This window comes from Tamandua tetradactyla, chromosome 1, assembly GCF_023851605.1.
Source record: "Tamandua tetradactyla isolate mTamTet1 chromosome 1, mTamTet1.pri, whole genome shotgun sequence".
In the NCBI taxonomy this organism is placed as follows: domain Eukaryota; kingdom Metazoa; phylum Chordata; class Mammalia; order Pilosa; family Myrmecophagidae; genus Tamandua; species Tamandua tetradactyla.
This window is the reverse complement of record NC_135327.1, coordinates 188,196,184-188,268,100: the sequence shown is the minus strand read 5'-3', so window position 1 is coordinate 188,268,100 and position 71,917 is coordinate 188,196,184. Positions and strand designations below refer to the sequence as shown.

At 40.8% G+C, this 71,917-nt stretch overlaps 2 protein-coding genes across 3 annotated transcripts; one reads left to right on the top strand and one right to left on the bottom strand.

Moving 5' to 3' along the window:
• Nucleotides 1–21,115: 21,115 nt before the first annotated feature.
• On the top strand, nt 21,116–27,140 carry NOBOX (NOBOX oogenesis homeobox). Its single transcript, XM_077159094.1, has 9 exons — nt 21,116–21,200; nt 22,962–23,216; nt 23,253–23,546; nt 23,969–24,075; nt 24,561–24,667; nt 24,909–24,994; nt 25,196–25,427; nt 25,770–26,074; nt 26,839–27,140. Exons 1-9 carry the CDS (start codon nt 21,116–21,118, stop codon nt 27,138–27,140), a joined length of 1,773 nt encoding a protein of 590 aa, XP_077015209.1.
• A 15,536-nt stretch (nt 27,141–42,676) lies between these two features.
• Nucleotides 42,677–68,893, bottom strand: ARHGEF5 (Rho guanine nucleotide exchange factor 5). Of its 2 annotated transcripts, XM_077148587.1 has the most exons (15): nt 68,788–68,893; nt 59,021–62,213; nt 58,343–58,400; nt 57,828–57,892; nt 57,365–57,618; nt 52,022–52,182; nt 51,312–51,464; nt 50,882–51,011; nt 50,565–50,639; nt 49,990–50,079; nt 48,649–48,806; nt 47,861–48,022; nt 46,305–46,375; nt 44,634–44,738; nt 42,677–44,365 (listed from the first exon to the last, which is right to left on the bottom strand). In XM_077148587.1, exons 2-15 carry the CDS (start codon nt 62,199–62,201, stop codon nt 44,208–44,210), a joined length of 4,821 nt encoding a protein of 1,606 aa, XP_077004702.1. In that variant the 5' UTR covers nt 62,202–62,213; nt 68,788–68,893; the 3' UTR covers nt 42,677–44,207. The 2 variants fall into 2 exon arrangements, with proteins under 2 accessions (XP_077004702.1, XP_077004712.1); XM_077148597.1 differs by lacking the exons at nt 42,677–44,365; nt 44,634–44,738; nt 46,305–46,375; ... (3 more) ...; nt 50,565–50,639; nt 50,882–51,011 and having other exon boundaries at nt 51,330–51,464; nt 52,033–52,182.
• Nucleotides 68,894–71,917: the final 3,024 nt, after the last annotated feature.

The following is a 71,917-nucleotide window of genomic DNA, read 5'->3' as shown; positions in this document are numbered from 1 at the left end:
TGGCATTTTAAGTATTAAGGAAAGATGAGCGAAATACAAAGGATAAATACGTAAAAGGGGTGAAGCATGGGAAAGCCATGCTCAAAAGGAGGCTGGCAGTTAAGGAGGTATGGAAGGACAGATGAGGGGTTCGCATAGATGGGGGTGCATGTGGGTGGGGGCTTGCAGGGGAAGGAAGCTTTCAGTTATTCACTGCTCACTGCAGAAGGAGCAGGCAGGCCACTGTAGGAGATGGTTTACATATATCACCCAGCTTCACCTTCCTACTGATGTGAACCAGCTATTATTCCTGTTCAAATGAAAACAACAACAACAAAAAATAAACAGAGGAGTTTGTTCAGCTAACAAGTGGCTAAATTACAATGCAAACCCAAGTCTTTCCTATCCTAAGGACTTGGTTCTTTTTTCCCTTCATTAGATAAGTTTTAAATGTTGACAGTCCTAGATTTGTAGCATCATTTTTCTCATCTATTTATATATCCCATATTGTACCCTTCTCCAAATGAAATCATGTAAAGCTCCTTAAAAATTGGCATGGGACAGATGACATTATCACACCTCTAACAGGAAAATTTTCCATGCATGCCTTAAGAGAAATCAAAGTTGAATGTTATGTTTCATCAAAACTGCATCCAACCAGGTAAAATCATTAAACAACCTCAAACTCTGAGCAACCCACCATCCCTAGCCAATAAAGGACTTTTATAATAAAGGAATTTTAAGTAATCTCATATATCAGACTTTTACTGGACAAAACTAAAGACTCTTTTCTGACTAATGAAATATTCTTGAGCCAAACATTCATAGATTTATTAACTCATTCTATTCTATTCAGAGAGCAAGTTTTCAAACATTACTTTCCATAACCAGCTTGAAGTCTCTGTTTAATGGATAAAGTTCCTTCATCCCTATCCTTACCCCCAGTACATTTTTTAGTGAATTTCTTCAGTGGTGAGCTTTCCCGTTTGACAAGCAAGTTAATTACACTCTGGGCTTTATTTTTTGTTTAAGTTCTGGTGGACTTTGTTTTATTCTGGGACCACCTGAGTCCTCCTCCCCATTTTGAATAAAAGAGGTGGGCTTCCAAAATGTTTGCTGTTCCTAAAATGCAAGCTTTGAAGAACAGTTAAGAATCTGGAATCTATATATTTATATATTTATAATTCTGATTACATATGCCCCGGGCAATTCAGGGGAGATCTGTGACATAAGCCTCAAAGAAACGGCCTTCACTCGGGACAAAACTATTCTGAATTCAACTATCACTAAGAGTTGAAGATGATGCTTTGATGGTGATTATATCACCAGGGAACTTCCAACTAATAAGTTTTACTACACTTACCTGTCACAGACATCTGTCCCAGAACTCTACCATCTGTAAGAGGTAAAAAATAAAACTGTTGGCTAAGAATTCTTTTAATGCTAGGGTAATTTCCTAGAAGGAAGCCATCACCTGCTCAGCAGCCTCACTTATTAACAGAATGTGGAACACTTGCTAGACAATGGCAGCTATTATAGTCTAAGTTTCATTTAATTTTTTTTATCATTCTCAAGTTCCTCATATACTATCAGAAAGTAAGATTATGCACTGTAACAGAATAATTGTTATTTAAGTAAACATTTGCTAAGGACCTACTATAAATCAGACACTTGGCTAGGCTGAGAAATAAAATCGTCAATGAGACATAGAGGTTCTTATCCTCATGGATATGAGGAGATCTCAGTCAGGTGTAGAAATTAAATGAAGACTCTCAATATGTGTTTTAAGTGCAGAATAAAGGCATATCCTGAGTACTGTGGGTACTCAGAATCGCAACTACCTTCCAAGTCTGGAAACTTCAATAGAAGAATTTATAACGGAGTTTGGTCTTAAAGGAAAAATGAAATTTTCTCAGAAAGGGATAAATATGGAGAAGTTCATCCTAGGCAGAGAAAAAGAAAATGTGCAATGTACCAAGTTATGAAAAAGTATGGATGTGGTTAAGATTTGACAAACTGTTCTGACAGAAAGTGGATGGGGAGTTATCAGGTTGCCAGATTATAAAGGATTGAGTATGCTAAAGTATGGACTTTGAACTTTATCCTGTTGACAGTGGAGAGCTAACTGAAGTTTATGAAGTTTTTTGTGGAGGCTTCCATTTTACAGCCAAGATGGAGTAACAGACCAGAGGTACTATCCTATTTAAACAACTAAAAGGCTGTACAAAATAAATGAAACAATGATTTTCAGACATTGGGCAATAGCCAATGCAGGACTGTCTTTCCTGAGTAAAGGGAATTTGTTAAATAAGGTGAGCCCTCCAACTGTCCAAGCTTATTGTCTGGAGGAAATTTCCAGATCACAGGGCAGGGATTAGGTTGAGTGGAGAATACAGAATTGAGAATTCAGTGAGACTAAGGTGGCTAGAATTCATACAACAAGAGTATTGGAGAGGAGAGTCCTACCTGGAGAGGAGAGAGCTGCATGGAGAGGAAAATACTACAGAAGAGACACAGAGAGCACTTAAGAGATATCCATTTAATTATATAACTGTGTGTGTAATATTACTGTATTCTAGAAGGTAGAGGAAAGCATGAGCACGTTAAATAGAGAAAAGGAAGATATAAAGGACACCCAAATTGAATTTCTGGAGATGGAAAAAATCTGATATGAAAAAAAACTGGATGGAATTAGTCACAGACATTGAAGAAGAAACAATTAGAGAACTAGAAGACATAGCAATAAACTCTTTTACATGAAACACAGAGGAAAAAATGCCTGCAAATAAAAACTTATTTGATTCTAAGATGGAAGCTTAGTGAGGTGTGGAATTTAATTTGTCCTTCAGAGCAGCTAGGCAATAGCCAGGAACAGTACAGAACAACTGCTGGGGCCACACCTTTGACTGGACACACAGCGTACACCAGTCTGGACCAGCTGGACCAGCTATGAGCTCACCCAGAACTGTGAGTCCCCCAAGATGAGGAGGCTGGTGCCCCTCCCCCACAGGCTGGTTCCCAGAGGGGAACCAAGCTCCAACCCGTGGAATTAATTAACAAATTCTGACTGCTAAAAATAGGCCCCCAGCTCAGATAAACATCCAATAAAAGCTAAAGTTACTAGTTTTTGCCCCAGCAGCACTGGGGGCAGACTGATGGAAAAAAAAAGAAGAAAACAGAGGTTTTTTGGATTGGACCACACAAAATACTTGAAAAGGTCTGGACCCTAAAAAAAAAAAAAAAGAGGGGGCACATAGGACCTGGAGATACATAGAGCAACATACCACCTTAAGTTCTTGATTAACAAACCTGAGAAACAGGGGTCCTTCTCTGAAAAAGATTTTTTTTTTTGCTTTGTTTCTACTGTTTAAATGCTCAATAAATACAACTGCAAGGCTTCTCAGGCTTGAACTGCCCCAAGCAATGCAGAATTAAGCTTGTCTGAGAGGCAAAAATGTTGGTCAGGTGAAAGGAGTTAATTTCCTGGAGGCTGTGCCTTCCCCAGGAGAGGGGTGGGGCCCAGCTCAGGTGGAATCCCTCCCTCAAGGAATTAAGACCCCAGGGACTGGAAAACTGGAGGAATTAAAACCAGTTTAGAACTCCTCCTCTGTCTCAGCTATGCCCCCAGCAGGGAGAGTCTGCTGAAGTTAAAGGTTCCACATCATTTCATGATGGTGGAATCTGCAGGCAGACAAATGCCATATACTGGGAAGGATAGGAAAAACACAGAGTCTAGAGGGCTTCATAGGAAAGTTTGTCAACCTGCTGGGTCTCACCCTCAAGGAAAATGGATGCAGGTGACTCTTTCCTCTAAGAAAAAAAAAAAAGGCTCTATGCAGGCAGGGCAAGAAACAAAGAAATAAGAACTGAAAAATTCTGGTCCATTAAGCAAAACCTGTACTAGAAGTCTAAAATAAGCTGAACTGAACGTCAAAGAACAAATAGAGAACAAAATCATCCAGCAAGAAAATCCTAGGTAAAAGAGTTTAAACAATCTCTAGAATAAACTAATTAAGGAAATTAAATGCCTAGATACCAGCAAAAAATAACAAGTCATACTAGGAAAATTGAAGATATGGTCTAGTCAAAGGAACAAAGCAACAATTCAAATGAGATACAGGAGTTGAAACAATTAATTCAGAATGTTTGAATAGATATGAAAAATTTCATCATAAATCAAATCAATGAATTGAGAGAGGGTATAAAGAAGGCAATGGGTGAACAAAAAGAAGAAATGAAAAAGTCTGAAAACAAATCACAGAATAAATAGGAATGAAAGGTACAGCTGAAGAGATGAAAAAAATGGAACCCTACAATGTTAGATTTCAAGAGGCAGAAGAAAGGATTAGTGAACTGGAGGACAGGACATCTGAAATCTGACAAGCAAAAGAAAATATAGGGAAAAGAATGGAAAAATATGATCAGGGATTCAGAGAACTGAAAGACAACATGAAGTGCATGAATATAGACATTGTGGGTATCTGTTATAGTTTGCTAGCTGCTGGAATGCAATATACCAGAAACAGAATGGCTTTTAAAAGGGGAAATTCAACAAGTTGCTACTTTACAGTTCTAAGGCCGAGAAAATGTCCCAATGAAAACAAGTCTATAGAAATACCCAATCAAAGGCATCTAGGGAAAGATATCTTGGTTCAAGTAGGCCAATGAAGTTCAGGATTTCTGTCTTAAGTGAGAGGGCACATAGTGAACACAGTCAGGGTTTCTCTCTTGGCTGGAAGGGCACATGGCAAACAGCATTATCTGCTAGCTTTCTCTCCTGGCTTCCTGTTTCAGGAAGCTCCTTGGGAAGTGCTTTCCTTCTTTATCTCCAAAGGTCTCTGGCTGGTGGAATCTCTGCTTCTCGTAGCTATGCCATTTTTTCTCTGCTCTCTCTGAATCTCCCACTTTCTCCAAAGTGTTTCCTCTTTTATAGGATTCCAGTAAACTAATCAAGAAGCACCTAGAATGGGTGGAGACATCTCCACCCAATCCAGTTCAACAACCATTCTTGATTGAGTCACATCTCCAGGGAGATAATCTAATTAAAGTTTCCAATTTAGGATACTGAATAGGGATTAGAACAAATGGCTGCCTTTACAAAATGGGGTTAGAATTAAAACATGGCTTTTCTAGGGTACATACATCCTTTCAAACTGGCACAGTGTCCCAAAAGGAGAAGAGAAGAGAAAAGGAGGAGAAAGACTAATAGAGGAAATTATCACTGAAAATTTCCCAACTCTTATGAAAGACTTAAAATTACAGATCCAAGAAGTGCAGTCCACTCCAATCAGAACAGATCCAAAAAGACATACTCTAAGACATTTACTAATCAGAATGTCAGATGTCAAAGAGAAAGAGAGACTCCTGAAAGCAGCAAGAGAAAAGCAATCCATCATATACAAAGGAAGCCCAAAAACATTATGCATAGGTATCTCAGCAGAAACCATGGAGGCAAGATGACAGTGGTATGATATATTTAAGATACTAAAAGAGAAAAACTGCAACCAAGAATTCTATATCCAGCAAAATTGTCCTTCAAAAATGTGGGGGAAATTAAAACATTTTTAGACAAAAAAATCACTGAGAGAATTTGTGACCAAGAGAATGGCTTTGCAGAAATACTAAAGGGAGCATGAGTGACAAATAGGAAAAGACAAGAGAGAGAGGTGTGGAGAAGAGTGTAGAAATGAAGACTATCAGTAAAGGCAAAAAGAGAAAAAAAATTAGGTATGATGCATAAAATCCAAAAGGCAAAGTGGTAGAAGAAAGTACTGCCCATACAGTAATAACACTAAATGTTAATGGATTAAACTCCCCAATCAAAAGACACAGACTGGCAGAATGGATTAAAAAACAGGACTCGTCTATATGCTATCTACAGGAGATGCATATAGACCAAAGGACAAACATAGGTTGAAAGTGAAAGGTTGGGAAAAGATATTTCATGCAAACAGCAATCAGAAAAGAGCAGTAGTAGCTGAACTAATATCTAACAAATTAGACTTCAAATGTAAAAGAATTGAAAGAGACAAAGAAGGACACTATGTACTAATAAAAGGAATAATTCAACAAGAAGACATAACAATCATAAATATTTATGAACCAAGGCAGAGTGCTCCAAAATACATAAGGCAAAGACTGAAAAGAGAAATAGACACATCTATAACAGTTGGAGACTTCAATTTCCCACTCTCATCAATGGACAGAACATTTAGACAGAGGATCAATAAAGAAACAGAAAATTTGAATAATACAATAAATGAACTAGATTTAACAGACATTTATAGACCATTACACCCCACAACAGCAGGATACCACTTTTTCTCAAGTGCTAATGGATCATTCTCAAGGATAGACCATACGTTGGGTCACAAAGCAAGTCTCAATAAATTTAAAAAGACTGAAATCATGCAAAACACTTGCTTGGATCATTTAAGGAATGAAGTTGGAAATCAATAACAAGCAGAGGGCCAAAAAATTCACAAATATATGGAGGCTCAACAACACACTCTTAAACAACCAGTGGGTTAAGGACAAAATTCCAAAAGAAATCAGTAAATATCTCAAAGCAAATGAAAACACAACATATCAAAATTTATGGGATGCAGCAAAGGCAATGCTAAGAGGGAAATTTATTGCCCTTAATGCCTATATCAAAAAAGAAGAAAGAGGAGAGCGTGACAGTGGCTCTGCAGGCAGAACTCTGGCCTGCCATGCCAGAGACCCGGGTTTGATTCCTGGTGCCTGCCCATGCAAAGAAAAAAAAAAAGAAAAAATTCAACAGCCTTTCTTTTGAAAACATTTCAAAGGATAGAATAGAAGCAAACTTCCTCAACATGATAAAGGGAATATATGAAAAACCCACAGCTAACATCATCCTCAATAGGGAAAGACTGAAAGCTTTTCCCCTAAGATCAGGAATAAGACAGGATGTCCACCATCACCATTGTCATTTAACATTGTGTTGGAAGTTCTAGCCAGAGCAATTAGAAAAGAAAAAGAAATACAAGGCATTAAAATTTGAAAGGAAGAAGTAAAATTCTCAGTTTGCAGATGATATGATACTATACGTCGAAAACCCCCAAAAATCTACAGCAAAACTAGTAGGCTAATAAATGAGTACAGCAAAATGGCAGGTTACAAGACCAACACTCAAAAATCTGTGTAGTGTTTCTATATACTAGTAGTGAGCAATCTGAGGGGGAAAACAAGAAAATAATTCCATTTACAATTGCAACCAAAGGAATAAAATATTTATGAATAAATTTAAGGATACAAAAGCCCTATACTAAGAACACTACAAGAAATTGCTAAAAGAAATCACAGAAGACCTAAATAAATGGAAGTGCATATTGTGTTCATGGACTGGAAGACTAAATATAGTTATTCTACCTAAACTGATATAGATTCAATGCAATACCAATTAAAATCCCCAAAATTTACTTTGTGGAAATAGAAAAACCAATAATCAAATTATCTGGAAGTGCAGGGTGTCCTGAATAGCTAAAAATATCTTGAAGAAGAAAAATGAAGCCAGAGGTCTTGTACTACCCGAATTTAAGGCATATTACAAGCCTACAGTGATCAAAACAGCATGGTACTGGCATAAAGATAGATATACTGATGAATAGAATTCAATAGAATGTTCAGATTCTATGTTTCATCTATGGACAATTGATCTTTCATAAGGCAGTCAAACCAACTCACCCGGGACAGAATAGTCTCTTCAATAAATGGTGCTTGGAGAACTGGATATCTACATGCAAAAGAATGAAAAAAGATCCATATCCCACATGCTATTAAAAAATTAACTCAAAATGGATTAAAGACCTAAACATTAGAGCTAAGACCATAAAACTTGTAGAAGGAAATGTAGGGAAACATCCTACAAAACTTGTAATAGGAGGAGGCTTCCTAGATCTTATACCCAAAACAGGAGCACTGAAGAAAGAAATAGATGAATGGGAACTCCTCAAATTAAACTCTTTCATGCATCAAAGAACTTTGTCCAGAGAGTAAAAAGGCAGCCTATGCAACAGGAGACAATATTTGGAAACTACATTTCAGATAAGGGTATAGTATCTAGGATATATAAAGATGGTCAACTTCGCTGGCTATTAGGGAAATGCAAATCAAAATCACAATGAAATATCATCTCACACCCACCAGAATGGCCATTATCAATAAAACAGAAAATGACAAGTGTTGGAGAGGATGTGGAGAAAGAGGCATACTTATCCACTGTTGGTGGGAATGTCAGATGGTACAACTGCTGTGGAAGACAGTTTGGCAGTTTCTCAGGAAGCTAAGTATAGAACTGCAATATGATCCAGCAATACCATTGCTAGGTATCTATTCAGAAGACATGAGGGCAAGGACACAAATGGACATCTGCTCACCAATGCTTATAGCAGCATTATTTACAATTGCTAAGAGATGGAAACATCCCAAATTTCCATCAACAAATGAGTGATTAAACAAGCTGTGGTAGATACATATGATGGAATATTACACAGCTGAAAGATAGAATAACATCATGAAGCATGAAACAATGTAGATGGACCTTGAGGACATTATGCTGACTGAGATTAGCCAGAAACAAAAGGATAAATACTGTATGGTCTCACTGATATGAACGAACATTAATGAATGAACCTGGAGAATTTCAATTAAGAACAGTGGTTATCAGGAGGTAGAAATAGGGTAGAGATTGCATAATTGGAGCTGAAGGGATACAAATTGTGCAACAGGACTGATTGTAAAATTTCAGAAATGGATAGCACAATACTACCTGACTGTAGGACAATAATATAAGTACACTGAATGAAGCTGAATGTGAGAATGATAGAGAGAGGAGAGCTGTAGGTACATATGAAACCAAAAGGAAAAATAGACAATAAAAACTGAGATGGTATAATCTAGGAATGCCTAGAGTGTGCAATGATAGTGACTAACTGTACAAATTAAAAAATGTTTTTGCAGGCCATGGTGGCTCAGTAGGCAGAGTTCTTGCCTGCCATGATGGAGACCTGGATTCGTTTCCCGGTGCCTGCCCAAGCAAAAAAAAAAGAAATGTTTTTGAATGAGTAAGAACAAAGGAATATCAATATTGCAGGGTGTTATAAATAGATGGTCATTCATATTTTAAAACTTCAACTTCTGTGTGAGACTAAAGCAAGAAATGTTTATTTGGTACAAAATTTATATTTTGACTAGTGTATTTCCTATTTTAACTTTTATGGACATTTAATTGAATACCATAAGTACATGGAACCTTGAATAGGGCATGAGATTTTATAGGTTTGCTCTGGTTAGTGTGATGCCCCAATAAATCCCAGAATGATTTGAACAGTGAATAAAGAAGTATATGCTAAATCCCCTTGGGGAAATGGTGAGAAGGGGGGAAAATTCAACTTCCCCATTTGAAGAACGTCTGATATTCTTGCAAGCAGTGGAGATAACCAAATCAATAGGCAGAGCCCTCAATCTTGGAGTTTTTTCATATGAAACTTATCCCCACAAAGGTTAGGCTAAGCCTACTTAAAATTAAGCCTAAGAGTCACCCCCAGATAACCTCTTTCATTGCTCAGATGTGGCCTCTCTCTCTCTCTCAGCTGACACGTAAACCAACTCACTGCCCTCCCCACCTCTATGTGGTACAGGATTCCTAGGGGTGTAAACCTCCCTGGCAACATGGGACAGGAATCCTAGAATGAGCTGGGACTCAGCATCAAGGTATTAAGAAAACCTTCTCTAAAGAAAGGGGAAAGAGAGAAACAAGACAAAATAGTGTCAGTGGCAGAGAGATTTCAAACAGAGTCAAGAGGTTATCCTGAAGGTTATTCTTTTAGTTTAAGGTGTATTTGAGTGCCTGGAGGGAAGTGCCTGAAACTGCAGAGCTGTATTCTAATAGCCATGTTTCTTGAAGATGATTGTATGATGATACAGCTTTCAGAATGTGACTGTGTGATTGTGAAAACCTTGTGTCTGATGCTCCTGTTATCTATGGTATAGACAGATGAGTAAAAAATATGGATAAATAATAAATAATAGGGGAACAAATGTTAAAATACATTGAGTAGATTGAAATACTAGTGATCAATGAAAGGGAGTGGTAAGGGGTATGGAAAAAAATAGGGGGAACAAAGGTTAAAATATATTGGGTAGATGGAAATTCTAGTGGTCGATGAGAGGGAGGGGTAATGGGTATGGTATGTATGAGTTTTTTTCTTTTTATTTCTTCTCCTGGAGTGATGCAAATGCTCTAAGAAGTGATCATGGTGATGAATATATTACTGTGCGATGATACTGTGAACCATTGAGTGTACACCAAGTATGGAATATTCATATGTTAAGTATGTTTGTGTTTGTATGTTGTTCCGTCATTAAAAATGTTTTTTTTAAATAAAGAAAACCTCATATAAAGCATAAGTGAACTGTGAGCCAACCTATAGAGCTCAGTGTATGTAAAATTTGTGTTTTGAAGGAGAAAAGAGAGAGGAGACAGAAAATATATTTCAAAAATAACGGGTGAAAAATTTTCTAATCTGATGGAAACTAAATTTACACATCTAAGAAGCTAAACGATACCCAAACATAAGAAACAAAGAAAACTACAGAGTGGTCTTGTTGTCTGCCTTTTCCTTTTTATTGTGCTGATGCTGCCTAGTTCTCATCAGCTTCTCCCCACCATCTCTTTGAGACCAAACACCATGACTTCAATTAAGTTGCAGGATACTGATGGAAAGATATAGGAAGCTGATGTGGAAATTGCCAAACAATCTGTGATATAAAGACCATGTTAGAAGATTTGGGAATGGATGACAGAGATGTGGACCCAATACTCTTACCAAATGTCAATGCACCAATATTAAAAATTCAGTGGCACACCCACCACAAAGATGACCCATCTCCTCCTGAGGATGATGAGAACAAAGAAGAGTAAATAGATGATATACCTGTTTGGGACCAAAATTTCTGAAAGTTGACCTGGGAACACTTTTTGAGCTTATTTTGGCTGCAAACTACTTAGACATCAAGGGTTTGCATGACGTTACATGCAAGACAGTTGCCAACACGATCAAGGGGGAAAACTGAGGAGATTCACAAGAACTTCAATATTAAAAATTACTTTACTGAAGAGGAGAAGCCTAGGTACACAAAGAGAACCAGTGGTGTGGAGAGAAGTGAAGTGTCGTGCCAAATATTGTAACAGTGTAAAGATTGTTCCAAATACTAGTTGCACTGTTCCGTTTATAATTGCCAATATTAGACAAACAGTAGTAAAATGTAGCAGTAAATCAATTGTATTAGCAGAATATTCTCCTCATTGTTTGTGTAGTTTGAGTACAGATTCCAAACCTATGGCTGAATTTCTTCTAGTATGATTAAAAGTTTCTTTTTTCTTTGCTTTCGATAAAACTGAGCTGTGGGTTTTCTATATATATAGACAGTGACATTTTGGTCTTTTCCTCTTTATGTACAGCAACTTCTGCCTAGTTTACTTTCAGTTAACTTCAGAGTAGTGTTCTTTTAAAGGTTGGTTTTGTAAATAAAAACAACTTGGAAAAGTTTTCTGAAACAGAATTAGCAAAATATTACCTTTATTCATGAGTTGAAAACTGGAAAAGGCTATTTGAGGTAAATATTCTGAGTGAGGTTATTAGGATGTCTTCCAGCTCCCAAGAGTCAAAGAGTACCACTTGTATTGATTAGTCTTAAAGAAGACTTCCTTTATTGGACCTGAGGACTTGTGTTTGTACTTTTAATCCTTTCAGCTTTGAATATATTGGCTGGAAATTCAGTTACTAACAGTTTATGCATTTTGGGAGAAATGTAATAAGACAGTTTGTAGGTTTTCAATTGAAAAAGATACTTAACTCTCATGGTATGTCATCTTTTTATAATCATTATTCCCACATGGGGAAAACTAATTACACTACATGCATGTAAAAAATAATTTAACCTTTAACATTAAAATGTATAGCAAACCTGGAAAGCATCCATCACAAATGAAAGATACTTTAAATAAAAAGTAAGTTACATAAAAAGAAAATTATACTAAGACACACCATAATCAAATTTCTTATCACCAGTGATAAAGAGAAACCTTAAAATCAGCTAGAGACCAAAAAGACTCACACAGAAGAACAGAAATAATGATAATAGCATGTACATGTGAGGCAGAAGACAGGTGAACAAAGTACCTAAAGTTTTGAAAGGAAAAAAAAAACTGTCAATGTAAAATTTTATAACCTGAGAAAATATATTTCAAAAATGAAGACAAAATAAAGACCTTTCATACATGTGAAAGCTAAAGGAATTAGTCACAATGTTTACTAAGAAATATTAAAGTAATTCTTCAAATGGAAAATATACCAAATGGAAATTTGGATTTATCTATAGGAATGATGAGCACTGGAAATGGTAAATATGTGAGTAAATACAAAACACTATTCTTTTCTTATTTCACAAAATTAGTTTTGAAAGAAAATTGACTGTTCATAGCAAAAATAATAACAAAATATTGTGGGGTTTATAATATATAAGGAAAATGTAGGACAATAGCACAAAAGCCAGGAGGGGAGATGTAGACGTATACTGTTGCAAAATCCTTATACTATAGGGAAGTCATATAATGCCACTTGAATGGAAACTGTATTAAGTTAGACATGTATACCATAATTTCTAAAGCATCCACTAAAAACCAAGGGATAGTTAATAGGCCAAAAGTGAATCAGAAAAAACAAATACTTCTAAAATAGGGGAGAAAGAGAGGAATGGGGGAACAGAAAACTGAGGTGACAAATAGAAAACAAAATTCAAGATGACAGATTTAAGCCCAACCATATTGATAATTACACTAAATCTAAACGGTCTAAACACCTAAATAATCTAATCAAAAGAAAGACATTTTCAGATTGGATAAAAAAGCAAGACCCAACTACATGCTGCCTACAAAAGCCATTTTAAATATAAAGTGGTTTGTGCCCATCTCTGAAGATGGCACCAGCCCAAAACAGCTGTAGTTCTCACTCTTGCTTCTCTTCTAAGCCTCTAAAAAGCCATGTCCATTGTAGACTATGGACTTTACCAAAGACTAATGTCAAGTCCCACCATGTTTTCTACAATAAGACACAAAAATGCCATATTTCCACTTCAGCTCCTGAATTCTTCACTTCTCAAAATGGCCAAGCAACAGCTGCAGGAAGTATTACATTAAGTATTTAATGGCCCTATTCATCATTTACTGAATACCTGCTTGGTATCAGATTATGAATTACGAGGAATTGTGATTCATGTCATGAATCTGACACACCTTTCTTTCTCCCTCAAAAATGAAAATACCATGTTATTAGTTCATTTATTCATCTGACAAACAGTTAAAATTTACATGTCAGCCACTATGCTAGATGGTTGGTGTACATAGGTATATATGGTGAAATAGACATGTACTTTTTGTACCCATGGAAGTTAAAATATAGCAGGGGAGATTAAACAAATAAAAATATAATTTCACATTGTGTTAAGAGTTGTAATGAAAAAAAGAGAAAATATTAGGAGGCAGATATCAAATAATGCAGTCAAAAGAGTCCTCATTGAGGGTTGAGGATCACTGAAGGATAATATTTAAGCTAAGACCTGAATAAGAACAAATTGCAAAAGAACAAACAGAAGAGTTTTCAGGTACAGGGAATAGCATGTGTGAAGACCCCTAGATAGGGAAAACTTGACATCTAAGGTACTTGATGGAATCTGGGACATTGTAGACAAGAAGAGTCACCCTGGAGAGATGAGCTGAGGGCAGAATATGCAGGACCATAGTAAGAAGCTTGAATTTTTCTTTAAGTACAATTGAAAGTCATTAAAGGATATAAACAGATAAGTGAAATAATATTATTTAATTTACATGTTCAAATTATGTCTCTTGCAAGCCTGTGGGAAATGGATTATGCTGGAACAAGAGTTGAGATAGGGAGATGAGCTTAAGAAGCTGTCACTAAAGAATAGGCAGGAGAAAATGGCTTGGATGAGAGTGGTGGTAAAGAGAAGTCAAAGAATTTGAGTTGTTTTTGGAGGCTGAACTGGCAGGAATATGCTGGGTGTTCATATTAAGCTGTGAGGGAGAGAAGAATCAGAGGTAATTCCAACTGAGTGAATGATACAAAGCTAGGGGAGACCTTGAGGTACACTTTGGAAGTGATATTAGTTTTCAGTTTGGGACAGGTTAACTTTGAGATGTTTAAGAGACATCAGTCTTGCCTCTTGCCCATAGACCCAAATCAGATCTTGGGGTAGTATCTACATTACTTCAGATCAAAAATTAGACCTCCCATCTCCTAACTACAGAATATGTATATACCACTGTCTAGTAAGTCCCCAATCCCAATTATGGCTTTCTTCCTCTCTGCTGCTCTTTCCACCCTCTTCTTAGGACTGCTCAGCATGACAGCCTAAGTGAACTATAGATTGCTTAGTCAAAATCCCACACTCACATCAATTCAATAACATAAGTAGGACTCCAACTTGCAAGACAGAGACAATCAGAAGCCTTTTGCAAATGAAGACTGAGTCTGGCAGCCTATCCAGTTCTATTGCTTCCTTGTCCTTCTACCAAACTGAATAACAAGTTTTGAAAGCCTAACTATTTCTCAGGTAATCAACCTAATCATCTATCATTTAATCTCTGTGCTTCACTGAAGGTGAGCCTATTATTTCACCATTTTTTCCTCTATACAAAGGAAGTTGCTTCTGGTTTCTAACCACACACTACGGAGCTTGCCCCTAGACTGCTATCAAGCAAAAGAAGACATTTAAAGATAAAGTAGGGTCATCTTCAATTTCCAAAAAAACCCACAAAATTGTCACCATATTAGTGGACCTAAAAATTGGGAGCCCCAAAATGATAGAGGAGCCTGCTGGCCATGGCTCCATCTTTTACATTCTATTCACCAGATCTGTAGGACACCTGGGTCCAAGGACACAAGGAATGCTCCCAGGAGGGTGTGTCCATGTCCTAAAAGCACTGTTAGAACATGAGGACCACATTGTGGCTGCAAGACAGAGTTCTCTTCCTGCAAACTGAGGTCATCTGGCAAAGCATTTCTTCTTGGAAGCCTTTGGCAGCATCACTAACTAGACCTTAACACCATAAAAGTGTGCCAAGCCACCAGCAGAGACAGGGTAGCCCCAGGATAAAAAGAAAGGAAAAAGACCTTGTCCAGTACTTCTTGTTTCTCAGTAAAGCAGCCCTGATAGTCTGTCAAGTTTATGACCTCAGAATCCCTGACCCCTCCTTAATGAAATACTTTAGTTATACACTTGCCAGCCTGCCCAGCCCATCAGATTCTGCAAATCGAACAACTTTATACGTGGCTCCTCATAGGCTCTGGACTATAAAAAACATAGAAAACTGGATAAAATAAAGTAGTCTGGAAAAGAGAAAAATTAGCTTTCTCTCAAATTTACCTTTTTAATTTAAAAAAATGTATAGCTGTAAATTCAAAATGTTTCAGCTGATTGTAGTGACAAACTACAAACAGCCTTCATATCCAACAGTTGGAAAATAAATGACAGTACTAACCCTTGATAAATTCTGAAGACTTTGGAATAACATACACTATGCTTTTGATACTATATTGGGGTGATAGAAATGTGCAAAATTAAGCATAGTACTACTATAACCACACAGAATACAAAACATCAACAATAGTAAAAGCAAAAATGCTATGAAAAGAAACCTATCAAGCTGTTAACTGGTAGAGTTGTCTGATGGCAAATAGCATTTTTTTCTTTCCTAATCACTCTGCATTTACTATTTTTTTCTAATAAAATTTGTATTCCTAGTATAATGGAAACATAGTTATGGTTCTACTTTCAAAATAAATTGAATCCTATAAATTCCTCTGCTAGTCTATTGAAATTCCTGTTAAAGAACTAGATATAACAAATCTAAATATTTTTAAATGACTGTCAATGAAAGATGCGTAGTAGTGCTATACACAAAATTTTATTTCTGTAAGTCCAGGAGAACTGAATTTGTGATTACACATTGGTGATGAACTATTTTGTTAAACTTTTTACTTTGAAATCATTGTAGATTCACATAGAGACATCCCATGCACCCTTTACTCGGTCTCCCCTGGGTAACATCTTGCAAAACTACAATAGTAGTACAATATCACAACCAGGAAATTGACCTTGATACAATCTACTGACTTATTCAGATTTCACCAGGTCTGCATGCATTCATCTGTGCATGTCTGTGTTTAGTTCTATGCAATTTTACCACAGATGTAGATTTGTGTGACCACCACGACATCAAGATTCAGAATGGTTCTATCACTGTGACTACTCTTTTATAGCCACTGCTACCTCCCTCCCTCCCCACCCCTCCTGGCAATGATGATCAACCTCTACTTAATGTACAATTATTGATCCCTCACGTGCTAATCACTAAGCCAAGCACTGGGGGGATCATGACACAAATATAAGTCAAATAAATAGTACAGTTTAGTGGCTTAGAGTACAGGCTGGAACCAGACTAACTAGGTTCAAATTCCGGGTGTGCCACTTGCCAGCTGTGTCACCTCGGGCAAAATACTTGAGCACTCCGCAACTCAGTTTCTTCTACAGAATGGGGTGACTAATAGAACCTGATAGTGTTGTTAATGAGGATTAAATGAGTTAATATTGGTAAAGCAAGTAGAAAGTGCCTTGCATGAATAGATGCATGCAACCACCTAAGAACTTGCAGTCTGGTGGAAAACATAACCAAATTCTAATCAGGCTACACTGGGTAAAGTGATATAATAAAAAATAAGCACAAGAGGAGGGAACAATTAATTCTACTGTGGAAGGCTGAGATAGGCTTCACAGGAAAGAGAACATTTGGGTTCGGCTTTGAAGTATAAGACTCTGACAGAAATAAAAGGGAAAGAAAGACGGTTTATGCAGATAAAACAACATGATCTGTAGCCCTCTGACATGAGAAGACATGGGCAATTCTAAGACAGGCCTAAAAGTTTAGAAGAAAGGGGGTGGGAGATCTGCAGGAAGAAAGGGGAAGTAGCCACAGATGAAATTACAAGTGAAGACTAGGGCCAGTTCTGCAATGCCATGCTATAATTAGCACTACAGCTTTGCAATCCTGGACAAGACTGGAAACTGAAAAAGACTGCCTCCAACGCAGCCCATCCCACAGGTGCATCCCACAGGAATCAGAAAGGGTGAAAAAGTGTGTTCTAAATTACAAGCACAAGTAATGATGATTCTTTATTATTATAGCCTGATTTTAAAAAAAACAGCAGCAACAACACGTTTTAAATATGGTTGTCATTCTTGTTAGATGCATATCTCGGGTGTTTGTGGAGAGGGCATTAGAAGCCATCACCCTGAATAACATCAGAAATGATCATCTCCTTGCCAAGGAAGTTTTCACTTTAGGCAGGTGTGTTCTCAATTCCCTTCTCCAGAGGGGAAAAAAATCCTTTTCTGGTATCTCCCAAGGAAGCTGCTGGGCAAAGACTTCGGTAGTTTCTAACGTCTCTCCCTAGCCACTGGCAGCATCAGTTTTGTCTCCAAGGGCCCACAGTGTTTATCTCATCATCTAGGCATTCACTTTCTTCAGTCTCAGGACGTCCTGGCCCCTTAACACGTGACTCCCCTTTGCCTTGCCTGCCGTGGATGATGTGTCTTCTGGTTGATTTCTGGGGCCCTTCCCTCCTCATGTTGCTATGACTGTGACCTCTCTGACAAGAGCCTGTTCAGATTTCTGCCTTCATTTCACAACCCTGTTCTTGCTTCTCTGGCCTCAGGTCTTCCAATGACCTGTTGCTGCCTACACCTGGGTGTGGCACATAGAACAAGAACAAATTATCTTGTGGTTCTGCTTTGAAAAATGTTCTCAAGCAACTACCTTGCTCTAGTTATTTTTCTCATTATATATAGAGAGGGAGAACAAATAACCTTATTCATTTTATATGGTCTGAATAAATAACTTTTATTATGGTGGTGGTTTAGTTTGACTCTGAAAAATAAGAATGTATCAAAAACTCTTTCCTTTCCTTCAAGTAAGGTTGAGTGTATGAATGAGTTTGAAGATCATGAAGCTAAAACAGGACTTAGAGCAGTGCAACAGTAGCTCAGTGGCAGAATTCTTGTCTGCCGTGCTGGAGACTGGGGTTCAATTATTGGAGCCTGCCCATGTCAAAAAAAAAAAAAAAACAGAGGGAGAGACTACAATAGGACATAGAAATAAATACTCTCAAATACCACTCACACACCTTGTTGTCCTTGATACTTGAGTAGTCTCTTTTTCCTACCCAGTATTTCAATTTCCATGACAAACTTCCTTCACTTAAAGTTGACCAGTGGAAGACAGGACTTTTAACAGCATACATCATACACAAAACCCTTTCCCACAAGATAAATCGAGACATTCTCCCACCCCCATACACGTCGTAATCAAATTCACTTGTAGCCATTAAATCAAATTCTTTATGTAATAGACAAACCAAAACCACACAACTATATCATTTGTAAAACCACAAAAACAACACACACATAGCAGTAAGCCAAGAAGATTGTGATTTAGGAAAAAAGAAAAAAAGATTTTCCAATGCCATAGCCTAAGCCCTACAAATTCAAATTTGTAGGTGTTTAAAAATGCCCAATATCTTCAGTTCCTTAAATTCCATAACAAAACCTTTTATACAATTAGACCCTGTATTTTTCAGTTTGGGGCAAGGCTGCTATCCAGTCTATAGATGGTTTAATCTTTGCTTTTCTGACCTTCATCCTGGTGGAGGGCAGCCAGGCAGGAGAGGAAACACAACAAAAATAATGGCAGAGAAGGGTGATTTATTCTTAATTTAATGTGATAGGACAATCTATCAAGAAATTAATTGTGTTCTGTTTCTCACTGTAGTAGTCTGTTCAGTAAAGAACAAATTTCTTTTCCTCACACAGCCTCCAGCATCCACTTCTCCTAATCTCATTCCCAGGATGACTGCAATCAACACTGTTTTTGAAAATTCTAAGTGTCTCAAACATTAATGTGTATACAAATCACCTGAAGGGCTTTGCAAAATGGATGTTTCTGGGTCCCTCCCTGAACTTACCCATTAAAATCTCTGGGGATGGAAACCGGACATGCATTTTTAACCAATTCCCTAAGGAATTCTGATCCAGGGGATTTTAGGAAAACTCTTTGAGAAACGTTAGGCCACAAAAGAGACAACAAAACTAGAATACTTGGGTGTGGCAGGAATTGGGACTCAGGGGCGATGGGGTGTCAGGGGACAGGGCCAGATCTTAGACGGTTCATATGCCAAGTTAAGGAGCTTGGTCTTCATCCCAGGGGCAGGCAGGGGCCACTTGAGCCACTTGAAGGTTTTTAATTGGGGTGTGACATGGTAAGCATTTTTTTTAAAAACATGCCCTTCCTTTTGACTTTTAGCTCATGGGTCACCCTCTCTAGAAGCTTTACCTGAACTCCCATCTCTGTCCACACTGCCCCATTCCACTCCAGAAGTTACTGCTCCTCTGTGCTCCATATTAGCCTACGCAAACTAACTCACCACTCATCACACAGTATCGAAGCAATTTATTTAATTGTACTATTGTTCTAATCTCTCCTCTAACAGTAAGCTTCTTGAGCGCAACAGTGTGACTTGTGTACAGCATATAGCAGTTTTCCTGTAAAGGTTTATTCAGGTGAACAAATTCAGAGTTCCATTTACAACCATAATACCACCAAAAGGTTCTGATCTTTCATACAGAGAGCAACTTCACTGCCCTCCTCTCTTCATTCACAGGGACTAGAGTGCCCACTTTTAGCAGAGAGAGTAGACCCTATTTCAAAACCTCTCATAAACCAGAGAATATTAATCTTATAGAAGGAGTCAAAATGAACTGTCAGGACTTAGAAGACTGGATCACAAACACAGTGAAACTAAAGCATTTACATCTCTGTGGAAATATGCAAGCTCTCATAACTTCCCAAAGTCCACTATGTACAGGTTAAGCCCCCTCAAAGGAATTTAAGAAACAAAAAGGTGATTATAGCATGCAAAGCACATGGTGTCTAGAGTCTTTTAAATCCTAAAAGCAAGACACCTGGATTCTGTTCTAAAATCCTAGCTCTAAGCACCTGCCTCAATCTGCTCTGCAAACCCCACCCTTCATTCTCTTACCTCCTGCAGCAGGAAGGAAGAGGCAAAGAGCATTTTAAAATTCTGATTTCTTTTTTTTCTAATAAAAAAGGCAAGAAATGTTCCATGAATTAGCAATCATAAAGATCCACCCCTATGAGATATCTCCTATGAGACTCATCTTCCATTCTCAGAGACAGAGATATTAAATGGCTGGGAACATAATGACAAAACCTTGACTAGCTAGTGCTTTCTTCCCTTTAATCTGGGAACCTCCTCCATCCTTGTGCAGTGGGCCTTATAAAAGAAGTTTGTGCCTCATGGAGTTCACCTTCTTTCGTGAGTTCTTTAAGTTTGTTCTTATCACCCGAGTACAGTTTTGTGTACTGAGGACTCTCAATTCAGTAGTAGACATTGGGCCTCATCAATCCTGAGTCTTAGACCTCTGTGGGCAGATGGGAGACTGCCATCCCAGAAGCTTCCTTGCTAAGTGGCTGCAGAAGTCGTTTTCCACAGTTGAGATGGAAAGGCTCAGGGGGGCCTCCCTATGTCCAAGCCTAAGAACTTGCCAAACATGACCAAGTCCATGATCAAGTCCTGCCTGGCTGTGGATGAGCCCAAGACGGTCCAAAGGCCTCAGATGGGCCAGGCTCCCGTCTATTCCGCCATCATGGATCCCCCCAAGCCATCTTGCTCTCCCACCAACTCAGTTTTGCATTCCAAACGCCCCCGCCCTCCCCACCTCGAAGGGAGGGGCAGGCTTGTTGAGACCCACACCTGGTCACGCTCCGGCTCTGGGGTGGGGGGAGGGGAACTGACCAGCGCCGTTGTTGGATGCTCTCCCAGCCGTGCAGCTACCCCACGAGCCCTACGATCCCGGGTCGGCCTTGCTCTGGGGCGTGGGTTGAGGTGAGGCACGCAGGCTCCAGCTCCTGGTCGGCTCTGCGCACCTGCCCGCGCGCCTGGCGGGGCTTCATTAGGCCATGCCTGTGCAGCTCCGACCAGCTGAGGCAGCGCCGGGAGTCCAGGCCATGGAGCCCAAGGAGAATCCCGGCGAGGAAACGCGGGGTGAGTACGTCCTGCCGGACCCAGAGCCCCTGGCGCGTGAGAGGACGTGTTTGGGGGCTTCCGCGGCAAAGTGGGCTACCTTTGGCCAGAGGCAATGGGGAGGAAGGGAGGCAGGATACTGCAGGGCCTCCTTTTCGGAGTCAAGATTCACCGACCTGTGAGGAACAGAAGGCTGAGCTCGAAGCCCCAGGGCCCTTAGTCAAGGTTTTGGCTCCCTTCACCTTTCTTACCGGACCAAATCATTCCCACACACTATTGAGCACCTACTGTGTACCAGGTTTGTTATTTTACTACAAGCTCTAATAAAGTACTGTAAACTAGTTTTGCCCTCCCTCCTAGTACCACAATCCAGTCTTGCACCTTCACTCCCACAGAGGCCTGCTTGTTTGCTTATTGGTTTTAAACCCACTCATGCAACTCCGTTCCAGTTTGTATTTTTTTTAGTTTATTTATTTATTTTCAGGAGGTAGGTTTTATTAGTCTACGGCCATGGGGCTCCCAGTGTGTATTTTAGAAAGGAATTTGATAAAGTACTCTAGCCTATGACCTTCCCTCTATCCTTACTTTTGGCTAACAGGTCTGAAATTCACACTTAGAAAGTTTTTCCTTAAGATATATATCTCAGAAAATTTTCACTGAAATAACAGTAGTTCTTAGTCCCTTTTACTAGCCATTCATGAAAATTCTGATTTAGCTTGAAATGATAAAGCCGCTCCCTGAATTGAGGGCTGGCAGGCTGTGAGTTTAGGAGGGGAGTGGGGTGTGGGGGAGAGCTTGGTGACTTTGGGACAGACTCTGTGAAATTATTAAGAATGTAGAATATGATGTTCAAAAAGTCCTCTGGCTCACTGGCTGTGTGATCTAGGGCAAATTACTCAACCTCTCCAATTCCCATTTCTTCATGTGTTTTAAAGGGGAATCAGTAGTACCTTCCTCACAGGGATTAAATGCCTACTGCACTAATCTTTGAAAGGTGCTTAGTACCATGCCTGGAACATGGCAAGCACCTGATGAATCAGTCATGATTCAAAGAAAGAAAGAGAAGCTGGGAGGCTGAGTGATAGGGGGTTTTAGTTCAGCCCTAGCGCCTTTTACTTACCTGCAAAAAAATGGGTGGGGGTTGGGGTAGGGAAGGACAGAGGGAGAAAACAGCTGTGCCAGGTGTGTGTATGTATGGGCGGGAGGGAGTTGCCAGGGATAGAAAGGATGAATGCTTTGGAAGGTGAGGACAGTCATTCCTGACATCTGCTTTGTTGTCCTTGCCCAGATTTCAGAAGACCATCAAATTCTGCCTTGTTCCTACTCTAAACAATTTCAGTGTCTACAGTGAGACAGGAGCCAGTCTTAGAATAAGCAGAATCTCAGTCTCTCTCTTTTCCCAATACACCCACATTTCCAACACTCGTCCCTTAGAAACACCTGAAGCAATGCCTACCTCTTAAATTTACACCCCTGGTATCTCGAGTAAAACAGGGAACTCAGGAGTAATAGTATCAGTCTCCTATCTCCTCTGTGAGATAGGTCCCCCTAGCGTTTCATATTGGTTTACATTTTTAAACTAGAAGGATTTTCTAATTTGATTCTCATAATAACCCAGTTAGAAAGCTAAGTCTGGAATAATCACCCCCATTTGATGGGTGGGAAAATGAAAGCTTAAGATCAAACAACAAAAAAGTTGCAGAACAGGAAGCACAACATCCTTTTAGTCTGGGCTCTTCTTTCTGCCTAGTTTTAAAGTCCGTGGATACTTGCTCTCCACAGGTCAAGAAGCTACTGCACCAGAGAAGAAGGATCTGCTGCAGAGTTTGGTCCCCCACGCTCAGGATGTCCCAAGTCAGGAACCACCACTGTCCTGTACTGTCTCAGTGGAAAAGAAGTCAACTGATGCCTCTGAAAAACTAACTGGGGCTGATGCTGGAAAAGCGCCCCAGTTGCTCAGCTCAGAGGCTAGGAGATGTCCCCCTCTCCACAAAGACAGGACTGTAGCTCTGTCTAGACCACAGTCTCAGGGGGAAGGTTGTTCCCTTTCTAGACCACAGTCTCAGGGGGAAGGTTGTTCCCTTCCAATGAGAGAAGCAAAGCCAGGGAAGAGTCCCTTTTCTCCAGTCCCTGGTAAGCAGAAAAAGCACAATACTGTGGGTCTAGCCTCAACATCATCTCCCTGTGACACTCTCTCAGGCCGTGCCACCCACCACCCAGTGCCTTGTGGGTCAGGCCGAGGCCCCTGTCACCTGGCCAACCTCCTCAGTACCTTGGCCCAGAACAGCCAAGACACAGACCAGAAGAAGGGACCACCAGAAGTGACCTGCCAAGTTCGAAAAAAGACTCGAACCCTATACCGCTCAGGTAAATCCTTAAAGGTGAGAGAAAACCTAACTGATCTAGTTCGCTGTCTGGAAAAATAGGACTGTGCAAAGAAGGTAGCCTCGGGAGAGTAGAGGGGCATGTGCAGTTTCTTTTACATCACCTTGTCCCGCAACCTCTCTTGGCCCTGTGGCAGTGCCACAACCTTTGCCACCCAGGTGAAGGTTGGATTGCCACAAGAAAAATTGAGGTTGGGATAAGGGTGGAAGGATAAGGAAGATCCTCAGGTACAAAGAGAGAGACAGACATACACAGAGTCCCTGCCCAATCAGGGATTTAGTCCCAAGGCTCTGGGAAGTCCCATGAGTTGGGGATTGATGCCTCATCTGCTAGAGGCACCTAGTTTTCATCCCTGTCAACTTGCTGGCATTCATTCTCATCAGGCAAGTTTCTTCTTCTTCCAGACCAGTTGGAGGAGCTAGAGAGGATATTCCAAGAAGACCATTACCCTGACAGTGACAAGCGCCGGGAAATTGCCCAGACAGTGGGGGTCACCCCACAACGCATCATGGTAAAAGGGGCTGGCTAGCTGGTTGGCAGGGGTAGAGAAGACCCCATCAAACTGAAACTCTAGAGGAGCAGAGCAAATGTTCAGCATTCTCCCTGAACAGGAACTGAAGTTGAGTCTCACAATTGGTTGTGTTCCTGACTGCTTCCACACCTCTAACAGCCTTAGAATATTAGAAATGGAAAACCTCTCTGAAGTTATCTAGATGAACCCTGCTTGTAAAAGCAATTTGACAGGGTTGGGCAATGGTGGCTCAGTTGCAGAATTCTTGCTTGCCATGCCAGAGACCCGGGTTTGATTCCCGGAGCCTGCCCATGCAAAAAATAAAACAAACAAACAAACAAAAACCAATTTGACAAAGAGGCATCTAAAGCAAAGCCATGAAGTGACCTCCTTAAAGTCATGTAGCTCATATGTGACGGTAAAGACTATAATAGCCTTAGTCTCTACCTCCTTTTATAATCTCTTCAAGTGTCCTTCCTCTCCAGGTGTGGTTTCAGAATCGCCGGGCAAAGTGGCGAAAGGTGGAAAAACTGAATGGGAAGAGCAACAAGGACAATTCTGCAGTCCCTGCCCCTGAAGACAGTCATTGCAGGTAAGAATTTCTCCTCTTACTGAGTCATACCCATGACTAGGAAGTGGGATCCAAGATGGGATCCTTGGGTCTGAGAGTGTTGGCAAGATGGACATGAGTGTTAAGGGTATTAGTTAATATTTAGAGGGACTTTGGGCAGGGTAGCAGAGTTTGGGAACTCAGTGTCCATTTACCTGCCCTGAAGCCCCAGTCTAAAGCCAGGGACCACATTAGCTATGAATCTCATTATCTCTGCCACCAGTTCTATTGCTCAGCTCCCACTCTCTGTGTCTGTGGACCCAAGGCCAGGTTCCTTCTCTCAGGAGGCCGCTCTGGATACTCTTCCAGGTGAGTGGACCACCTTCAAAGGGTTATCTGGGCAATATGGCCACTAAGAAGCTAGCCAAGGAAGTGGTTTAAAGTTCTCAGGTGTTTTGATCCAGTGGGGCCTTTTCAGGGACCTAGGCAGAGCACACATCTATCCAGTAATTTCTAATCTGCCTCCCTGTTTTTTTACTCTCATAACTCCTTCTTGCATTTTGTTCTTAGAGCCCCCCATACTGCTGACTTCTGACCAGATTTTGGCCCCTGCCCAACAGAGTGAGAGTACTCTGAGGACGGCAGTGAGCCCCCCACTCTTCAGTCCCCCACCTGTTCGCAGGACCAGTCTTCCTTTTCCCATTGGCCCTTCCCATGCCTCCCAACTTCTGCCTCTGACGGTGGACACTCCTAGCAGTGACAGCAGCCATAAAGATGGTCCCTGTGGGTCCTGGGGAACAAGGTAAGAAATTTGACTGGGAAAGTCACAGGGTATAGAAGGAGGAAAGACAGATGGGCCCTGGGAGGGAAAAGGGTTAGCTAAGAGGAGCAAGGAGTAGTATATATGATGTGGATTAAAAGGATAAGTAGCTTTGGGGTGGAGAGATTTTAGGATATCATAAAAATAACCAAAACAAGAGTGAGAAGCTAGGAGCAGGAAGAGGGAGAAAGGCAGACAGCCATGGTGCCACAAGGCTGGGATCGCCATGGAGTTGAGCAGAGGAAATGAGAGGAAGGGAACTCACGTGGTAGGAATGAGGAGAACACCCCTGAACCTCACTAAATGCTCTCATGTTCCCTACAGCATCACCCCACCACCACCCTGCCCATATTTGGAAGAGCTGGAACCTCAGGATTACCAACAAAGCAACCAGCTGGGACCATTACAATTCTCCCCGGCTCCACAGACCCAACTTTTCCAAAACCCTCAGCCCCAGTTTTCATACCTTCATCCATTCCCCTTCCACATGCCCCATTCACTGACACCTCCACCACCAGAAGACTCTCTTTTTGCATTGCCTTATAGCTCCAATGGGAGTACCTCACAGGGTTATTTTCCAGGTCCGCCATCAGGGCAGATCCTGCTGCAGCCAACTGCTGGGAATATGGGTGAGTTGGGGCTGGAAGAGAAGATGCCCCTATGTGATTGAGGAAGGTGAGAAGGGATAGGGAGTCTCATTATCTGAGGTAAGACTTAGGCAGGGTGTGGGTTGGGAGTGAATTACTTTTCCTTTCCACAAGTTGTCTTTATTAAGCTCTTTGCTTTAAGATTCTTGGAGGCTGCATAGCAAAGTGAGACAGCAAGAGAAGTTTAAATTTAGGAGAACTAAAGTTTGAAGTCCTACTCAGTCATTTACCAGCTCTCTTGGGTCTCAGTTTCCTTGACTCTGAAGTCGGAATACTATTTCTATATCATAATGGGATTTTGTGAGGATTAGAAACAACATAAGTGAAACATTTGGCACACAGAGTAGATGGCAGCTAATATTAGTATCATTGCTAGACCATTGGACCTCTGAAATCCTGGAAGCATCAATTTCATTGAGACTAAATTCTAGCAGAAGAGAGATTTCTTCAGCTGGTTTTTGGTCTCCTTTGACATATGTGGGAGATGGTACTTAGCCTGTTTTAAGGACTACTTTGTGCAGATGTTACCAAACTTAAGCACTTTGAGTCCAGCAGCATATTTAGTCCTGGGCCTAGGGGGAACTCCTGGTGCTATTGTTGTACCCAGACTTGGACAAAGATCCTAAGCTGTGTAGTGGTGGGGTGGGGGATGGGAGAGGGGGGTGAAGAGCTCTAAGAACATGAGGTACCATGGTTTGTATAATATTAATCCTCTCTAATCTTTTCTATACCTACTTACCCCACAGGCACCGTCCCCTGGAGTGACTTCTGCTTGCCAGAACAGTCCTTCCCTAGTCCATTCTGCTCACAGAGTCTGGGATACCCCCCAGGAGGAGATAGCTACTTCCCTGAACTATTTCCAGCTCCCTATGCTCAGGGTGTGAGCCAGCAGCCCTCACCAGGTCTCACCCAAATGCCTGATGGAACCCAAACAGGACCTGGGCCCTTACTCAGCCAGGCTCAAGAGGAGCAGCCTGCCACCTCCCAGGAGCAGCTCTCAGCACCAGAGGAAGTCATAGACCAAGACCGGGAACACCATGGCCCCTAGTGGTGGGACCAAGGAGTGAAAAGAGATTGCTAGATGGGGGAGAATTTAGGTCTCCATTGAGGGGACAGTGGTTGAAAAGGGTTGGAAAAGCCCATGGACTCTCTTAACTGAGGTGGAAGTTAAATTTCCCCCCATCCCCCATGTGGGCTTGTCTTGCTGGACATTGTTTTGAGAAGGAAGAGCACTGCCTGTATCATTTTCACTACATCTGTAAATGGTAATCCCAAAGAAAGAGGATGGCCTGCAGTACTTCTGAATGTTATTATTTTATGTTGTTTCCTTTCCTTGCTGGATGAATGAGCCAGAGTATCTGCCACAAGCAGTAAACTCATCCATCTTTGGTTTTCTTCTTTGTGTCTCTCTACTAACACGAAATAAGAGCTCCATTTCCTTCATTCCTTCTCTTCAGCTCATCAGCTATTGGGGATAGTCCTGGGCATCCCAGGTGTGGTCTCCATGGTGAATCAGCAGGTGGAAGCCAGTACTTTAACTGGATCTATCTCCCCAGAAGAATTGGGCATCTTAGTTCTTGCCTTCTGTTCTGCCATAAACTGTGTTCTATTTCCAAACCCAGCACTGAGCCAGAGCTTAAACCTGAATCTGGGACTCTCTCTGGAATTTGGGCCCTTTAAGGATAGGCTCACAAGAGAAGCCTGAGGAGGTTTTAATTTAAGTCTACAGTGTCGTGTACTATGATTATCTTCCCAAAGTTCTGTTTCTGTAGAGGGTGGGTGAAGGGTTTGAAGGCCTGAGAATAGAATGGCAAGTAGGCAGTTCTGCCCTATTCAAGTAGAGTAATCCCATGGCATTCCTTGTCTCATATCACAGACCTCACTGGGCCAGGATGCAGGAGCCCAGGGACTTCTGTAACTATCTCCTTCATCCCAGCTTGTAGAGGCCCCGAGAGATACTTTGCAAGGCATTTGAAAGTGCACCTCAAATGACCACGATGTCTTACCCAGCACTCACCTATGGAGTGTAATATTACCCCCTCCATTTATTTACGATTACCTTTGAGCTTGTGAAAGACTCTAGGGTGCTTTCATGGTGGGGCTGAGTTATGGGAAGGAGATAGAGTTCAACCACAAATTCAGAATCCGTCTTTGACATCTGAACATGTGTCGGGAGTGTAGGAAGTGATGATGGGCACCAAGTGAGGTCATACCCATATGTACCTTGCTCCTGTTCTATTGCAGAGTGGCACTGCATTCCACATTGACCTTGAATAGCTTCCTCTGTCCTCTGGGAGGTGAGCCAAGGGCAAATTAAATGAGATAGGAAACAACAGTCCTTATTGATACTGTATTTGACTTTCTGCTTTAGTGTGTGAATGGCTAAAGGGAGAATGTGTAGGAGGGTGAGTAATCAATATGTATAAAGAGAGACAGTAAGAAGGGTTGCCAGAGCGCTGGGTCTGAGAAGGGACAGAACGATGAATGGAATTTATAGACTGTAGGAAAAGTAACAAAACACTCAATGGGAGAGGGCAGAGGAAAATTGAAAGCAAGAGAATGAATCTATCCTGAAGTAAGCTATAAGAGAAGAAGTAAGGCGCATTTCAGGCTACTGGGAAGGAATTTATGAGGTTCTGAGGTAAGAAAGGGGAAAAAACAGAAAGAAGTGGGGAAGAATAGGAGATGGCTAGGTGAAGTGGGAAATGGTATTGAAAAGAAACAGAAGTCTGATGGGACAGGAAGACGAAAAAGGGGAAAAGTCAGAAAATAATTATAAAGAATGATACTCTGTTAATGCATAAAGAAGATGAGTTTTTAGGGATAAGAGATGGCACTGAAAGAACGGTTAAGATGATTTCTAGATGATACAAAAATGACTGGAAAGGTTGCAGAAATTGACCAGAGAGTAAGGAGCATTTTAGAAGATGCCTATGAAGGGGGGAAATCAGCAGAAAACACGGAGAGTGACTTGACTTGAATGTGATCTGGAAATTTATAAGAGGAAATGAAAGGAATGTACTTGGTGTATGTGAGTGGGTACAAGGGAATGTATGGAAAAAAGATTGGGGAGGTATGGATGTATGTGGCAACAAAAAGCAGCCCAGATTGGGACAGAAAATGTCAGCATTTCTGTCTGCTAATGCAGCCAGAATGCAATATACCAGAAATGGTTTGGCTTTTTCAAAGGTGATTAAGTTATAAGTTACAATTGTAAGGCCATGGAAGTGTCCAAATTAAGGCACCAACAAAAGGATACTCTCTCGGAGGTAAGGTTGCTGACATCTAGGGTTTCTCTGTCACATGGGAAGGCGTGTGGTGACCTCTGTGGCCCTTCTCTCCTGGGTTGGTTTCAAAATGGCTGTCTCAGCTCCTGTGGGTTCTCCTGGGGCATTTTCTTTCTCCAAGCATGCTTCACTGTTTCAACTCTCTGCTCTCTGTGTCAGCTCTGAACTCTCTCGTTTTCTGTCTCTTATTCTCTTTATAGAGGACTCCAGTAAAAGGATTAAGACCCACCTGAATTGGGTGGGTCACATCTCCATGGGAACAACCTAATAAAAAATCCAGTCCAATGTTAGGTCTGCCCCCACAAGATGGGATTAAAAGAATATGGCTTTTCTGGTGTGCATAACAGTTTCAAACTAGCATACACAGGGTGGGGTGAAGATACAAAGGAAGTTGGAGAGAGTAGCTGAGAATGCATCCAGATGATGAGCTCAAAAGAAACACCAAGAAGGTAAGGAAAAAGGTGAGCAATACAGGCATCAAGAAAATGGTGCTAGGAAATCAGATGATCACTTTCAAGTGTGTATGTCATGGGAAGGCAGGAGGTTCATCTAACACAGATGGATGCAGAAGAACAGAGGAGATGACTATGTTCTTAACAGATGTAAGTGTGCGCCACTGAGACAATAAATATCTATCTGATGGGGAAAACTGATGGAACAGATATACAGTATCTGAATTATATCAGAGGACATGAAGGCATTTTAAAAAGGGCTAAAGAAATATTCAATTTAAATTTGAATGATGGGATGGGAAAAAGGCAATGGAAAGAACTGTTAAAGTGATATAATGTAAAAAAATATTCTAGAACTAGGGGATACAACTTGTGGACATACAGCTATGGCCTTGGTCTACTTCAGTGATGGATCCACAATAGCTTGGAGGAGAATGCAATAGTTTTGTTTTTTATTAACTATACTTCTCTGGGATCAAGATGATGTCTGAGTGATTGGATATGTGGAAATTGCATGGCAAGATATTTAATGCACAGAAAGCACATAATATATGTTCGTTCCATTCCACTCCTTTCCAGTGATTTTTGGATATGATGCAATTTCAATATTTGGGAATATATTTAAAACCCCACATTTGATAGCCCTAGAATGTTTGTATTATTATTTAGTAATAGCTAGAACTTGAATTCTATTGATCCAAATCATTTCTGTGTGTGTGTGGGGGGGGGGGGGGGGGTGCTATTCTGGACTTCCAAATGCTATAATGTTTGGAAAATAAACCATAGATTTTTTTTTTTTTCAAAAACCTGTATTTATAAACCACTCATTTAAATCCATCATAATGATTCTAGGATCCTAATCCGCAAAAACGGAAAAGATTTGGAATTTCCAATGTCTGGAAATTGAGATACAAACACACAGGCCCATGTATCTGCACAGGGTTTTAGAGACCAAGAGTGTTTAGTAGTTCCACTCTAGTATTCTATTATCTCTCATTGCCGCTCAAGGATTGTAATAGCCAGACTTCAAGAGACTTATCTTGGGGATAAGATTATATGCATTGAAATATTAAATACCTTGTGTTATGACATATAGCAGTCTTTCAAAGTATACATTTCACATATCTCTTATTTTTTCTTTTCTGCCCCACAAGGTCCATGAAATAGGTAATCTACATGAAAGAACCCTTTTTTATATTTGCATGGCTAATCACGGTCCTTGTCCATCATAAGACAAGTTATATATTTATGTTATATATTTCTAGGTTTTAATCTCCAGCTTTCCTTCTGGTGACATACATGACTCTAAACTTACCCTTTCTACCACATTCACACACAATTTAGTACTGTTAATTATTCTCACATTAAGATGCCCCTACCACCTCTATCCATTTTCAAACGTTTAAGTAGGACCTACTTAAACATTCTGCAAATATTAAGCAACCACTCGCCATTCTTAAGTCTTATTCTTTTACTTTCTTTTTCCCTTTTTTTCTTTCTAAACAGTTTTATTCATATACCATACAATCCATCCTAAGTGTACAATCAGTGGCTCCTGGTATAATCATATAGTTATGCATTCACCATCATAATCAATATGAGAAATTCCCTTTCTTCTGAAAAACAAATCTCATGCCTACTCCCTTATATCCCCCTATTATTAATATTTAGCTTTAATACAGTGACTTTGCTACAATTAGTGAAGAATATTACAATGTTGTTGTTAACTGCAGACCTCAGTTTGCATTAACTGTATTTTTCCCACATACACCCCATATTAACAGCTTGTAATAGTGACATGTATTTGTTCTCATTCATGTAAAAACTTTCTTATATTTGTATAATTAGCCACCGTCATCATCCACTCTACACTTTGCTAAGTTACAGAGTCATGTTTTTATCCTCTAATTTTCCTTCTGGTTACATACACAACCCTAGTCTTACTCTTTCAAGCATACTTACGCTCATCTTTGTTCATTACACTTACAGTATTGTACTACCATCACACAATATTGTGATATCCATTTCTGAACCTTTAAAGTCAATGTCATTAAACATTCTGTACTCCTTAAGCATCAATTGTTCAATCTATACCCCTCTTTCTATCTCTTGATAACCTGTGTTTCAAATTTAATTCTCAGAGTTTACTCTTATAGTTAGTTTAGGTTAGGGAGACCATACAGTATTTGTCCTTTTGTTTCTGGCTTATTTTGATCAACATAATTCTTAAGGTTCATCCATATTATTGTATGCCTCATGACTTCATTCCTTCTTACAGCTGCATAATATTCCATCATATGTATATACCACAGACATTTAGACTGTTTCCATCTTTGGTAAACACGAATAATGCTGCTGTAAGCATTGGTGTGCAATGTCTATTCGAGTCCCTGCTTTCAGTTTTTCCAAGTATATACCTAGTATATATTTAGCTTCCCGAGGAACTGCAAAAGTGCTTTCCAGAGGGTCTGCTCCATTCTACATTCCCACCAAGAGTTAAGCGCAATTCTTTCTTCACATCCTATCCAGCACTTAATGTTTTTTTTTTTTTCATAATAGCCATTCTAGTGGGTGTGAAATGGTAACTTATTGTGGCTTTGATTTGCATCTACTTAGTAGCTAGTGAAGTTCAGCATCTTTTCATATGCTTTTTAGCCATTTGTATTTCTTTGGAAAAAGTATCTACCCATGTCTTTTGCCCATTTTTAAACTGGGTTGGTTAGATTTTTGTTGTTGAGTTGTAGAATCTCTTTTTTATATTCTGGATATTAAACTTTTATCAGATGTGTGGTTTCTGAAAATTTTCTTCCACTGAATAGGCTGTTTTTTACTTTCTTGACAAAATCCTATGAAGATATCCCATTTATCTATTTCTTCTTCCACTGCTTGTAAGGTCTAGGAAATCACCTCCTACCTCCAGATCTTTAAGATATTTCCCTACATTTTCTTCTAAGAGTTTTGGAGTCTTAGCTGTAATGTTTAGGTCTTTGATGCATTGAGTTAATTTTTGTATAAGGTATGAGATAGGGGTCCTCTTTCATTCTTTTGGATACGGATATCCAGTTCTCCCAGCCCCATTTGTTAAAGAGGTTGTTCTGTCCCAGTTGAGTGGACTTGGCCACCTTATCAAAAGTCAATTGACTGTAATTGAGAGGGTCTATTTCTGAACTCTTAATTTTATTCCATCAATCGGTGTCTCTATCCCTTATGCCAGTACCACTGCAGCTTTGTAATATACTTTAAGGTCAGGAAGTATGAGACCTCCAACTTCATTTTTCTTTCTTAAGATGTCAAAGTGGGCTATCTACAAACAGAAAAAAGGCAGATAGATGGAAGATAATAACTACCATCACATGCCATACTCCCTCTCTTTCCATTGTTCACCAGAAACGACACAAATTTTCACCTCCAGATCTTAGCTGGTTCATGCTTCTGCCACTCAGTGATAGTAGCACCTTTGTATGAAGCAAATAGAGTAGTTTAGGTGCCTCAAGCCAAAATTCTAAGGGTAGTCAACCTTAAGATCTGGGTTTACATCACAATATCTAATAGTGCACTAAAATTACAATGAGTTGATTGAGAATTAAAAATTAATGATAGAACAAAGAGAAAATAGTGAAAATTTCTTAGAAATATAGAATCCTAGAAGTAGAGGAAATCTAAGAGGCTTTCAGTCCAACCTCCTACCAAATGCAGGAATCTCCTCTAACATCACCAATAATGAAGGATGATTCAGCCTTGAGCTTCCAGTGATAGGGGACTAGCTCTCTTATAAAAAAGTCTATTGAATTTTTCAACAGTTTTAATCATTGTAAAGTTCTTTTTTCCCTCTGTTAGGAGGAAATCAATATCTAGTTTAATCAATCTGAGTTGTGCTTTCCAAGTGCTGCCAAGAATAAACCTAATAAGCAAATTCTGAGAACTGTAAGCCATTCCTCAAAGGCTTACCATTTACAGGTGGTGATGGAAGATCTTTCAGCCAAGCTTTCAGCCAACACTATCTTCACAGCTCTAGATTTCTAATTAACATGAATTTGTTCATGTTCCTGTTAAGAGTGATGTCAAATCTGAACCTTCCTTCAGATATGATCTAGTCAAATTCTTGTACAGTGAGATGGCCATCCCTATTACAGGACACTCTCTTCAATTAATGTAGCCTGGACCAGCATTAGCCATTCCATCCAGTTCATATTCTTAGTCCAACACAATGATTTTGTCAACTATGACCTCTAGGTCATCTTAAAAGAAGCTGTTTTAAAGTCAGTTCTCCCTAGCTTTGTACTTGGAGAATTGACATTTTGAATCTAAAGCTTTATATCGCCTAGTCAGTTTCATTTTATTCATTTTGTCCTTATTATTGAGACTTTTAAGATAACCTGGAGTCCTTATACTTATAGAACATGAGCCATTCCTTGCATTTTGTTTTACCTGCAAATGTGATCTAGTACATTTTGTTTATTTTATAACCAAATTTTTGTTAAATTGTAAAGAGGGTGTAGATAGAACAGAATATTTTAGCATCCCTTCTTGAAAACATTCCATTAATGGGAACTTCTTTGAGTAAAGAATTAAACTAGCTGCAAATCCTCCTTAACTGTATCACCATCTAGTGCCATCCTTTGTCATCTCTACCCACAAGGATGCTTGGGAAAAACTTCTCTGCATAATTTGCTAAAATCAAAACACATTCTCTTTATAGCACTGTCACACATTCTCTTTATAGCACTGTCATCACTTAACATTCTTATAAACTTAACAGCGCAATAAATGAGATTAATTTTGCATGGCTTTTTTAGTGAACACCTGTTGTCTCTTATGATTGCTTAAAAAAAAAAACAGTTCTACTCACACATCATAAAACCCATCCAAAATGTACAATCAATGGTTCCCAGAGTTGTGCATTCATTACCACCATCAATTTGAGGACATTTTCATTGCTCCAAAAATAAAAATCTCATGTCCCTCATACTCCCTATTATTGACACTTAGCATTGTTATAGTACCTTTGTTACAAATGATAAAAAGAATATTACAATATTACTGTCAACTATAGTCCATACTTTGCATTAGTTTGCATCCCATAGACCACCCTTTTATTAACACCTTGCAATAGCGACATACATGTGTTCTATAACATATACATGCTATAACATTCTTAGATATGTTCTATTCACCACAGACATCATCCACCACAGGATTCACTATGTTAAACAGTCTAGTCAAATAGTAACAGCTAGTTCAATATTCTCTAGCTTTCCTTCTAGTGACATAAATGACCCTAAACTTCCTCATTCAACCACAATTACATCCATATTTCATTACTGTTAATTACACTCACAATAATTTGCTATCATCACCTCCATCCATTTCTAATCAAGTCTTAAAAATTCTGCACAAATTAAATATCAGCTTCCCATTCTCTATCCTCATTCTATCTCCTGGTAACCTGTATTCCATTAATTCCATGAGTTTGCTCATTCATATCAGTGAAACCATATAATATTTGCCCTTTTGTGTCTGGCATATATCACTCAACATGACTGTTACAACAGTTAAGTTCTGGTGTTAAGTAGGCCAAGTGAAGATGCTTCCCTAAATCTTCTTTGAAGAGTTTTATGGTCCTGGCTCTTATTTATGATTACTTTTTAGCAGTGTTCACAAACCGTCTTTCAATGACTCTTCTAGAAATTTGTAAGAATGATACATTAAATTTATTCTTCTTTAGTTTCTACAAATCACTTCTTTAAAAATTAGGATATTTGCCCCAGTTAAATTTTAAAAACCCTCTTTTATTCTGCTCTGGAAAAAATAAACGTATTTAAATGAGCTGTAAGCCCCTGTTTATATTTCAAGTCATCTTATGCTATTTGTCATACCCTTTTAATTTCTAGAATATATTTTCATTTTTGGTAAAGACAAGCTGAAATAAGAGTCAAGTTCTTCTGCTTTCTTTATATGATATTAACATTATAATATCTTCCTTGAGCAGCACATTTATCTTCATCCCTGTTCTTCCTGTTCCAGATTTGGTCTTACTGTTATCATTACCAGTGTTTTTATTACTGCTGGCCTTTAGCATGTTTTGCAGCACTGAATTTCTTTGGGGCTTTAAACTCTGAGACACTATCCTAGAATTCCTTTCAACTTTTACTTATCTTTTCAAAATCTGTTTTCTGTATAGTCACTTTCTTACCATTTGGATGATTTCCTTAGTTCCTGATAGTAATTATCTGTGATTATACCTTTAGAATTTCATTATTGATAGCTGCATATCCCAGTGAGCACGGTGTTGCATTATTTACAATTAGCCCTTTCTTTTGCTTTGGTCTTGGGTGGAGAGACGGAGCAAGGCCTCTGCATGATGGAGAACCATAGTCAGGCTACTCCTCTGCTTTGATCTCAGGACAAACATATTTCAGTCCAGCCCATACCTTACCCCCACCTCTACCCCCACCCCCCCCCACATGCATATACCCCCATACACCCCTCCACCCTCACACACCCCAGTAAACATGCACACACCCACACCCACCCACATGGACACACAACCCCAAAGACCTATACACACATACACCTACGCCCTCACACCCCCTACATGCACACACACACCACACAAACCACTCCATAATTCCCTTGATGTTATCACCCTCTAACAGGGCTTTGCAGTTGGTCAAAACAGAACGCTTCCTTGTAGACTCCAGAATAAATTTCACCTTTCACTACAAACAATTTTCCACTAGATGGCAATCTACCACCAGTTTCATTGTGGTCCTAAACTATTCCGGTGGTTTACAGTTAGAAAGACTGTGTGAATTCTTTTTCCAAAATATCCCAAAGCCAGTGCTGTGAACTTTGAATATCACGTTCAGAAATATTAAATTCATTTGGATTGTAGGTAGGTCTGCTAGATATGAGGTCCAGTTAAATCTGAATTTCAAATGAACACCAAATAATCTTTTTATTCTAAGTATGTCCCATGAACTATTTGTATTTTTCTTTGCTAAACTGACAACTCTAGTTGTGGTACTTTGCTAAGGACATCTACTTCTGTGATGGCTTCTCAGTTTAAGCAGAGATAATCTAAGCAGACTTAGAGTCTGCCTCTAAGTCTCCACTCAACTTTCTTGAAGTTCAGCCTCCTGAGCAGTCCTGGAAACATAGCATTTTAGTACTGGCTCCTTCCCACGAAGATCCCTCCATACAGGTTCCAAATTTATCTTTAAAAAAAAAATCCTCTTTCATATTCTAAATTCTGTTGGTTTCATATATTTTTATTGTTCCTGTCAATTGAAATTTTTGATATGAGTTATTTATATCATTGAGATATTTCATGAGAATTTATTTTTGCATGATTATTTTAATATCATTTGCATAAATGAACACAGAAAAACAGCTGGCAAAAGACAGTCTGACTTTTGTCGATTCCAATCCAAATCTTAAATGGTCTTGACTAAGTAAGAGGAAATCTTATTTCCTGGAAGTGAGGTATCTCCTTTAGTCACCAGAAATAGAGTTATTTGAGTCCAGAGGATCAGTCTGGGATATTTTGTATATGCCACACAAACATACTGCTCTTAGTTTATGCTGCTCTTTCATAAATACCCTTTCATTTGCATTTCAGGCAAAGTTTTGAGAATTAAGGGCAGACATTCATTCCATTCTTCAATGAGGATTCATGGACACTCATACTACTGTGTCCAAGTGAACACAAATAAAATGCCTCCCCAGCTTTCAGGAAACTGACATTGTCACTGAAGAGGCTGACAACCCAAATGACCAGCTGCCATACAGTGGGGGTGGTGCTCTCAGGGCCAGCCATGAGAACAAGTGTGACAAAAGCCCAAAAGGGACAGCAACAAACTCCGCTGAGGCAGTCCAGGAAAACCTCAGAGTTCAAGCCATTAGAGTGAGCTCATAAAGGAAGAGTTGAATTTGGATAAGCTGAGACAGGAAGAAAAGACATTTCAGGCAGAAGCTATAGGAAGTGTAAAGCCATTGAGATTTGAAAGATGAATAGGGAAAAGCCCAGAGTGGCTGGGTTTTTGTGTACAAGAGGCCAGTGGAGGGACTTTCGTGGAAAATGAGGCTGATGAAGACGGTTGGGAAAAGCCTTAAATATACAGCTAAGAAGATTGAACTGAATTCTTTTAGTATTCACAGAGGCAATGGATATTTTAAGCATGGGAATGATTTGACCAAATTTTGTGTTTTAGGAAGATAAGCAGAAGATGAGATCAGAGAACTTAGAGGTGAGATGCAAGGGTACTGAATCAGTTTAAATGAGAAGTGATGGGGTATAGATTAAGGCAGTATAAAGGGAAAAAAGGCAACAGATTTGAGAAATACTTGAGTCACTATCAACATAATATGATAAAGATTAGTTGAAAGGAAATGAGGAAAAAAGGAAGAGGACAAAGACCTTGGTAATTAGGAAATGCTGTTGAGAATGGAGGTAATAGAGATGAAGCAAATGTGGGGAGAGGGAGACTGTTTTATTTGTACATATTAAGAATGATGTTCCTGTGGTTATCTGGCTAGATATATAGAGAGGGTAAAAAACAAAACATGGAACTAGGGTCTGTGAGGGAGGTGAAGACTAAGGAGAGCCAGTCGGCTTCTCCAGCACAGAGAGCCCCAGTTGAAGACAAGACAAAAACCTTGCAAAATTGGCCAGGAAGAGCATGGAGCACAAAGAAACAGGTCTTCAGCGGAATACCAACACAGAAAAGGAGAATGAGCAGAAAAGACAGCAATGAGATTGATAAGGAATGGCCTTAGAGCAGAGATGGTGAGAGAACTGGAAGAAAGGTGCTATGCAGGTCAGAGGTGTTGAATGGGAAAAGTTCAAATGCCCAGTTGGAATGGGGGTGTCCTACAAAGGCAGTGAGTGTGCAGATATAGATAGAATTATCCCAATTTCAGGGAAAATTGAGGTTTGAATGATTTCCTAAGAATGGCTTAAGCAAGTTTGAAGGGAAGTCTTTTGAATTTTATTTTCCACTTGACCAAACACAAATAGAGGAGTCTTACTGCTTGAATACCAACATATCATTAAGAAAGCAGAGAGGGCCTTAACAGATAAAACTACTAATGATAGCCGATTTTGTAGATTTGTATGCTTTACAAGACCATGAGGAGCTAAAATAGCTTATTTACTTTACCCAGAAATTGGTCCCCAGATAGAATATTAATGAAAACAATAAGCATTTATTTGGCATTTACTGTGTGTGTAGCTAGCTATCTATTAAGCAATTTCATTTTCCCAAAAGTCCACTGTCAGGTTAAAATCTGAGGCTCAGAGACATTAAAGTATTTTATTTGCCCAAATCTGAAAAATGAATACATTTTAGACTGGATTTAAATGCATGTTATTAGGTGTCAACTTCAATAAGCAATGCATGTTGATACTCTTTTAGAGAGAGATAATAAAGAAGGTCAGAAGGTGGGGAGTGAGTGTAATAAAACAAGGGATGCAAACAAGATTTAGTAAATTTTGAATCAGATAGGCCCTAGGAAGGCCTATGGAAGGCCCTAGGTCTGTGTTTAAATAATTTAAATGCTTAGTACTGTCAGTTTAATTTCAAAAGAAATAGAAATAGTATAGTGAAGCAGAAGAAGGAGAAAAGAGTATCTGCAAAGGGGACAGGAAGCTGCATGTTCCAAAACTTGAAAGGGAAATAGAATGTAGAGATCCTCTCGTACATTGTGCCCCCAAAATCTAAACAGCTGTCTCTTTACACACACACACACACACACACACACACACAAATATACGAACACAAACACACCCGAAACTCTTGAGTTCAGCTTGCGCGAGGGTGATGAGTGGCTGAAAAAAGCACACCTTGGTCCTTGCTTTGTTGCCTGGCCAAGCTCAATTTTATCTCCAAACCAGCTTTTTACAATTCCCCCAAATCTGATTACCAGCAACTCCCACTCTCTCAAAAATAATCTCCTTACACACATTCTGTGTGCTCAATCTTTGCATTTTACGGCAAGTCACCTTCAAGTTCTCAGGACAAGCACAACTCAGCAGATCACTTACTTCAACCCTAGGGCTGACCAGGCTGTTCTAATCTGTAGTTTATAACTGGCTGTGTGACAAGCAAATCAGCTCCCCTCTTTGGCTTCCAGTTCCTCGTTTTGACAAATGAGGGTGTTAGACACAAAGATTGTTAGGTTTCTTTCCACTCTAACAGTGGATGAATTTTCATTCCTGCCATAGGAATGATCTTCATAAGAAACTACCCTAGGATGGCTGGATGAGTCCCATCTAAGGGTCAATTCCTTCTTGGCCTTCTGCATTTTTTTTCCCTCACTGACACTGTGTTGACCTTTTTGATGGCCTTTCAAAGTCTCCCTTACAGGATCCAAGACTCTATCACAATGTCCCTCAGCAAGTTTGATGATCTCTTATTCTTGGGCTTCCTTTAAGAAGTGTGAACTTTCTTTCTTTTTAGCCCCTTGTTCTATGAACAGGTTTAAAACCTCCACCTTAGTGCATTAAACTGACCAGCTCCTACTCTACTTCTAGGTTTCCATCTGCATTGCTCAGAGATAATTGCCTCTCTGAAGCACACAGTTAAACTGCCAGGAAAACATTTATCTGCCCATTGGTGCTCACAGGGAACTCTGTGGACTAGACTTGGCCGCACCCTATAGCAAGTTCTGACCTCAGGCCCATGACTCATTCACCAAACAGTAGAGATCAACAGTCACCCCCACCCTCTCCAGATTGGGAAAAACAGTTTACAAGCCATACCAACCCAGCTCCTTTCCTCCACAAACTCCTATTTACAGGCCACCAAACAAGAACAAACATCCACATTCACTCACCTTTACTCCGCCTCTTCTTTGCACCTGAGCACAAAGAATTCCTTAGGAATTCTACAGTCTGAATGGATGCTCGGCCTCATCTTCTTCTAAGGAAGAGGCTAGAGAAATTTCCACTCCGTAATTGCCATTTAAAATGGGCAGCTTGGAAGAAATGTGTCAAAGACTATTAAGTATAGAGACTACTTCAAATAGAAACTAAAAGTACACTTGAATCATGGCTAAGTTTGGCAGCTCTCTCTATAGCTCATTTATTTGTAAACTTTGACCTTCAATACACCTGATTTCAGTTCTAAGATTACACTAAACTATAGGCATGGAGCTGCTGTAATCATAAGTTCTTGAGACATGTTTACAAAAAATGTGGCCCTAGGGTCACTGGACTGCAATAGTATTATTACCTCCGAGGTAAAAACGTTATTTGGCTCTAAGAGTTATGAAATACTCCAAACATGCAAACACTAATGATGGGTCTTGGAAGGGGGAATAACTGTGTCTATAAAAGACCACTATACCAGAATATTGTAGTTCTAATTTGACCACAGTAACAAAACTTTGTATAATAAGGGCAGTACCACTGAGGACAGACTATTTTAAGAAGCAAAATTAGGTCCAAATTTATCAGGAGATAAATATCTGCGTGAGAGAAGGGGAACTAGTGTGGATAATTTATTTAGACTTTTAAAGACCTCTAAACTGCTTCCATTACAAAGGCTGATTAAAAAATAATCAGTCACCATAGGACTAATATCTACTTTATCTTATGTCATGGATATAGAAGTTGTTTTAGAGACAGAAGATAAAATTAGGGAAAATAAACACATCTCAAACTGTGGGCCTTTCATATATTCAAGGGTAGGGTGATCTCACTGAAATTATTGCAAATGATGGAGATAGAGCAAGCAATGCACAATACAAATTTCAAGCTTATAGTTAACAGTAAGTGAAAAGTAGTTGAAAATAAACTTTAAGGAAAAACTTTCTAAGATGTGTGAATAAGTAAACTTTAAAAAGAAACTTTCTAAGATGTGTGAGTAGGTAAAAGTGACAGATAAAATTCAATGTGGTTAAATGCACAAAGGAAATAATTCAACATATATTTATATGATATTGAGTTCCAAGAATGTCACAGTTCAGAAAAGGATCTATAAAAAGCACCATTGATAATTGCCTCCTGAAGACACTAACCTTAAGCGAGGTTTTACTCAAAAAAGGCCAACAAAATACTAATTATTCAGATATGCCTCAAATGCAATTCTATCCAAAGGGGTTGTATAATGATTATCACATTAAAAACCCCTGTGTTTCTAAACCGACGATGCCAGTTAGGAAAAAGGATCAAGTTAAGTTAAATTCTGGAAACCTGAAGAAGGAAAGGACAATGAGTGGACCTGTATTCAATTTTCCTAAAATCAAAGTATAGGAAATTCAGTAATTCAACTTAGAAGAAATTGGCCATGTCTCAATTTTTCTTTCTTTTTTTTTAACCAAGGATCTAAAACAGGTAGAAGTTAAATGTTTTTGTTTCCCAGATTAAGAGAGAATAACCCAAATGAATGAATGTGTATTAAATGTCTAAAAACAGCTTTAGGTTAGAAGTCTTACAAAGCTTAGCTTTAAAGATAACCAGAAGGCCCTAGCAACTTCAAGCAAAGAAACAGTCAGTGAACTTAAAAAATTATTTGCATAGAAATCACTCTGAAATTGCTATTTCACCTCTATGGGAAAATAATGGAGAATCTGCCTAGAAAATATAAGGTTGGGTATGGCTGTAATGGCACAATATGGCTAATATTGAAACACTGGTTTGAACATATATTTTGGATTATAATTATTGTTATTGCTATTAACAAGAACCAGTTATTAGTTTTTATATGAATAAGCATATGGATATACACAAGAATATATCATTTATATACTAATAACCAAAAACTGGCTTTATGAAGAGTGAATAACCTCAACTGAACTTCTCTAAAGCCATTCCTATTTTAGGAAATTTTTACACTTAGAAATTTTAGTAATGTCAATCTGCTTAGAATAAAAGAATATTAGCTCCATCTTAATTACCATAGCGACAGCTTTAAAAAAAATTAAGCAAGCTAATTTACATGTTAGAATGGATTGAAAGAATGTATTATCAAAGGTGACATTACCATGGCACATTATCATGAATTGGGAATAACACAAAGTTTATAATACTATTCTTACCTTTGTACAAAGCTGTAAGGCAGTTCTACTCTTGAGCCCTCATAAAGATAAAACAGAGCAGGTGAATGTCCAGGGAAAGACTAGAACAATCCAGCTTAAAAGATGACTATTATTTTTATATAAGGATTCTAATGAAAAAAAAATTTTTAAGTGATATTCTTCAACTAAGAAAGATAATCTGAAAGGAGATAGAGAATAATATATTTGTAGAGATGGGTAGGAATTTGGAGGTTGCTCAGTTTGATCCCATCATTTTACATTCAAAGAAATTGAGACATGGACAAACTGAATCTTGGCAGAACATTAACTGGAGCTTAGGTCTCTTGACTCGGATTCTACGACTCCTTCCATTACACCATGCTGTCTTTCACACACAAGATGAAACAGCTGGGGTTATTTACAATAATCCAAATCAGAAAATAAAATCATGAATGGTCTGAGTAAGATTTACCAAATCAACCCAAACAGCCTACACCTGTAACTTAGGGGTACAATTAAGGTTTGAATATGATTCCCATCACCTCATCAATTCCTTCTGAAAGTGCTGACCCAAAGATAAAAAGACCTACAACCTCTGAGGGTGCATAACAAGCAGAATTGCCCAAACTCTTAGGTGCTCACAAAGCGGGAATCAGCAGCCACCATAATCTTGCATTATCTTGGACCTTCACAACACCTAGATCGAATAGGTTAGAATCCTCATGCAATTTCATGCTCTGAACCTTGTTCAGTATTGAGGAGTCTAAGAAGAAAAGACTCAGAGAAGTGCCAAGTTTATTAGAGTGAGAGCATTACCCTCACATTGCCCCCATAGTCATAGATCCCCAGAGATACATGTACTGACCTCACACCAATAATTACGGAGAATCTCTAGTGTTGGAAGTTAACTTATAGGTCACCAGGTTGACCTTTCCATTTGAATGTGCTAGTCCCCTTTAACATCCCCTCCAGTGGACTGAGGTCAGATTCTACTTAACATATGGCCATGTCTGAAACTCTGGCCAGCTCCGAATCTGCATTGTGGAAGCAGAGAATGTTTAAAACACTATACGACAGCACAAGTTAATGTTTCTTGGCTCAAGCCCTACCGGTCCCCTTTCTTGTGAGAAAAAGTTTCCAGAGTCCACTGTAAAGTCCCTCAAAATACCCCAACCAAACAAAAAGCACACAAAAGGAGGCTTGGGCCTAACAACTGGACTAGCTGGATTTCATTCTTGGGCTTTCAGAAGGCTTAGTTCTTGGGCCCAGAAGCCCTCTGTTGTAGGGTGCTGGGGCCAGCTTTCTCTACAGGAACATCCTGTCCTTAACCTCATGAGGATACCCCCCAGAGAACAGTTAGGTCTGATGTTCCACAAGCTGTAGTTTGGCAGTCTTGACTCGCTGTGCTTCCTTCAAGTTCCGTACCCAAACCTCTGGGTTGGAAATGAATTCCACTTGTTGCAAAGGGAACCAACCTCGTTCTCCATCAGAGAGTCTCACGCCTTCTAGCCAGCCTGTGGAAATAAGGTAAGTGGGGAGAATTATCTGGGGAAGACTTATGATAGCTTTCCTTTGACCTTATTCCTGAAAACTTTTCTGAATCCTAAGGTTGCATGTAATGGAGAATCCCCAGCATGCTATGTCCAGCTTCCTTGCCCAGTCCAATAAACATGGCCACTTTGGGACTGGCAAAGTCTACAGTTGCCTGTTCCTGAGACTTCTATACCTATAGTGCATAAACTTCTGATGCCTGGTTTACTCCTTATGGATTTTCCCTCTTACCATCACTGCTTTGCTGTGTCACCATCACCACGTCAGCTTTCTCTAGTGCCAACTCATCATTCTCTCGTGGTTTGTAGGCTCGAAGGCACTGTACTTGTGGGGAGTCTTTGGAAGACAAGAATGTGAAAAGAGGTTGTAAGAATCAAGTGACAGCAACTTGGAGGAGGAATTGAAGAGGGAGGTTGGGAGAATTTGGGGTGAAGATAAGTTTGGGCTATTTAAAGTTATGGACAGAAGAAAAAAAAAGCAATCAGAAAGTTTTCATTTTCTACCAAGGACCAAAATAGTTGATAAGGAAATACAGATACTAGAATGGAAAAGGATAAAATTTCTACTTTCCCAGGGAAGAAAAATTGGGAAATATGTTGTGACCACCTTTAGTAATCCATTATTACAAATACTTGAGATTCATCTAGACTCGTCTTCCCTTTGAAGAATTCTCTGACACTTTAACCCTCAATGAATTCTGAATTGATTGTTTATATGATACAATTTAGCCCTTATCTAATTGTTTCAAGTATGTGTTTTGCCCCTTTAACTAGACTGTAAAATATGAGGCTATGATTAATTCTTTATTTCCTTCCTAGTAGCAGATGTGGGATCAGAAGAGATTTAACCAGCCATGGGCTCCAGGTATGATTTAAACAAAGAACTTAATCTCCTTTAGCTTTAGTTTCCTCATCTGTAAATAACTGGATTGAGCAAGATGATTCCTTAGGGAATTATGGATTTTCTACATTTCTATATTTTCATGAGCTAGGGAAAATGCCATAGTTTTTGAAGCTCAAATTAACAAGCTTCAGAGAACACCTCACCTATAAGCATTCAATCTTATAAGGGTTTATTGCTCTTTCTACTTTACCACACTGCACTGGTTCTCCCAGAAAACAAACAGAACATTGCATTATTATCAGCACTTCTGTTTTTTAAACCTCATGCCACTTGCCATTCACAGGGTAATAGGAAGGAGGGTTATCTTGCCCTTTTTAACCACAGGGGAACTTTACTCAATGGATAGTTCACAGAGTAAGTTAGTTAACACTGATTAGAGCCTGTTTCTACTGCTTCCTTTTCCAAGGTTCCTAGATTAGTCTGAGTTTTGTTGGGTAACTAAATCCCCAGAGGTTCCTTTGAGTTCATTTTCTCTCTAGATACAAAGTAGGGAATCCTTGCTGGAGGACAGTTGTGGAGCTGAGATGGGAGTTGGAAGAAGTCATGTGTGTATGCCTATGGCTGCCATGAGTAAAAAGAAGCTCAGGGGAATGGGCATAGTGTAAGCTTATGTACAGGATGGGGATGTGGACAAGACAAATCTATTGTGTTGCTATCTTCTTGGTCCACTGCAGCCCTAATTTCCACCCCTGCTTTTCCACATCTATAAGACCTCAAAGCAAATAAAATCTATGCAAACAAATAGCAGGATAGAATTAAGGGGACAAATAATTTAAAACTATTGTCTGAGGCAAGGAATGTATGGGAGTGTTGCCACGGTGATGGGACTTGAAGCACATGAGTCTCAAGTCTGATGTACTAATGGCCCATCTTCCAAACTGAATTTCTGGAAAAAAGAAATGGCTGCCTACCAGAGCTACTACTCAGCTTCTAAATACCTGTATCCAAAGGAGATCTCTGATCCTGCCATTTTTCTTTCCCACTTAGACCTTCTCTTACCATAACACTCCATCAGGTCCAACTCTTCTCTCGGCATTGCCAAAGCTGAGATCCATCGAAGCTTTTCACTTCTGAGAAAACAAAGCAAGGTCATATCTTCAAGTGCAACAGTGGGGTTGAAGGACTAGAGCTGCTGATAGGAGGGGAAATGATTGTGGAAAGTAACTATCTAACTCAAAATGGTTTAATGACTTCTAGGACAAAAAGTCAGTGGAATCTGCCTGACTGAAAAGATGACAAGATCTTGCACTCTATATTAATGTGTCTTATTCTTTATTTTCCCCCTTTTCTTTCCAGGCTTATCCTTCTGATGACTCCTCATACTGTCTTTTACATGGGGGCATAAAGTCAACTGTCAATTATACACATCTAGATTTCCCATTTTGGGAATTGTACCAAGCCAAATGTTCATCTCGGTTTAGATTCCCTTTATTGCTTTGCATAATTCTTGATTGACACTCCCCTGCCCACCTTCAATCAAATATCTAAAAGGAAAATTAGTCTGCAATCATAATTAGATCAGGGAGCTGTATCTCTTAATCCTTTAGGTCCCATAATGCAATCCAAGCCTAATTTTGTAATTTTCTGAAGGTTTTTGCATTATTTTAGCCTCTGCTGCCCAACAGGCCTGGTAGTTGAGAACTGACACTATTAATGTTCCAGGAAGATACTGCCCAAAGCATTAAATAAAGGGGGGCATGATGTGCTTCTCATTACTTGAGTTCTGTGATATTTTGCAGACAAACACCTCTATAAGCCCTTCTATTTCATAACTGAAGAAAGGCATTATTGATTCCATCCTAAGGCATCTTTTGAATGACAGAATTGAAAAGGGTACACAAATGAGGATCATCAGACCTTTAAACATATGACAAATTGTTTTAAGGAGAGATTCTTCTTATTTGTGTATTAACAGTTATAATACTGAGAGTCTTTTAGATGTTCATTATTGTAGACACTAGGTACCAGATTTTATCAGTATTATTCATGCTCTAAACAAAGTATATTGTTTCTATTTACTATTTTTATTGTTGCTTAAAAGATACAGTGAGTCAAAGTTCTCAACACTGTGGACTTCTGTAGGACTGATTTGGAAGGTGGAAGCAAGGAAGATGAAAAGCACCCAGTGCATGTCTTAGTCACACATGCACCCACCAGCCTTCAGCACTGAGGGTTTCTGGCTTGAATGTGTGGGCATTCACTCGTGGATACCAGTATTCCAATTTTTTGCTTACTCCCTATAACTTCCATCTCCTTTCTGGCATCTCACAGACATTGTCTTTCTTGAGTAAGGGGTTTAAAACAGATTCCAAGCCTTCTTGGTGGCTACTTTAAACCCTCCCCCAATCACAATCCATTTCAAGTTATCTATTAGCTCTAGGAGATTGGATCTGGGATTCTCTATGAATGCTCCCCAGTCTAGAATGGGCTAAATAGTACCATGGCTATTTTCTGGATAAACTTTTTGCCTTGATCCCACAGTTTCTTCCCAGCCTAATTCCATCACCCCCCACTCCTCACATACACACCAACTCCTCTGTTCAGCCCCAACTCACTGAGTCTCAGTGCGGAAGAGGAACTCAGCCTGGGTGCCCTGTGTGTTATGCCGTAGGAAGAGGCGGAAGAGGTTTTTGTGAGGTCCATGTAGCTTCATTTCACACTTTTCCCCTCGGATGGAGGAGAAGGGAGCATGGTCAAATACTAGAAATCGGTTACCCCTGCAAAAATAAAAGACTATCAACCTGATTCTGTGTTTTCATTTTTCCAACACCTTCATATCCTTGGATTCCAAATATCCCTGTCCTTAGCATCTATAGCCTGCAAATTCCCATATAAACCACACATGATTCCTAACTTGACCCCAAGATGGTAGCTCCAGGGTCCCTGCAGATTTTGCTACCAGTTTGGCAAATCATACCTACAGTCCAATGAATACTTTACCACTTTAAAGAATTGAAGAGACAGAACTAATATAAATTTTCCAAGTCCCTTAGAATCAGAGTTAAGATCTCAAATTACCAAAGCATTGCTGAATGTAAACTGACTCCAGTTCAAAGAAGCCATGTATAAATCCATTTGAGAACCTGCTGTGCTACTTTGCTACATTTTGCTTTGCATTTGTAAGTTAGTGCAGGTTCTGCCATGTGATCCTAAGACATAATTTGGTGGGAGGCCTTTCTTGCTTTGGGCTTTCTCTTCTCTAGGCCATGATCTGGACACCACAGGCTGAGCCACTGAGAAGGGTTTCCTCTAGGAATATGATCCTCTCTGTCCCTTTCAGTTCTTCCCTCTTACCCCATCCCATTCCCCTCCTGTACTCTGCCCTCCCATCCCAGTCACTGACTCTCGGGGCCGGGATAGCAACAGACGATCATTAAAGAGGTGTAGGTGGATTGGACGAGTGTTCAATTTCCTCCGCAGGTTTGGGGAAGAGCTGAGCTCCAGAGCTGTCAGTTCACCACTCTTTACCAGCCAGCGTGACTGTGAAATTAGTGGGAATATCTGTAGGGTAGGGAAAGAGAGAGAAAGCAATATCACAGACATCATGAACATGAGGTTTCTTTTCAGTCCTATCTTCTTTCTGATAAATTCCACCACTGAAAATCATCTGTTCCACAACTGAACTCTTGTTTATAACCTGTCTATTTATACTCAATTTAACTCTGAGCCCTCTATCACTGTCCACTGTTGTGTGGTTCCCATGTCTTATGCTTTGGCAAATGGAAGATTCCAGTAATCTAACCTAGGATAATGGTCATGTGAGACAGTTCAGCTCTAGAAGCCTGAACTTACAAAGAAGATGGAAAAGCCCAATTAGGGCATGTGATGAGATAAGGGAGACAACAGTATGACATGTGTCTTAGAAATTAAAAGAGTAGAGGCAGTTTTGCCATCTGTTCTCTGATTATAGCCAGAAGACATGAGAAGGGCAGTCAGAATCAGATGTCAGGATAAGAATAAGAGGAGCTAGGTAGGACTTGTTTGGAGCTGGAGTTTGGTAAAGATGAGGGTATTAGAATATGATTGTTGTGTGAATAAGAGACTTTTACTCTCTGGGGAGGTAAGGATGTACTTGTCCTAGGTTAGAATTAGAATGTGAAGTATTTGTTCTACATTTGTTTTTTGAATAGGAGAGTTTGGCCCTATATTTGGATTCAATTTTATGTTGCTTTGATTAGACTAGATAGAGAAAAAAATTTGAAAATAATTTGAATGGTTCAAAAGCCAAAAATACAGTTTTCAAAAGGTATACACTGAAAAGTTCTCCCTAATCCCTTCCTCATCTGCCCAATTCCCAATATACCCCAGTCTTCCTGGGTAACCACTATTCTTTTCTTCTCATGTATCCTTCCAGAGATTCTTGATGCATAGAATCAAATATTATATATATATATATATTATATATATATATATTTGAGGTCATTATATGAGAATATATTTGTATCCTCACACTTTCACAATAAAGGTTATATATACACACAGTTCTGCCCCTTAGTTTTTTCATTTAACATTGCATCTTGGAGACTGAAGTAGACATTTCTGTATAGGATGGAAGAGAATGGGGGCAGAATTGAAGTTTGAGCCTTGGGAAAGTGTGAGTTGAAGGGTTCAATGATGGAGGAAAACCTGTGGAACATGTCAAAGAGATTCATGGACAGGGTGGGGAAGCAGGGGATTAACTCACTTTGCACTCAAACTCAATCTTCTGGCTCAGGTAGATCAGTTCCTCAGTCCGTCGCATTCTCTGGACATTATTATTGCAATCTCGGATCAGCTGAGTGTTAGGTAGGGTGAAGAAAGAGGAGGAGCACTGTTAGAGGCTTTATTTTTGAGTCCCCTGCAAAAAAGTTTCTATACTGAGTTCTGGAAACAGTTACGACATCCTCAATTTTTTTCTACCACACTGGAAATGAGGGAAAGTAGCATCAAGTTCAAGTTCTAGGACTCTGATATATTTTGAACGACCTGATAGAACATTCCTAGGCTGAATGAAAACAAGATTTAATCAGGGGCAGAGTGGGGAGGAACAAGTTATAATAGTTAGTGCATAGTAGAATTGATGTGGTCTGTCCTCAATGTGGGAAAGGTGGCTTTGGGTTGTTTATGAATTCAAGTTGGTAGATGCAGGGACATGACTGAGCTCTATGATATCTCAAGAATCCTCTTCCTGTACTCTTTGGAGTCATGGGTCTGGGCAGTGGAAAAGCTTTCTGTGGAAAACAATCTGGGGGAGTCAGAACTGGGGTGGTGGCTGCCTACCTCGTCCAGGGCATGGTGTGCCTTCGTGGCCTCTGCTTCTTCAGAAGAGCCAGGCTGTGTTCTCTTTAGAATGTTCTATAGAACAAAGGTAGGCATATGGCATGAGAAATGGGAAAACAGAAAGATATGACTAGAAATGGGTTAACAGAGAGGTCCAGGGACAAAATTTTAACAGCAAATAAATATATCTGAGAAAGAAGGGTGTAGGCAGTGGAGAGAGTGCCCTTATCAGCCAAAGGACATGGAAGAGTGGCAGAAGAATAACAGTCCTTTGCTTTGGATGAGTATGGAAGGTTCAGAGGTAAGAGCTGACATACCTGGAGCAGCAGTTTGAGGCGAGTGATACGTTGGAAGGGCAGAATCAGAAAGGATTTGAGTGAGAGGCGTTGGCAGATAGGGTCACTCTCCAGCTTCTCCAGGGCTTCTCGGAAATTGCTGTTGCTATTCCTGCATGAGCACCAAGCCTCAGGTGAGGAGGGATGTGGGAACTAATAGTGTACACAATGACAGCCTGGGGAGTGGAGGCTCAGTGGAACATCTGTGGGTTTGGGAAGAATGGTAGAAGCAGATTTACAGGAGTCCCAGATGTGATCATTCAGAGGATCTCAGAGGGTGGGTTAGGGCTTAAGATCACAGAGTGAGCACTAGAAAGTATGCTCTTGGGGTAACAATCTGTGCTGGGGTTAGGGGGTGTGTTGGGAGGGCATCAAGGGTCCATGTGGGAGATGGACAGGGATTAGGTCTCACAGTAGGCTTTGAAAGGTGCGTTCCTGGTAGGTCTGGTTGGTGACATAAGGCAGGTAGACCCGGCGGAAGTTGGGGGCATGGTTCAGCACTACATTGCACACTTGGAAGGTGAAGATGTCCTTCTCAAAGTTTTCTTCCAGGTCAGAAAGGAACCTGTATAGTATCCAAACAAGTCTCATGAGACTTGTACATCACAACTGAGCTGTCAGCAGACCTCTGCTATAACCTGAGCTTGTGACTTTTCTCCTTTAGTTAATTAGATCTATTAACTGTCCTTAGTTCAGTGCCTCTTACTATGCTCTAGAATCCTCTCCAAGGCTGCCCCCAGTCTGCCCTGGATATAACTCTCTGGATCTAAGATTTCATTTCTTATTATTCTTTTGTTCCTGATATGTTTTCCTGATCTTAAGATGCTTCTCAGGCTTCACTCAACAATGCAGTGGATGCCCACAGTACAACCAAAACCTTAACCCAGGAAGCATTTCTCCTTAATTTATACCATTAATTGAGCTATCCATCCACACACTCTCTCCTCTTTTCTGCTCTTTCTATCTGTAGGGACATTAAATTTCATGGGGGAAGTTGAAGCTCAATCTCTTCCTGTGACTGTGGCAGTTGAGAGGGTTCCTAAAAGGAAAAAAACATCTGGAAGTTTACAGACCAACCCTGGTGAGGCATGAGTAGCATTAGGGAGAAGGGGAATGTCTCACGTGGTACTGACGTTGCACACGTCCTGTAAACGGGAGAAGAGCCATTGGTGTTCCTGGTTGGAAAGGGTGGACCGGAGCTGGGCTGAAAGTTGGAAATGATCCACAGCTATGTGTAGACTGCGCAGGTATGAGGCCTCTGACACAATCAGCTCAAATTTAGCCTAGGAGGTTGAGGAGGAGGACAATTAATTTAGAACTTTTTTTGCTTCTCTGATGTGCCAGAAACTGCAATGTTCTAAGCCTGGAGCAGTGAACAGAGCAGAACCTTTTACAGCTCACCTAATCTAGAGGGGAGGTGGAAAGAATATGTGCAAGCTTGCAGAGATAAAAGAGAAGGAGAAGCTTTCAAGAAACTTAAATAAATTCAGCATGTTTTGAAGACGTGGCAAGAGACAAAGCTGAGGGGCAATGAGAAATGAAGCCTGGAAGATTATGTAAACCACCTACGGTCATGTGGACTTATCTTGAAGCAATGGGGAAACAAAAAGGACTCCAAGAGAAACAACTTGATCAGATTTGCTTTTTTGTAAAGATATTTCCGAGTGCAGTGTGGAGAAAAGATAAGAGAGGACAAGAGAGCATAGTTAGGAAATTGTTTTAGTAATTTTAAATAAGAGATGAAGACTTAAACAGCCATGGGGATGGAGAAAGATACCCCAATTTCATATTTAGGAGGTAAATTTGGAAGGACTAGATTATTAGCTAGAAATGGCTGAAAGAAGAAGAGTCAAAGCTAATGCTTTGATTTTGAGTTGGATAACTGGGTGAATAATGGAGTCATTTACTGAACTAGAGGACTTTAAAGAGGCACAGATTTAGGAGAAGGCAGTGAGTTTGATTGGAGTTCGAGGAAAAATAGAAGGAAGCAGGATATTTGAGAATGAGAGTATAGTTGTGGTTTGATAGAAAAAGCCCAGCACTTAAGAACTTGTTTGTAGATTCCAGCAGGGAAGCACAATGGCTCATGGCTCTGTACTCCTCAAGTGGGGATGGTCATGATCCTCACCTAAGAAAATGACAAATGCTTTGAGATAGATGCATGGGAACTGTTGTGTATACATATGACAGAATATTAAGCAGCTGCAGGAAGGTATGAAGTTGTGTGGCATGCAACTAGGTGAATGATCTTTTAGAACATTATGTTGAGTGAAATAAGCCAGAAACAAAACGACAAATATTGTACGGTCTCACTGATATTAACTAACTATAATGAGCAAACTTGGGAATTAAATTCAAAAGCATAGGCTATCTATCTACAAGGTTATACACAAAGGGCACAGCATCTCAGAATTTAGTAATAACAATTAAAACTCAGGAGCAGATGTGAATGCTGAAAGAGCTTATAATCTAGGAACCTCTACAATGAGCCTTATTGAACAATCTGTACTCCTTAATCATGGATTGTCCAATCTCTGTCCACTTTCTATTTCCTGATATTTGGAACTTTGGGTATCTGTGTGACACCTGAGGATCAGAGTTAGAGTTTTGCAGCTCTTAAAGTCAGCATCATTCTACACAGCAACTGTTAATGAAGTTGAAAAAGAGCTCAGACTTCAATTAGAGATATTAATGAAATGGATCTGGTTAGTGCTAAGGAAAATCAGAATACAGGGTAAATAATGATACTGTCTATATTTTAAAATTTCAACTTCTATTTGACAACAAAGCAAGACATGTTTATTTTGTAGAAAATTTAAATTTTCTGTAGCACACTATCTAATTTAACCTGTTTGGTAAGTTTATCTAAACAACCTAATTACATAGATTCTAGAATAAGGAATGAGACTTGTCATTTCTGTACAGGTTAAGGTCTTACCCTAATACATTACAGAGTATTTTGGGCAGAAAATAAAAAATTTTTTAAAAAGTCCCCTTGAGGGACTGGGGTAAAATGTAGAACTATTAATCTTTTCCACCTGAGGAATTCCTGATATTCTCTCAAGTGTCAGGCACTCCTACTTAATAAGCCAAGTCTTCAATCTTCTGTCTTGTCCTTATGAAGCTTATCTCTGCAATGGTAAAGCTAAGCCTATTTATAATCATGTCTGATAGTCACCCCCAGAGAATATCTTTTGTTGCTCAAATGTGGCCCCTCTCTCTAAGCCAACTCTGCAAATAAAAATCACTACCCTATCCATGATCTTGGACATGACTGTCAGGGGTGTAAGTCTCCCTGGCATCATGAACATACTTCTAGGGATGAGTCTAGCCCTGGAATCATGGAATTGAGAGTCCTTTATTGACCAAAAGTGGAGAAATAAGTAGAAATAAAGTTTCAGTGGCTAAGAGATTTCAAATTGAGTTAAGAGGTAACTCTGGAGGTTACTCTTACGCAAGCTTCAGGCAGATATTGCGATTTCCACAGTATTACAAGTCCCTACCAACAGTATTACTGAAAATCCTAAAGAATACCCTGTGCTCAATATAAGACTCTAAATGTTTTCCTTAGTAAGTTCATTTTTTCAGAAATTTAAGGCCTCCAGATTAATCCTATGTCAGATAAGCCCTGAAATGCAGAGGTTCCAGGCACTCCAAGAACATCAACCAGTTTACCACCTCTACCCCATAAAGTCAACACACCTTTCCAGCATGAAGAAGTTAAAATGGTCATTGCCCAGATATCCCTCAAAGATTTAAAGAGTGATTAAATGAGAAGGAGGAGGTGTAATGGAGAATTCAGATTTAACAAATGATTATGACTATTGACTCACAATTTAGATACTTCTTTTTAGTTTCTAGTGTGTTAGAGTAGCTAGAAGGAAATACTGGAGATTACTGAGTTGTATCCAGTAGCACTGATCTTGTATAATGACTGTCTAGCTATAATAGCAAAAAAAAAGTCAGTTATCCATATCTGTATGGATTTACTTCTGGATGTTTTGCTCTGTTCCACTGATCCATATATCTATATCTGACAATACTTCACTGTCTTAGTTAGCTTACCTTTATTGTATGTCCTTAAACTACGTAGAATGTAATACTAGGGGTCAATGGGAAGGAGAAGGGGTATGGGATGTTTGGGGTTCTCTTTCTTTTTCTGGATAATGCAAATGTTTGAAGATTGATCATGGTGATGAACCATGTGATGATACTGTGAACCATTGAGTCTATACTTTGGATGGGTTGAATGGTGTATGAACATATCTCAACAAAATTACTTTTGCAAAAAAATCAACCGTCAAGACTCATACACTCAGGTGAAAATGCTCATATACTTTTCTTATCTTTCTTTAACCAAAAAGATCAACAAGATATTATTCTTGTTCTATTTGTTGGGTATCCAGTATACTATACCAGACCTCACTGACTTAATGGCTTTTAAAAAAAATCCATACTCTTGTTCTCTTGGAAGACAGTATTTTTGCATCATGGTTATGCTTTTTAAAAAGTCCTTATCTGTTGGAAAAATAAAGTATTTGCAAGTAAAATGACATAAAATCTGAAATGTACTTTAATATACATTTGACCCACTCCAAAAACATGGGCATATAGATGAAACAATATTGGCAAACTGTTGAAAACTGTTAACGTTGGGTAATGCGTATGTATTAGTTATCTATTGCTGCCAATTAAATTATTAACTTTCAACTTAAAACAACACACATTTATTATCTTGTAGTTTCTATGGATCAGATAGCTAGGCTTTGCTCTCAAAGAAGGCTCAGCTGGAGAAGAATCAGCCTCCAAGGTCACTGAAGTCACTGGCAGCTGTTGGACTGAGGGTCTCAACTTCTTGCTGACTGGAGACTACCCTCAACTTTAAGAGGCCACCTACTGTTCCCAGAGGTTGTGTGCATTTCCTGCATTTGCTTGTCACATGGGTTTTCTCAACATCAAGCAAGCAACGAGACTCTACAGCTAGTCTGCTAGTAAGATGGAATTCTTTGTAACATAAAGTAATCATACAGAGGTGACATTAAATTTGCCATATTCTGTTGGTTAAAAGCAAATCACGGATTCCCCATATACTTAAGAGGGGATCATACAAGCTTGTGAACACCAGGAAGTTGCAATCATGAGGGTTGGCAGGGAGAACTCCCCACTAGAGTCTGTTGACTACAGTACACAAAAGGGTTTATTATACTATTCTATCTACTTACATTTATGTTTGAAATTTTTCATAATAAAAAGAAAATAAATGAAAAAAAGAGCTGTATGGGTTGAAAAGAGAAAGACGACATACAACATGGTGAGACTTGTATAACTGATATCATGGGCACCATTAATGAGCTGGGACACCAAAGATTCATTTGTATCCTCACTCTTAACATTCACTGTCTTTAAGTGGCTTGTTTAAACTCTCTGAGTCTCAAGTTTTCTCATCTTTTTAAGTTGGTACTGTGACCCTTAGCTCACAAAGATACTGTAACAATCAAAGAAAAGGAGTCTGTGAGAGCATTTTGTGGACCCCAGAAATATTACTTTAAGAAAATAATATGTGTGTGTAAGAGGTAGGTAGAGGTATGGAGTATTCCCTTTTCAGAAACTTGGGTCAGGGTAGCATAGCAGTCCTAGTGGACTTCTCAGCATGCTGGAGTTGGTAAAAGACAGCTAAGGTTCTTGCATCTCTCCATTGTTTGGTCTGTAAATGTGGGGCAGAAGAGTAATTCTCTACTTATTATCTACTTATTATCGAACTGTATACTAAGAGCTAGATATGTATTATTTCATTTAATCACACAGCAGCCTTGTATAGTAGGCATTATTATGCACATTTTGTAGATGAGGAAACAGATTTAGTGAAACTATGAAACTTGTCCAAGGGTACATGCCTAGCGAATGGTAAAGCCAGGATGCAAACCCAGGACTGCTTGACCTCAAATGAAAATCATAAACATTTGTTGAGTGATTATGATGCAGGCACTGATGGCCATTCTAAGGGCTCTATAATACCAATGGACGGACCATAGGAAGTTGCAAGGGTCAGTCTTCAAGCAACCCAACCAAGAAAAGTCTCTGCATATGTCTTGATAGAAGAAGAAAACTTTATACTGAGCCTTGGTTGAAGAGGGAAATTGCAGTCTTTGTTGCAAGCAGCAGTGATGGGTTAACTCTACATGCCTATCAAGGAAATTCAGAGGCACAGTCACTTTGGAGGAGCCCAAGCCAATAAATACTAGTAGGAGTAAATGATCACTGGCATGAACAGAGATAGTGGTAACATCCAGAAAACAATTCAAACTCTTCAGAGTGGAAATGACCAATATTCCAACTAAGCATGTGTGTGTGGTAGGGACAGCCTGTTTTTGGTGGTGCTGGTGAATTGTAGATCAGGATGTCAACAGCTGAGGCTCTTTGCCATCAGGATCCCCATCCAACTACCCACCCTGCCCTCCTGAGTACCTCCTGCAGTTTTTGGTCTTCATGAGTCATGGAGAGCAGCACAGTGCTATTGCGCACCACAGGAATTTCCTGCCAGAGGGAGCCACTGGAGGCCATGGAGAGGCGTTGCAGGTAAGACTCTGAGGAGACAAGGGCCTTTCGGGGCTGCAAGGAAGAGACTGGCCCAGGAGCCTCTGCCAGGTTGTCCAGCAACTGCTGGTTCTGAATCTCCTTGTTCAGGACCACATCACTGTACTCCTGGTAAAGCAGCTGGGCTATAGAGGTGAAGAAGCATCAAGGAGGGAGAGAATCAGGGGAAAGTGAAGGTAAGTGGAGACACAAAAAGAAACAGGAGACACTAAATTGCTTCTGATTTTCGGGACAATACTCACTCCCTGCAAATATCACCATTCCACTGCCAACAGCCACTTGGCTCTTGGGAAAATACAAATGAGGGTCTTTAGTTCTGTTTCAAGGTACTCACAGGAATTGATGAGCTTCGAGCAGCGTCTTGAAAAGCCTCCCATCACTTCCTTTGGTTTTTTCTCCCTGTGGTGTAAAGAAACATTCTGGGCTCCCTTCTGGTCATAAGATACCAAAACCACCAGGACTATAGATGAGACTTTCTTTAACCTCTGGAGACACATGCTGGGATATCAGGGCCAACTTCCCTGGAGATGCACACAGTTGCAGCCCAGTCCACTTTGGGTAGTTCTGGGGCTTTTCTGCATGTTGTATCAAACTTTTATAAGGTGAAAGTCTCCAAGGGACTAAGAAGGACAGGAGCCTCTGACTCATCTGACAGCATCAGTTGGGTAAAGAAGATCTCCCTACCATGGAATCCTGGTGTCAGTCTCTTCAGTCTCTTGCCCTTCCCACCCCTGAAAGAGACGGGGCCAAAGCCACTCAGGATTCCAGACCCCTTATCAACTAGTAAAAAACTTAGTACCACAGGCAAAGAGAGTACAACTGTTTCTGTTAGGACAAAGCATGACTCACCGAAAAACAATGGTGTCTGAGGGGCCAGGGGCCCTTACTATGGTTGGACTTCTCATATCTGGAAATAGAAAGAGGTGAAGTGACTAAGATTCCAGAAGGACACTCAAGGAGAGCCAAAGAAGATAAGGACAAGAGTGGAATATGTATGAATCCAGAGGGAAAGATAGGGCTCTATCTGGAATCCAGGAGGGAAAGGAGTACCAAAGCAGGGAGAATTAGAGACTAGTAACAGATGTGCCCCCAGCTCTCTTGTTAAAATGTGAATTGGAAGGGTGCACAGGTAGTTCAGTGGTTAGAATGCCTGCCTTTCATGTGGGAGACTTGGGTTCGATTCCCGGACCATGCACCCAAGGGAAAAAAAAGTGAATTGGACAACTCTAGGATACCCTCTATTTCCAGGAGGGAATAATGAGGTGTTTAAAACTGGGTGAGGAAGAAGTCCAGGAAAAAACTGGGAAAAGGGGATATACATGAAAAGAAAACCATAGTTGGGTGACAGGGTGCTAGAGTGAGACAGTAAGCTCATAGCTCAAGGGCTTGCTTCTGTGTTAAGGTTAGTTTTGGGTAGTGGTAATGCCAGTAGAGGCAATAGCAAAGCGAGGATAGCCATGAAGTGTAAAAGTTGGAAAAGAGGGTGTTTTTGATCTGACATATCACTGTGGTCCTTGCTCTACTCACCTGAAGAGCCCTCAGGCAAGATGGAAGGTCTACGTAGGCCTTGCCGGTTCCAGCTCTTATTCTTGCAGGGCCCCTCACCAGGAACTGCAGCCTTTCCACTGCTGCCCTCTTGTACTATCCCTGGGTCCCGCCTGTGGGGCCAGCTGGATGCTTTCTCCAGATGGGGATGGCTAGGCCTTTCTGATGGCTTTGACTGGCCTAGATCTGACCTGCTTGAGTCAGTGGCTTCTTCATGAGGGGCTGTTCTTCTCAAAGTTCCTTCTAAGAGCCTTGATTCCTCTTTAAGGGTAGATCTCTGGAGCTCCAGAGTCCAGGGACTGGTTGGGGAAGAGGGAAGTAGAAGATCTGTTATATTGCTAAAAGCCATGCCAGGAGACATTTCACTCTTACTATTATTGGTAGAAGCCAAAGTGTCTGTTGATCTGCCCATGGCAGGAGGCCAGGTGGTACGACCTGTAGAGGGAGAACCGGAGACTGTCCATTCTTGACAAATAGGCCTTGGTTTGGCTTGACCCCTTGAATTCATGAGTCCCCCTTGAGTGCTTCTGCTCCTCCCTCTGGACTTTGGGGGTAATGGGGGTGGCTGGGTTGCAGGATCCATGATGGGCACAGGGGGTAAAGGTTTATAAATCCTTGGGTTACTGGAGGAAGAAATGGAAGAATGGTGAGGCAGGGACAAATTGGGAGTTGGGGGTAATGGCTTGTTGTATCTCAGCTTAGGGGAGAATGAAGTCTGAGTATGGTGGGACATATCTGGGGTAGAGGGCAGGGGTCGGTGCTGCCTTGCTACAAGGGGGTCAGGAACTTGAGGAAGTGGGCCCTTAGTGGGGCTAGACAGCCTTGAACCTAAGTTCAGTGAAGGAGGATGGCTATGCCTTTTCAGTGTGGGGTCCACTGTAGGAAGATGGCTGTCTCTCTCTACTATGGCAGAGTGAATGTGCCTCTTCTCTAGGGGAGGAGGAGCTGGAGGCTCATCGGTCTTCATATCCACAGAGACAAGGGATGGGAAAGAGCCATGGTCAGGAGATGGTTGGGCAAAGGGTGAATTATGTTGGGGACCCCAAGGATGGCTGCTGTGGGGACTGCTGGGCCTCTCTGGATTTGAGGTGCATTCCTGAGAGTCTTGTGTCAAAGTGGGTAATACAGTATGGGATTCTGGAACACTGCTGCAGCCTCTACCACTTCTATTCCTTCTTGGGATCACAGAGCCATAAATGGCAGGTTTGGGGGGTCTTTGTGGCAACTCAGAATGGGAAAAAGAAAGTGCCACTCCTGCCAGGTCTGGAGTCTGCTCTGTCCTGTGAGAACCAGGGAAGGAGTTGCTCCTGAGGTGTTGGACAGCCCCTGTAGAGTTGGCTAGGGTGTTCTGAGTGCTGGCCCAGTCAGGGTTGGCACATGAGTCCATGGCAGCCTCTGCAGAGGGAAAGCCATGGAGGACAACTGGGGAAGTCTCAGAAGCCCCGTTGAGAGATGCATTGTGGATTGAGAAAGAGTCTTTGGAGGTTTCAAAACATTCAGCAAGAAAGGTCTTCCTCCTGTGAAAGGCAACTGGGGGGCTGGCAGGTGTCAGAGCAGTTGTACTGGGGGAGACTTGAGCAGGACTAGAAGGAGCAGAATCCTCTGTCCTTGGAGGAGTCACAGATGCATTAGCAGAAACTTCCCCGGCTCCATGGCAGGACACTAGCCCTTTCCCCAGCTCAGATCTCTCTTGCTGACTATTCTGAACTATTTCTTTGTCAGGTGACTCCCCAGCCTCAAAGGAGCTAGGTAGAAATATGGACTGGTGGGACCATCCTGACTCCAGTCCAGGAGACAAAGCTATAGGAAGTAGTTCTCCTGCCCTTGGGTCTGACTCAGTTCCAGAAAACCTGGTTATGGGACTAGAGGTCTCTGGAAACAAGTCCATGGGAGAAGAGATACCAGGAGATATCTGAGCCCGTGTCAAATGACTATCATGTTCTTCCTTCTCTCCTATACTCCTTTCCTCTTCTGCTGCCCCCCACCTTTCCCCATCTTGATTCACTGGTTCTTCCTCACTTGACTCTGCTTTCTCTTCCTGCCCCTCAGCTGGTATCGGTGTCTCCTTCAAACCCTGATCTTCCTGCTTTTCAATCACCTCGGGTGTTGGCACTAAGCTTTGATTCTCCTCATATTGAGCATCTATCTTGCTCTCTTCTGGCCTCAATTCCCTCTTCTTCAGTTCCCCCTGTTCTAGATTTTGCATAACTTCCTGACCCTGGACCCTCCACTCCCTAAACTCTTGACCCCACTCACTATAATTCAGACATCTCAATTCCCCATTAAGTATCTCTCTTTCTCCATGCTTTTCAAGTGCATCATCTTGTTCCTGTTTTTGTTTCTGTTCTCCCTTTTTACAATGAATTTGCTCTAGCATCTGTTCCTGTTCTCCCAAAAGGCTACCAAAACAATTCCCCTCCCCCAGAATTTCCTCTTCCTGAAATTCCTTTTCCTGTTGCCTCTGCTCCTCCAAACTCTGAGCCCCCTGGGGACACATGAACCCTTCTTGTCCAAGACTTTCCTGCATCTCCTTGGACTCCAGCTCTTCCTTGTGCCTGACAGTTTCACTTTCTGAGTCCTGGAGCCAGGTGGTCTCTGTAGAGTCTTCTTCACAGGGAGACCAAAATCTGGTTACAGCAGAGGTGTCTGAAGATGTTTCTTCATTCTCTGGTTGTCCCGTTCCCAATGCCAAAGAAATGAGTTCTGGCCTAAATTCCAGCTCCATTCTGCTACCCAGTTCACTGAAAATTGGAACCATATCTAGGCTTTCCCCCAAAATGGGGCAAGTCCAGAGCTCTGGGGAAGCCACTTTCCTTTTTTGTCTGTCTGCCAGGCTTAGTGGCATTGTTTCCCTGAGCTCAGGAGTGTCACACACTGCAGCCACAAAGTTTTCCTGGCTAGTCTCCACATTTTCAGTGTCTTCTTTGGGGAAAGAGGGCATGCTCTTAGCTGCACAGTCACCCACATCCCTTAAGTCTCTCTGCTGGGCCTTGGAAAATCTGTGTCCTTCTGCCCATTTGTAGGGTGGGTCCTGGCTCTCTTGAGCTTCGGGATTCAAGACAGGGCTCTGGCTGCTCCTCATGAGAGTTTCAGGGATCAATATTAATTCCACTATGTCAGGGGCAGGGGTAGAGGGTCTATGTTGGGACTCCTCAGCTTCCATCAGGGTTGGATCCTAAGCAGGAAGAAAAGACAAAGGTTTCTATTAACTTTTTGGCTCTATGTTTCAGGGGGAGAGACCACAGAGAACAATGTTGGGGGTATTTCTTTGGTTTCATCAAGGGTTATTCTTTAAGTCAAAACATACTTAACAAACCAAGCGATAATCTTTATAAAACTTATCATTTAATAGATATTTAATGAGTGACCCTTTCAAATGTTGGCATGCATTCAGTAGTGAATAACACAAAGACCTTGCCCCCATTCAACAGTGAATAACCAGACAGTTTTTGCCCCCTTGCAGTCTGGCGGGAGAGACAAAACATACACAAACAATTAAGTCAGAATATAAAATTGTTGTCACAGAGTTCCAAGGGCTCCATGTGGTCATTACCCTCTAGATTGTATTATGTTATGTTCTGTTTCTCCCTGTCTACTCTACAGACAGGAGGAATGACTCAGACCCATATTACTCCCAGACACTGTATGTGACACACCCTCATCTAACAGCTCAGGGAAACAGTGTCACGAGGGGGATCATCCTTCTAAACTTTTGCCACAGGAGTAAAATAGGTCAGGCTATTATAGCCAATCTCCCAGGAAACAAAGTATACAGCGTCAGGATTTTACTTATCTTTTTATTTTCCATTGTGTCTGTCAAACTCTCATGGCTAATTAACAATTTTGTTTTCAATTTTAGAGGCAGCTATTATAAAGTGGAATGAGACTTATTAGATTAGTACCACAAGAGATACAATAGTTACCAACTCCAATTAGACCAACACAACTGCATTGCCCTTATTATCTTAATCCTCCCTTCTCCCCAACAACCAGGTGGGCTCTTCTCAATACTTCTAAAACCTTTGACTTCCCAGCTTTCTTCTTACTTCCAGAAGAACACTTCATCTCTACCTCATAAAGAAATTAGAAACTAAGAGAGGAACTGTTTCAATATCTTGCAAAAAAATCTGCAGAGTTACCTGCATCTATTTCTACTTTTTCCACCTTTCATCCTCAGACAGTACTAGAGTCAAAGTCCTCCTTACCAAGCACCATCATCTTTATTCAGCCTGCCTTCTCAGGGACCTTTTGCTACAATTATGCCTTCCTCTTCTTTGTTCATCTTCTCCTCTCTGCTGAAACTGTCCGTGTCTTTCTCTATCTCTTGAATTTCTAAAACGGAGTTGTGCATGTCCTCAAATGCACCCACCTTCAACTCAGCTTCAATAAATACCATTTTGCCAACATCCCCTACAATCTTCAGTGATTAAATCCAAAAGAGGATCTATAACCATTTTGGGGATGATTCTTGGCAGTATTTGTCACTGTAACACTAGAGATGCTCTGTTCCTTGCTTTTGTGAGGCTACAGTTTCCTGGTTTTGATCCCCTTAAGTTTTCTCCAATCTTCTAACTAGGTTACAATGTACTTACCCTTTGTGGCATGAATACAATTGTATTCACTTCACTTCTTCTTTGTAGAATTTATACAATAGTAATCACATAATCATATGTGTATATTAAACAATATACGTTAAGCTTTATCAAGAGCCACATCTGTCTCATTTTCCAGTCTACACACAGCACAATATCTGGCCCATAGTAGGCGCCCAATAAATATTTCCCAATTAAAGAATAAAATTCTTGTTCCCTCCTTGGCCTTATTCTCCATATCTAATCAATCATCAAATCCTATTAATACCACTTCCTAAATATCTCTTGAGTCTATCTTCTTTCTAACTCCACTGCCAGACCTGGTCAATGCCGTCATCTTCTTTCATCAGGTTGCTGAGCCAGAGGCATAGCCTGTCCACCGGCCTCCACACAGCTTCACTGGTTTTACTTCCAATTCCTGATCCACACAGCACCTGGGTGAGCTTTAAAAGCACTACTTCCAGCTTAAAAAACTTCAGTAGCCTCTGATTGCCTGACTGCCCTCGGAATAAAAATTAAATATCCAACCTTGTTCCTTTCTTCCTCTCCAGCTGCCTCATCACTTGTCAGCACTCCTTACCCACCCCCGCAACCCCTCCAATGGCTCTCTGTCCTTGTAGCTCACCTCACTGCTGTCTCTCACCTGCAGGGCCTTTAACTGTACTGCTCCTCAGCCTAGGATCCTCTTTTCCCTTTTGCCCACCCCAGAAAACCCTTTACGTTTCCTCTAAAACTCATTGCATGTGTAATTATGTATTTAAGATGTGTTTTCCTGGCTAGACCATGAGCTCCACAAGGACACACTGCCATTTTAACTGCTCAGTCCCCTGAGCCTGAAACTTAGTTGATCCACCATAAAAATTTATTGCATAAAAAATTGAAGGATAAATGTTCAATTTCAGTTCTGCTTTTTTTTTTTTTGTATCTTGCTAGTTTTAAGACTATTAGAGAAATTATTTATCTGAACACCCATCTTCTGGATGATAAAATATTTATTTCCCACAGAGTTCTAATGAAGATGAAATAAGACAACATGAAAATCACACTGTTAACTATAAAGGGACAAATAACTATTAGGTATTACTATTATTGTTGCCTTAAAAAGAAAGATTAAGAAAGTAAAGAAATATAGAACTTATGAGCTAGGACCTTCAGAGATATGCAGAAACCTTTGCTCAATTTACAGATGAGGAACCTGAGGATTAGATAATTTAGACACTTGTTCACACTTTCTAAGCAAATGATACCAGTGAACCAAAGGCTCTTAATTTTCTTTCTAAGCACCAACCATCAGCTGTAAGGAAGCTGGCAGATCACCAGCCCAGAGAAGCCCCCTAGGTGGGGAGGGACTATGGACCCATGACTGTTCCTAGATATGCATCTTTCTTGTCTGAGCCAGGCTTAATGTAGAAGTCCACTTGCCCAGAATGGCTGCTTCCCTGCTGAGGCATCACACATACAAATGGGCACATATGCACAGAATAATGGGGCACCCTCGCAGTATTTATGCAGTAAAGCCAGACATAAGCAAACAGACAAATCTCCAGGCACCCTGCAGATGGAGTATGTGACAAGTTCCTGGCTACCCCATATGCACAGATACCATCTATATGGGGCAAAGAGCTATATCTATTTGGTGTTTCTATATAGAAGGACTTCTATGTCCTCTTCCAGTTAGTTAATTACCATAGTGTATGATTTCCTCCCTAAATCTAGCCCAAGGTACAAAATACAATGAACACTGTGGGTGACACTCTGATATGACCTGATTCTCTAAACTTCACATTAAATATTACACTTGCTCATCACAGATATTTTGTGAAACTTGACTCCTCCTTACTCATCTAAGGAGAATGGTGTGACTATACCTGTAGTCTCCTCTCAGCTATATCTGTATTATTCAGGTCCTATCTACATATACTCTGTCATGTGTTTTGTAGACACAACTCTCAAAACAACTAGCCCCTAAATATATGTGGGTTTCTCCCATATCCAGCCTATATCTATATACCATGGGCTATATGGACATTTTCAGCTCCATTCTAGTGACATATGCAAGTGTCTTGCAACCCACTGACATTGATACTATTTCTAAGTATGTCTTTATTGATTTGGAAAATTGGTGGATCCTGGGTTAGCCACCATTTACCCCAAAGGGAGAACTTAAAGCATGTTTCCTATGCTTGATTCTGTCTTAGTAATCCTGTCACAATACGGCATGATAAAACCAAAGAAAGCTCTTAAACATGGTCTTACTGATGTAAAGGTATCAGCTAAGTGCTTTTTGTATTATCTATTATGTTCCTGTAGCCTCCTAATGTCCTCAACTGTGAATAATTACTATTTACCCAAGCACAGGCAAAGATGGTCTGGCTTTGCTCCATACCAGAGACATTTTGCATTTGTATGACCCCACCCATGTGACTTCTTAAGACACAAAGCTCCAAGTCACCTCATTAACACACTGTGTGACAGACTCATTTCACTTAAAACTCTGAGTACTGTAGCTCTTATTTATTTCTAGTTACCAGGGATAAAACAACATTTCAAATACACCCCACATCTGATTGCTTATTCTTTGAACTGATGTCAAATGCTATGTGTATTTTTGAGAATCATGCTTCCTGGATTTTCTAGCAGTATCAGTTTTAAATATTTTTATGTATGCCACAGATTACTGAAATACCCTGGAGACTCCCATATTTCTACGTTTAAACAATATATTCTATACTACTGCTCATATTAGGAAAATACTCCCTGAATCAAAAGAGAGGTTCTCATTTTGATTTAGAAAGTAAGATCACCACATAAATGTGTATTCACTGTGTTTGATATGATTTCCCCTAATACAATAAGATACAAAATAAGAGTAGCTTTATGGACCACTGATTGCTAAGACCTATGTCATATTCATTTAGGAGAGCTCCATCATCCATTGAAAACCGTAATGAACATTTCTTATCCATTCCCCAGTGTCTGAAATATCACATCATCTACTGCCTTAAAGACCAGTGGTTTTAAAAAAGAACATCCTTAACATCAATGCTGATGGCTAGAGAATGAACCATGTCCCCGACCAAAGACATGTTCAGTCCTGATCCTGTAAGGGTGGACCCTCTCTAACAGACCTTAGCTGAGACTGCCCAAACTGAAAAAAGGTTGGGCTATAATCCAACATGATTTGGGTTCTTACAGGCAAAGGGAATTAGACACAGGAGGAGAAGTTATTGGAAGAGCAAGATATCAGAAGTCAACAGAACCAAGAGGAGAAAGAAGAAGATATCCCCATGAGCACTGCCATGTAGAAAAGCCAAGTGCCAAAGACCTCCAACAGGAAGCCCCAGAACACTACCATCTTCGGGTAGAAAGCATTGCCTTGATGATGCCTTGATTTTGGACTTCTTCTAGCCTCAAAATCACAAGTCAAGAGATTCTGTTGTTTAAGCCAACCCATTGTATGATGTTTGTTTAAGCAGCTGGGAAACTAAAACATTGATAGATACTCCACAAGAACATCTGTGACCCTGATGTCATCAACACTTTTACTGTGAGTGTGAGTGATCTGTCCGTGTCTTTGTTGTGTTCCTCCTTGCAGACACTGTAAGTGACCAGCTCCTGTGCATTTCACAGACACTTTACATTAGAAGCATAAGCCTCCTGCTTGTGTTCACACTACTGACACTGGAGCAGCACTGCTCCTATTCAATCTGTGACCCTGCAACCCTGTTCCTTTCTATACCACACGGAGACTGACCCCTCTGGAGACCATGAATGACGTGTTCCTATCTATCCTAGACAGTCTGTTTAATGTGGCCACAGACATCCTCAGACAGACCATGTTTTGGGCAGTTATACACTCTAGGTAATATTCGAAGACTTTTGACTATATTTAGAGCTACTGTATTCATTTGGAAAGTGGGATTCCTTTACACACCCCTCACTTCTCTCTCTCTCCCCCATATTCTTCTCCACAACAGTCTCAGTTAAAATTGATACTACCATCTTCTTCCCTCATCACCCAAGAGTCCCCTCAGTGATCTTGGCTTCAGTTTCAGGTGAGCCACAGATTGATTAACAAATGATCCTCATTCTGCTAGTGCGTAGGCCAAGAGTTTCTTCATACTTCAGGGTAGATAACACAGGAGATCTGAGAAAGAGGCCACACTAGGAACTGAACAGGAGCAGGGAGGCTTCTGGAGTAGATCAAGGATGACAGACCATGGAGTGCTGTCAAGGAATAAAAGAAGGAGGAACCCAGAAAGGAAATGTTACCCTCTTCCCTTGTCTGTCTGACTTGCCCTCACCCTCAATCTGACAACAAAGCCCTGGCCAGGGTTCACTTAAAGGTAGACACAGTCTGCCTTGGCAATCCAAGATCTGGTAAGGGAAGAGGGAGGAAATAGGGTTGGGATCTGAAAAACAAGTGGCCTCTGGATTAGCTCTCCTAGAGGGCCCTCTGGCTGCAAGGTAATTATAAATAATGCTCACAACTAGCAATCTCACCCCAAGCCCCAACTGTAAAAGGCTCTCTTCCCACCTCTCCAGGTTAAGGAGGCAAAGTTGTTATTAACATAAAGCTTTGGGAAGTGCTCCCCATATATGTGAAATACGGTGGTGGGCAGGGCAGGAGTCCTTGCTGTGGGTTAAATACCCTTGGCTAACAGGAGAGATGTGTGAACAAGGACATGCACAGGTATGCAAATATTTAGGAAAATACATGAAGGCTGGCCCAGGTCTAGTTAACATAAAGAAGACAACAAAACATCTCCAAACAGGGACAAGTCTCAGTTATTCCTTATTATAGGGGTTAGCTCTCCCCAGGGCCTATACTTGGACGCAGGAGCCCTGATTATGGGTCTGGCTAACACAAGGACAGGGTGCCCATTTCCAAGGTAGGGATTGAGCCTGGAAGCAAAGTTTTCAGCCAACAGCAATTCCTCTCACCTTCCTCCTCTTGCTGACCAGGGCACTCAGCCACACACCCAGAACTCTGCCCATTTGCCCAGCCCCCTATTTCCGGAGCCTGTGCCGAGGCACCCGGCTGGGCCTGATCCCTGGGTGAAGGCCTAGTTTCCTCTGCTCCCGCCCCTCCCTTACCACCTCTTGGGCTCTACAGCTCCCGGGAGCCAAGAGCTGAGAATGGAGGAGGGCACCCACCTGGTCAGTGTCACATACTGTCTCGGCCCAAGACTCCCCTAAGGTTTCCGGGCGCCGCCGGCCCGCAGTTCCCAGCGCAGGCCCCGGCCGCCGCAGCCGCCCCACCCGCGGCCCGCCCCGCCCCGGCAGGACGGGAGGGCGGGATCTGGTTCTCCTAGGAAGTTTCAGGTGAGGAAACTAGAGACACACCTTCCTGGGGGAGGGGGAAGGTCCATCTGCTCCGAAGCCTCATTGGTGTGAAAGAAGCTACAGCGTCAGAGCTGGGAAGTGCTGGGCCCTGCTGGGAGGGAGCCCTGGGAGCGCAGGGCAAGCCCAGGCGGGCCGTCCCGGAGGCGACCCGAGAGGGCGAGCGGCGCTGCGGGAAGAGAATCAAACCGGGGCCCCGGGGAAGAAGGCTGAGTGGAGACTGTGGGTCGGCTTAGTTGGCAGGAGTGAGGAGGAGGAATGAGACAAAAAGAGGAGAAAGTAGTTACTCTCCTTGTACTTCTCTTGTATCTCCTTGTCTGTTTCTCATCCTGTGTATTTGTTCTGCTCTTTACCTTATCCTCCACGCATTCCGTTTGTGTTTATCATTTGGCTTGCCCATATCTCTGAATGTCTGAGTTTCTGCGTTCATCTGTTTATGTGTCTTTATCTCCAGGCCTCAAGGTTAATTCTCTTTCTTGATATTCACATGACTCTCCCTACATAACCGGAGTCTATTCTGCCATCTCTTCCCCCCTGCCCCTCTTTCCCTCTTTCTTTCTCGGGATCTCCCTAAGAGGCTGTCTGTGAGGGCCTAGGAATGTGCATCTCATTTACAAAATGCCCGTGTCTATCCTCTTAGAACGTCTACTGGTGTTTGTATCATCATTCCTGAATTCATTTTAGGATGATTGTATATTGCAGGGTATGTGTTCCTTCTGTAATCTTTCTAGGTTCTGTGTGTGCATGTGTGTGTGTGTATTTGTTTTTAAGCCTTTAAAGCCTATGTCTCTGGCCTGTGTGTTTTCTCATATCTGTATGTTTTTCTGATTGTTTTGGTGAAACACTGTTCTATTGGTCTCTGAGGTCATGCCCCATAGAGTGTAGCTCCATGCACCCCCCAAACTTTGCAAGAGTGCCAGAGCAGTCTGTGGTACACACACACACACACACACACACACACACACACACAAAGAATCCCTTGCTTAGGGGACAGAGAATCTTGATGTGTTGGGTTTTGTCAAACACACCCCCATTCCATATAAACAACTTATTTCTCCTGGGGGCTGTCTGGCTGTTTTGTTCTCAGGGACATACTCTGTAAGCCCAAACACAATAGCTCAGGGGGTCAGATCATTTCCAGATTACTGTGCCTGTTGGCTACCATATTGATCCAGGATGACCATACCCACGAGAGATTCTTTTTTTTTATTCTTCAAGCAAGCATTTAATGAAAATATAATAAAATAAGTTTCTCATCACTGTATATTAAGACTGCATGCTGCTGAATAGAGAGATCAGTTGTAGATGAATTGCTTTGCTATGATACTTGAGGAACTGCCCTGCAGCTCTCATCTGAATTTATTCAAATTCTCCAGGGAAATGAACTCAAGCTGATGACTGACCAAGAGGGGGCCAGTACAAGAGTGCGAGTCTGGGTATCCTTCCTCCTTTATGGGAAGGACAAAGTAGGACATGAGCTCACTCCAGTTCCAGTCAAACAAAATAGCTGTAATACCATCCTTCCCCCTCCCCCTCAAGGTATTTGGGAATGGGTCAGTGTCCAACTTGGGAAAAGTAAGTGATGGGTGCAGGCATGGAGAGGCTCCCCTCAGCCCCTGGCTCATGGGCCCCTGCAAAGTGGTGGTGGTGGGGGGAGGTATCCCTGGGAACCCTCCCTGTCTCAAATGAGGTCTGTTAGGCAGCATTTTTGAGGTCAATAAATTACAGGACTAAAGAGCAAGGTGAGATAGTGAGAGTGGCTCACTGGCTCACTGTAGAAAACCAAGTGATGTGACTGAAGCTGGAGGCATCCTGGGAAGGGGTTCCTGGGCAGCCTCATTCATATTCACCCACACCCCACCCCACCCCCAATTTGGAATGTCACACAAAGGCTCTGGTTGTCCCCTCCCTACTCCCTCACTCTTGGCATGAGATTCACAGGCTCAATTTAGACTGAGTTGCATCTGCCCCAGCATGGTTCCAGAAAACAGCAAGGCCCCTGGTCCCTTCAGGGAGCAGAAGAGTGGTTGGGTGGGGCAGCAGGGCTGAGACTCTTGTGCCTTCTCCTCCTTTGTCCCCCAGCCTGAGGGACTAGACAGATGCAGCTTCTTCCTCTCTGGGCTGGTCTTTCTGGCTCCCCAGGCCTCGCCCCACTGCAGGACAGGAGCAGAGAGGGCAGGTTGTACCCACCAGGACAGCTAACCCAAGTTCAGATCACACTTGGGACCTGGGATCCAGTGAATACTGACAGGGGAAAAGAAGGAGGTGGAGTGGGACAACTTGGCCTCCCAGAGTTCCATCAGTGTTTTGAAGAGGTTGTTGGATAGAATTTAATTAAGGCAGAATAGTTTCTTTTTAAATAGGATCCTGCAGCATTTCTATACTCAAAGTATATGATATTTCTACCATATTACTCTGAGAGGTAGGTCACTAAACAGTTTAATAGCCTTTAGCCTACTATAAGCTGCCACATAATGGTACAAGAAGCAATGGGTAAAACTAGATGTGTAAGGGCAGGTCTAGCATATATCATAAATCTAGATAAGCAGGGTAAGAATGGGAAGTGCACTAAGTCAAAAAGTTGAAGCTAATACTATCTCTATTTCTTGTATAGGAGCAAGGAGTGAGATGGCCCTTGATTTCGAATGGGTGAGTGGAATTAGTAAGCTTCTGGTCATTGCATAGAGATGATCTCATTGCTATGTTCCATACTGCCTACTGTGGATGGAAAGCTTGAGGTTTGGAGGTAAAGGTAAGTATATCAGAACGTGATCAGAGGTGCTTGGAACTGCATCATGAGCCAGCCTAGCTGTTGTTTCTGCCTTACGCCACAAGGTTCTCCTAGATTACAACTCTCTGTCTTCGTTTGCTCTGAATCTCAGGTCTCATAGACTTGCACAGCCAGCTCTACATTTTTGTTTTTTAAGCTACCACCCTTAATTCA

What these genes read in the sequence shown, in the direction of transcription:
- NOBOX (XM_077159094.1), top strand. Translation starts at nt 21,116, where the DNA reads ATGCCTGTGCAGCTCCGACCAGCTGAGGCAGCGCCGGGAGTCCAGGCC. An exon ending in ACCACAGTCTCAGGGGGAAG is followed by an intron (nt 23,217 to 23,252) that starts GTTGTTCCCTTT and finishes CTCAGGGGGAAG; the next exon opens with GTTGTTCCCTTCCAATGAGA. An exon ending in CCTGAAGACAGTCATTGCAG is followed by an intron (nt 24,668 to 24,908) that starts GTAAGAATTTCT and finishes CTCTGCCACCAG; the next exon opens with TTCTATTGCTCAGCTCCCAC.
- ARHGEF5 (XM_077148587.1), bottom strand. Translation starts at nt 62,201, where the DNA reads ATGGAAGCTGAGGAGTCCCAACATAGACCCTCTACCCCTGCCCCTGAC. An exon ending in CTCGAAGCTCATCAATTCCT is followed by an intron (nt 57,619 to 57,827) that starts GTGAGTACCTTG and finishes TCACCTCTATAG; the next exon opens with CCCAGCTGCTTTACCAGGAG. An exon ending in GGACCTGATGGAGTGTTATG is followed by an intron (nt 44,739 to 46,304) that starts GTAAGAGAAGGT and finishes TGTCTTCCAAAG; the next exon opens with ACTCCCCACAAGTACAGTGC.